This window comes from Neophocaena asiaeorientalis, unplaced genomic scaffold (assembly GCF_003031525.2).
Source record: "Neophocaena asiaeorientalis asiaeorientalis breed wild unplaced genomic scaffold, Neophocaena_asiaeorientalis_V1.1 scaffold264, whole genome shotgun sequence".
NCBI classification, from domain to species: Eukaryota; Metazoa; Chordata; class Mammalia; order Artiodactyla; family Phocoenidae; genus Neophocaena; species Neophocaena asiaeorientalis.
Genome location: NW_020185332.1, coordinates 296,045 through 367,807, shown reverse-complemented (window position 1 = coordinate 367,807; position 71,763 = coordinate 296,045). Strand labels below are relative to the sequence as shown.

The following is a 71,763-nucleotide window of genomic DNA, read 5'->3' as shown; positions in this document are numbered from 1 at the left end:
CAGGGGACACGGGTTTGTGCCCGGGTCCGGGAGGATCCCACATGCCGCGGAGCGGCTGGGCCCGTGAGCCATGGCCGCTGAGCCTGCGCATCCGGAGCCTGTGCTCCGCAACGGGAGAGGCCACAGCAGTGAGAGGCCCGAGTACCACACACACACAAAAAAAAGGCAGGATTAGAAAGAATTTGGAGTCAGAAATCTCTGGATTCCAGACCAGGCTCCATGACTTAGTAATTGTGTGAGCTTGGTGAGTGATTTAAACTCTCTGACCCTTGGCCTCTATGTCTGTGAAATGGGGCTGAACATACCTACTGCCTAAACAGCTATGAAAGCTAAGCGTCCACCCAGCCCTGACCCTGTGGGTGTGCTCCTAGGTACTTAACCGAGGGAGGCGAATGTGCATGTCCAAAAGGCATGGGCAGGGTGATCCTGGGGGTTGGTCACAATAGCCCCGAAATGGAATCAACTCTGGCGTCCATCCGCAGAAGAATGGCTGAATGAGGTGTGGTATCGCCCTGCAACGGAATAATACACAACAACATAAAGAAACTGCGGAGAGACGGATGCAGCAACATGAATGAATCTGACATGCTGTTGAGTGAAAGAAGCCAGGCGCAAAGAATAGGTACGTGTTATTCCATTAATAAGAAGTTCAAGGACAGGTAAAGCTAATCTGTGGTGAGAGACGGTGAGATAGTGGTTGTCCTTAGGGGTTGCGGACTGCAAGGGGGCTTGAGAGAATCTTCTGGCATGTTGGAACTGTGTTTTGTCTTGATCTGGTTGTCACACAGGTTGATACGCGTGTCAAAGTCCATTGAGCTTGAGCTCCACGAACAATTTGAGAGTCATGTGCATCGTGCTATGTATATTTCAAGTAAAAGGTCAAAAGAAAAAAGTGCACTACCTGGAAAACTGGTGAAGAGTAAATGAGATGGAGAACGTAGTTGTGCGTGTCTCAGAATCGGCACCTGTGGACATTCCCTGCGTCCCAGTGCCACCCTGAGGGGCAAGGACTGCCTTCCAGCACCCGTGTCCAAGCATTAGCTAGGCTCAAATGACGCCGTGCTGTTAGAATTGAGGGATGGAAGGGGACTGGGTCTTTTTTTTTCTGTGGCTTTGCTTTGCGATGAGAAGATTATAGTCTTTATCATTAAATGTGGTAACTCGCTGGTGCTCAGGTCCCCAGGGCTGCTGTGCGGTGGAGACGCTGAAGTGGGAAGCGCTTGGCTTTCCTGGCCGGGGGCCGATGAGATGGCATTGAGAACATCCCCTCTACTTGCAGATGGGCAGGATTCCCCAGAGAGAGCCTTGAGGACCCCAGGTTCACCCAGCGATGGAGTGGCAGAGCCCCACCCTCACCTTTCATTGGCCCACGTCCAAAATGCCCTCAGGATCAACTGGCTGGGGACAACTGTACCACTTCCATCCTTCCACCCTGTCCCGAGGTCACTGTCCCAAGCCCAGGGAGGGGAGTGACATCCCCAAGGCCACACAGCAAGTCTGCAGCAGAGCCAGGCAAGGCCATGGGCAGAGGGGAGAGTGAGAGGCTGAAGGCTTGGACCGCCAACCAAGCTCTTCCCTTATGTCCGTGGGGACATGGCCCCTCCTGAGCAGAGGCTGGGGGTGTGTTCCTTCTGCTCTGAAGAGGGAGTGCATCTATAGTATTAATGCGGGGAGTACTTGGCATGAGGGGGGCTTCTCTGCCGGGTACTGTGGAGGGTGAACCCCAGCCCCTCAGCCCTTCCTATCTTGGGGTCGCGATCCAGGATCCACCTCCCCTTGGTGCCACTCCTTTGCCTGCTTCCAGCAGAAATGTCACAGACTGGCCCTGTTTTCAACCTGCATGAACTTGGCCTGACACAGGCACCCCGGTAGGTGTGAGGCGGGGGCAGCTGGAGGGAGATTCCAGAGATGAGTGACCCAGCCCAGGACCAGCCCAGGACTCATCTCTCACTTCTCACCTGCCTCCAAGTGTCAGTTTCAGTGTCACCTCCTCAGCAGGGCCTTCCCTCCCTGACCGTATGTTCCGCTTCCCGCCCTCTCTCACAGCCCATTCTGCTTCTTCACCACCCTTGTCGCTCACCTGTAGTTCTCTCTTCAGAGGTCTGTCACGCCCCACAGGACTGTAAGCTCGTCCAGGGCAGGAGCTGGGTCTGTCTCGTTCACCATTTGGCCCTTGTGCCTGGCATATACGTGTAGCAGTAGATGTTTGAGGGGAGAATAAATGAATGCACGAGGAAGAGCCGCCATGGCAGGGATGTAGACACCAGGGGAGGGAGTGCCAGGGAAGGAAAGGTTTGTTCTGGGGTGTGTGTGTGTGTGTGTGTGTGTGTGTGTGTGTGTGTGTGTTGTGAGATAGTGGTTGTCCTTAGGGGTTGCGGACTGCAAGGGGGCTTGAGAGAATCTTCTGGCATGTTGGAACTGTGTTTTGTCTTGATCTGGTTGTCACACAGGTTGATACGCGTGTCAAAGTCCATTGAGCTTGAGCTCCACGAACAATTTGAGAGTCATGTGCATCGTGCTATGTATATTTCAAGTAAAAGGTCAAAAGAAAAAAGTGCACTACCTGGAAAACTGGTGAAGAGTAAATGAGATGGAGAACGTAGTTGTGCGTGTCTCAGAATCGGCACCTGTGGACATTCCCTGCGTCCCAGTGCCACCCTGAGGGGCAAGGACTGCCTTCCAGCACCCGTGTCCAAGCATTAGCTAGGCTCAAATGACGCCGTGCTGTTAGAATTGAGGGATGGAAGGGGACTGGGTCTTTTTTTTTCTGTGGCTTTGCTTTGCGATGAGAAGATTATAGTCTTTATCATTAAATGTGGTAACTCGCTGGTGCTCAGGTCCCCAGGGCTGCTGTGCGGTGGAGACGCTGAAGTGGGAAGCGCTTGGCTTTCCTGGCCGGGGGCCGATGAGATGGCATTGAGAACATCCCCTCTACTTGCAGATGGGCAGGATTCCCCAGAGAGAGCCTTGAGGACCCCAGGTTCACCCAGCGATGGAGTGGCAGAGCCCCACCCTCACCTTTCATTGGCCCACGTCCAAAATGCCCTCAGGATCAACTGGCTGGGGACAACTGTACCACTTCCATCCTTCCACCCTGTCCCGAGGTCACTGTCCCAAGCCCAGGGAGGGGAGTGACATCCCCAAGGCCACACAGCAAGTCTGCAGCAGAGCCAGGCAAGGCCATGGGCAGAGGGGAGAGTGAGAGGCTGAAGGCTTGGACCGCCAACCAAGCTCTTCCCTTATGTCCGTGGGGACATGGCCCCTCCTGAGCAGAGGCTGGGGGTGTGTTCCTTCTGCTCTGAAGAGGGAGTGCATCTATAGTATTAATGCGGGGAGTACTTGGCATGAGGGGGGCTTCTCTGCCGGGTACTGTGGAGGGTGAACCCCAGCCCCTCAGCCCTTCCTATCTTGGGGTCGCGATCCAGGATCCACCTCCCCTTGGTGCCACTCCTTTGCCTGCTTCCAGCAGAAATGTCACAGACTGGCCCTGTTTTCAACCTGCATGAACTTGGCCTGACACAGGCACCCCGGTAGGTGTGAGGCGGGGGCAGCTGGAGGGAGATTCCAGAGATGAGTGACCCAGCCCAGGACCAGCCCAGGACTCATCTCTCACTTCTCACCTGCCTCCAAGTGTCAGTTTCAGTGTCACCTCCTCAGCAGGGCCTTCCCTCCCTGACCGTATGTTCCGCTTCCCGCCCTCTCTCACAGCCCATTCTGCTTCTTCACCACCCTTGTCGCTCACCTGTAGTTCTCTCTTCAGAGGTCTGTCACGCCCCACAGGACTGTAAGCTCGTCCAGGGCAGGAGCTGGGTCTGTCTCGTTCACCATTTGGCCCTTGTGCCTGGCATATACGTGTAGCAGTAGATGTTTGAGGGGAGAATAAATGAATGCACGAGGAAGAGCCGCCATGGCAGGGATGTAGACACCAGGGGAGGGAGTGCCAGGGAAGGAAAGGTTTGTTCTGGGGTGTGTGTGTGTGTGTGTGTGTGTGTGTGTGTGTGTGTGTGTGTCTGTGTGTCTGTGTGTTTGTGTGTGGTGGGGAGGGCCACTTGGGCTGAGCCTGTGTGACTGCAGGGGTTTCAGAGGGAGCTGCCGTAGGTGGGGGAGGGCAGGAGGCCTCTCTCGCAACCTCTGGAACTCAGGTCCTTCCTTTATGAGCCAGAGACCCCCTGCGAAGCTATGTGGAGTCCCTGCATCCGGGAGAGGCAGCGCCTGGGTCCACAGATGCAGGAAACCTGGGTCCCCTCCCTCCACAGCACTCCAAACTAGCGGAGCTGGAGAGACATTCCTCCTCCTGGGGGAGGGGAGGCAGCCCAGGCCTTCTCCCGCTGGACACACAGGCCCTTGGACAGGGACTCTCCCTTGGGGCTTCTCTCCCTGGGAGGCCTTAGAGGGCCCCTAGCCCAATCCTCAGAGAGGGCCAGAGGCCTGCCCTGGGTCACACGGGAGGAGAAGCCGAGCTGAGACTCACTTCCGGCCTGGGGTCTCCAGCTCCCACCGTCTATGTTGTGTAAGGGTCTCATTCAGCTTGGTCAGCACAGAGCAGGCAGCTCTCTGCAGTCAGACTGGGAGCCCAGTGTCCCCACGCAGTCTCGGGGAGCAGGGCCGCTGCCGTCAGGGGGCATCTTCTCTGGCAGCGCCCCCAGCCCATACCTGCTCACCTATACCATGCTCAGGCTGCAGTGAGGGCTGACTTCAGAAATGCCTGTGCTCTGGGCCTTGTCTTCTGACCCCCAGGGCGGGACCTGTGCCTCCTCCACCAGATCCAAGACTCAAGGTCCCAATTCTCTGGCCCTTTGGCAGTGAGTCTCACCCAAGGCTGGCTAGGACCCCCTCATATACCTCCTACTCCAGGCCAGACCCTCTATAGGCTGGGGGTGCAGGCCTGGGTCAGGTCAGGGTGGGGTAGGTCTTCCAGCGCCCTCTTCCTGGAAGCTCCTGTACTCGTGGACCATGCCTTATTTGTTCCTGTGCCCCCCGCACCCATCCTAGAGCCTGGCATAGAGTGGGCTCATGTGACATGAAAGAGGTGACTCGGGATGTCATTTGAGGGGCTCTAGGAAGAGATTCCAGGCCCCCCCAATCCCTCTCCCCCAACTCCCCAGGAGCCACAGTCTGGAATTCCACTGAGAGAGGCGCATGGCTTGACATTCTCTTCATGGGAATAAATGAGAAGATTAGCTTATTCTGCTCCTGGGCCCAAAGGCCTCGGGAACTTCTGAGAGCCAGACTGAAGATACGGGTGGGGAGGGGTCTGCCAGCCTGGAAGAGAAGGGCTGAGACCCCAGGGAGGGGCGGACCTGTGGAGACAGGCCTGGGCGGCAGGGGCCCTTGGGGCTGGCGGGAACAGCAGGGCCCGTCTGGGAGGGAGCCTCTGACAGACGCTTTATCAGGCCCTGTCGCCAGCGTTATCTGTGGCTTCTCAGCAAAGAAGGAGTCACAGTCCTCAGCCACCCTCAGACCACTCCAGGCCTGGAACAAAGCAGCCGAGTCAGCTGGCAGCCCCATGGCTCCACTGTTAGACCGTGGGTTCTGCAGCCCTGGGGCCCACGTGGGGTGTTCAGGCAGGCGGCTGACCCGGCCTGGCGACGGCCCGTCTACTGGGACTCCCCCGCCAAGTACCGGCTGCTACAGGGACCCCCTCCCTGGAGCCTGTCTGCAGAATGGGGATGGGGCACCGGGTCACCCCAGCCCCTGCAGGGCTCAGCTGAAATGTCAGCCACAAAGGACGGGACACAGAAGGGCCTGTCCAGGAACAAGGGCCAAGTGTTGGCATGGGATGATGGCCGGGGCTGAGCTGGTCAAATGTTTACTTGGAACGGTTCAAGTGGACACCCTCCGGCCACGGGGGCAGCTGGCGTCTGGCACGGGGCCCTTCTACCCACCACCGCAGGGCACTGCAAGGGTTCAGACCCATCCCAGATGGGCTTGACTCCCAAAGCACCCAGAGGGGGCTGCCAGTGTAGGCCTTGGCATTGTCACTCCCCCCCCCACCCCATCCCTACCCACTGTGGGGGAGAGAAAGAGCTGGGAGGGCAGGTTCAACCTCCCTCACTCTGCAATCACCCGCTTCTCTGGCCTCCTGCAGGGCTGCTGTGAATGGTTGGGCAGGTTGTGCTCTGCAACAGGACACCTTTGCCACCGAAGCAAGTGGACCTGAAATCCTTGCAACTGGGAGAGGAGCTGCATCAGCCCTTAGGGTGCTTTTTTGCAACTGTCTGCTAGGAGGGGGCACCTTTGTGTGCCGAGCATTGTGGACTTCAAGATGACAACATGGTTCTTTTGGTAGGACTAGCTCATAGTCTGTTACAGATAGAGTCGCCTGATATAATACAGGATGCCCAGTTGCAACTGAATTTCAGGTAAACAGCAAATACTTTTTTAAAGGTATAATTGTGTCCCATGCCATATTGAATGTAATGGGTGAGTAAAGTCTGGTCAAATCAGACTTCCCCCCAAATCCCCCTCAGCACATAGGGTTCTAGGGGTCATGAAGGAGACTGCAGGAGGCTGAAGAGAGGCCAGTGTGGCTGGAGAGGAGCCTGAGAGGTAGCAGGGGCGAGGTGGCGTGGACTTGGAGGCTGGGGTTCTCTGAGACGAGGACACAGGAGGGTTGGAGCAGGGGACTCACGTTGTAACAGGCTCCCTCTGGTGGTGTTGTTGAGAATCGTCTGGAGGGGCCCGGCCGATGCAGGCTGACCTGTGAGGTGATTGCAGCCATCCAGGCCAGATGACCAGGGCAGTGATCGTGAAGCTGGACAGAAATGGCTGATTCTGGAAACAGGAACTTTTTGTTACGGAAAACAGCAAACATGTACAGAAGGAGTGAGAATAGTACAAGGAATAATACAAGGATGTCCCCATCACCCACTTTAACCATTATCAGCTCACAGCCAATTTTGTTTCATGCAAACCTTTCACCCCTCTTGACAACTGGATTATTCTGAAACAAACCCCAGATATCATATTATTTCATCCATAAATATGTCAGTGTATATCACTGAAAGATAAGGCCTGGATATATTTTGAGGCAGGAGCCACCAGGAATTTGCCCCAAGACCTCAAGCAGCTATTAAGAGAGAGGAGGCCCCTGACCTCATGAAACCCATTGCTGTGCAGTTAGTGCCCTGGTCTTAAGACCACCTCTCCTAAAGCTTTCTCATGTTTTCCTCCTCAGGCACCCTGTCTCCCATCCTCCTGTCTGCGTGATGCCCCTTAGGCTGGGGTCTTGGGACGCTGGCATGGACCCCCTGTTGAAAACTCCTGCCTTTTCCCCAGACCTCACAGCAGCCCGAAGCCTCTCCTCTTTCTGGTCTCTTGATAACAGGACTGTGCAGTGTCTGGAACTGAGGCTCCCTACGAGCTCAGGAAACGCAGGCACTCCGGGCGAATGCGAGGGAATCACGGGAAAGTCACAGAGTGAGGGACAAGGACAGAGATTCAGACATCAAGTAAGTTCAGGGAGGCTCTTTGCTTTCAGAAGGCCAGCCCCCAGGAAGCACCCTGGCTTTACCTGTAATTTACTTGGAGATTTTGCGTGGGTTCCTTCCCCTCTCTGGGCCTGTTCATGCAGGGCTTCTTTTTTTTTTAAATTATTATCATTTTTATTTTATTTTATTTACTTTTGGCTGCGTTGGGTCTTTGTTGCTGCATGCGGGCTTTCTCTAGTTGTAGTGAGCGGGGGCTACTCTTCATTGCGGTGCGGAGGCTTCCCATGGCGGTGGCTTCTCTTGTTGTGGAGCACAGGCCCTAGGCACGTGGGCTTCAGTAGTTGTGGCATGCAGGCTCAGTAGTTGTGGCTCGCAGGCTTTAGAGAGCAGGCTCAGTAGTTGTGGCGCACGGGCTTAGTTGCTCCGCAGCATGTGGGATCTTGCCAGACAAGGACTCGAACACATGTTCCCTGCCTTGGCAGGCGGATTCCTAACCACTGCACCACCAGGGAAGCCCCCATGCAGGGCTTCTACCTTCTCCCCTCCTCTCAGATTCTGTTCCCCAAAGACCCTGGAATGGGAGGAGTTGAGGGGCAAAGGTGGACTTGAGGAGAGCATGCTGGGAACATGCTAACTTTGGACCCAGCCACACACGCGTTGAACCCTGTGATGCAGGCATAGTAGCCCCACTTTACAGAAGAGGAAAGTGAGGTGCAGAGAAGGAAAGACACTTGACTAGGATCCCCTAGTTTGTAGGCAGCACGACCCTTGGACTTGGGTCCAAGGCCAAATGCTCAGTGTTGGTGCCCAGGTGCCCCCATGTTTTTTGAGGCCCCACCCCAGGGCAGGGCCCTCCTCAGTAGGCCTAGTTCCTCTAGTGCAATCCAGATTCTGGCCATCCTGCCACCTCTGAGCCTCCTGAAGCCTGATGCTCCTCCCAGCCTCCTCATGGTGACACTGGGAGGCTGACCCACCTTCCTACTCCGATCATTTTCGCTCACTGAGCCCTGCCGAGGGCTGGACTCCATGGACACAAGATACACCAACACGTTTCTCTCATTTCATCCTCACAGCAACTGAGTGGGGTGTTATGCCCATTTTACAGATGTGGAAACTGATGCCCAGAGAGGAGCAGAGGCCTGCCCAAAGCCACACAGCCCCACTGTGGTGGAGCCAGGATTGAGACCAGAGTTCTCTGACTCCACGTGCTCCATCCACTGCATTGCAAGGAACTGGCTCAGAACAGTAACCCAGTGCCATTTTGTTGTCCTGGGTTCCGGCAGCCTTTTCTTTTCTTCCCCAGATAACTCCCCTGTCTTAGTTTCCCGTACGTAATCACACTCGATCTCTCTAATAATTGTGGGAGGCGGGTATGATGACTGGGTTTTATAGGTGAAGTGCCACACGTGTCTCCAGGGAGACTGTGTTCTGAAACTTCCTGAAATTTCCCCAAGGCTTGAGTTGCTCCCTTGAGCTGCCCACGGACGCTTATGTTCTTCTAGCGCCCCCTGCAGTCTTTCAACGACATTGACTCACCCTGCTGGGTCATTTAGAAAGCTTTTCCTGCAAAGTTATCTTTCCCCTTTTAAGTCAATACCTCCCACGGTTGCCACATCTGGTCCTTCCCCTCACAAGTTTGGACCCACCTTGTCCCTCCTTTGTCCCCATATTCAGCAACACTTAAAACACATGTGCCTTCTGTAACTCCGTCTTCAGGAAACTAGGATATTAACAAAGGCTTAACAAACTACGGAGGTTGTCAAGCTTGAGAATCACAAAAGTGAATCTGCGTTTCCACCTACCTGGGAGCTCTTTGGGGTGAGATCTGTGTCCTCCCATCAGATTAGACTAATTGTCTTCTAGGGAAGGGACGGTGTCTCCCGCAGGGTCCCCATGCCCTGGGTCGAGGCCCTGCAGAGCAATGACTCTGGCTGTGGGTGGAGAGAGGTGTCTCTAGGCTCTGCCCACCATCAAGCACGTGGGTGGCACTCCATGCCCAAAGGATGAGAGCCCTGTGTTTCCTGAGGCTCAGGCAGGACATAGGAAGGGCAGGAAAGACCTGGTGGGGAGCCACTTTTGGCCCCTCTCTGAGCACCCGCCTGTCTCAGAACTTAGAGGAACTTGAACTTGGGCAGCAGTGGGACTGAATCCTTCCACGAGTGAGCAGGTTTAGATTGAAGCTATTGTTCCTTTAGGTGGCAGCCAGGGACTGGGCATTCACTGTGGGGAAAGGGCAGGGTCAGGAGAGGGGAGGAGGAAAAATGTCAGCTGATGTCAAAGGCCCGTGGTCTCGGGGACCCCACCCTGCATGTCCTGCTGCCCTTGGTCACCCCCACTCCGGGCTCCCATAGGTCCCCCAACCTCCACCTCAAACAGGCCCATTCCTACTCTCACCTACTGCTCTTTCTGGGTTCTCTTTGTTCACTCATTTATCCGGTATTCAATCAGCATTTAATCCATCATCTACCAAGTGCCCGGTTTTTGTCTGTTTGGGGGAGAGTTTATTGAGGTATAATCCACATATTGTATATTCACCCCTTTTTAGCGTATGAGGTTTGGCAAATGTTTCACAGTAGTGTAAACACCACCATAGTTAAGCTGTTGGATATATCCACCAATATTTCCTTCCTGCTCCTTTGTTATCAACACCTGCTCCCACCCCTGGTCCCTGACAGCCTCTGATCTATTTTCTGTCCCTATAGTTTTGCCTTTTCCAGAATGCCACGTAAATGGAATCACACAGCAGGTAACCTTTTGCATCTAGCTTCTTGTACTCAGCATAAATGCTTTTGAGAGTCATTTGTGTTGGTCTGTGTGTTCGTAGTTGGTTCCTCTTTTATTGCCCAGTGAGTTGTATTTCCATCGTATAGATGTCCTCAGTGTATTTATCTGTTCACCCGCTGATGAACGTTTGGACTGTTTCCAGCGTTTGGCAATTATGAATAATGCCACTGTAAACACTCCACGTGTAGGTTTTTGTGCAGACGTGAATTTTCATTTTGCGGGGGAAGCTACCTAGAAGTGGGATTGCTGAGTCATATGTAAGTGTATGTTTTAACTTTAGAGGGATCTGCCCAACTGTTACCTGGAATGGCTGTACTATTTTCAAAGTAATAATAAACTTTTAAAGTCTAAACTCTAACTTGAGTTGTCAAGACTGACAAACGCCAGGAGGAATTCCATTCCTAACTGGAAGCATCCCTTCTGGGGCAAATGTCAGCTTTCATTTCTCCGGGTAAACATCCAAGAGTGGGGTTGCTGGATCGTAGGTGAAGTGTATCACAAGACACGGCCAGACAGCTTTCCAAGATGCCTGCACCATTCTGCGTTACCACCAGTAATGTATGAGTTTCAATTTTTCCACTTCCTTACCAAGTGCCAGGTTTGGTTTTGTTTTTTTTTTTTAACATTTTATCATGAAAATTTCTAACATCTAAGAAAGTACAATGAATAGTACTTTAATGACCCTCCACTTACTCACCAGCAGCCTTCAGCTACCTCCTCACCAGCCTTAGATCTTGTTTCCTCACCCCTCCCCAACAATGACCAAATTATTTTTTTTTTAAGCAAATCCCAGATGTCATTTCATTTTATTCATAAATACTCAATAGTATCTTTCCTGGAGAAAAGGGAACCCTCTCGCACTGTTAGTGGGAATGTAAATTGGTACAGCCACTATGGAGAACGGTACGGAGGTTCCTTATAAAACTACAAATAGAATTACCATATGATCCAGCAATCCCACTACTGGGCATATACCCTGAGAAAACCATAATTCAAAAAGAGTCATGTACCACAGTGTTCATTGCAGCTCTATATACAATAGCCAGGAGAGGGAAGCAACCTAAGTGTCCATCAACAGATGGATGGATAAAGAAGATGTGGCACATATGTACAATGGAACATTACTCAGCCATAAAAAGAAACGAAATTGAGTTATTTGTAGTGAGGTGGATGGACCTAGAGTCTGTCATACAGAGTGAAGTAAGTCAGAAAGAGAAAAACAAATACCGTATGATAACACATACATATGGAATCTAAAAAAAAAAAAAAGGTTCTGAAGAACCTAAGGGCAGGACAGGAATAAAGACTCAGACGTAGAGAATGGACTTGAGGACACGGGGAGGGGGAAGGGTAAGCTGGGACGAAGTGAGAGAGTGGCACGGACATATATACACTACCAAACGTAAAATAGATAGCTAGTGGGAAGCAGCCGCATAGCACAGGGAGATCAGCTCGGTGCTTTGTGACCACCTAGAGGGGTGGGATAGGGAGGGTGGGAGGGAGGGAGATGCAAGAGGGAGGAGATATGGGGATATATGTATATGTATAGCTGATTTACTTTGTTATACCGCAGAAAGTAACACACCGTTGTAAAGCAATTATACTCCATAAAGATGTTAAAAAAAACACATTAACGATGTCCCACCTAGCCAATCATTTTTTAAAAAAATAAATGTATTCATTTATTTAAAAAAAAATGATCTTTCCATGGTACCGTTATCACACCTAAAATGTGTGCCATTATCCCAGTTCATATCATCACATGTCTAGTCAGGTCTCCCGTTTTCCTGAATGTCATCATTTTTCCTTTTTTTTATAACTTGGGTGTTTGAATCAGGATACAAATAAGGATCAGACGTTGTGATTGGTTCATGTGTCCTTAAGTTACTTTGCTTGGAAGTCATTTGGAATCGTTCTTCTCTTTGTGGTTATATCACTAACTTAATGTATAGACTTGGTTGCTTCATTTTACTTGCAGTTTTTATGAATTTATTTAAAACTTAAAAATTTTATTTATGGTTCCAAAGTCTATCATACAGAATATATTTACAAAGGTCTAACTTTTATTTGTGCCCATCTCCTTCAATCCCCCCTTCCTAGAACTATTAATTTTAAAAACTTATGCTTTATCCTTACATTGATTTTCATATATACACACACATATATGTGTGTTCCTTACATTGATTTATATATATACACACACACGTGTGTGTGTATGTACGTATAACATACACAGATGTCTACACGTATATTTGTATCCCTCCCTCCTTTTCTTACCATACAGGCACACTTTCCTCCACCTTGTTTGATTCATTGTACATCTCGCCCTGCGATCTCACCCACAGTGGTCTGTTGAGGTCTCCCCTGGTCTTTGCCGCCAGAATCTTCCTTTGTGCTGAAAACCACAGTCTCCTGCTGGTGGACATTTTCCTTCTTTCCAGTCCTTTGCTGTTACAAATAGAGTTGCAGTAAAAAACCTCACGCTTCCGTCTTTCGGCGTACTGGTTGGAGTCGATTCCCAGCAGTGGGATACCCGAGTCCCAGCTTGAACACACATAGTGATTTTGCTAGCTTTTGCCCAATTCCTCTGCAAAGGGATCACACCGTTTTACATTCCCGCTAGCTGCACAGGGCTTGTTTCCCCATGGCCTCCCCAACAGAATGTGTTGCCAAACTTTTGGCTTTTTGCCCATCTGATAAGTGGGAAACGGTATCTCAGCGTAGTTTCAATTTGCATTTCTTTTATTTGATTGAGGTTGATCATCTTTTCATATGGCTAAGGGCCATTTGCATTTCTTTTTCTGTGAACTGTCTGGTAATATTTTTAGCCCATTTTTTCTAGAAGGTTGTTGGTTTATTCCTTCTCTACTTTTATTTATTTGTTTATATATTTTTTATATCTTCTAATTCCTGTACCTTTTTTAAAATATAAATTTATTTATTTTATTTTTGGCTGCGTTGGGTCTTCGTTGGTGCACACGGGCTTCCTCTAGTTGCGGCGAGTGGGGGCTGCTCTTCGTTGCGGTGCGCGGGCTTCTCATTGCAGTGGCTTCTCTTGTTGCGGAGCACGGGCTCTAGGCGTGCGGGCTTCTGTAGTTGTGGCTCGCGGGCTCTAGAGTGCAGGCTCAGTAGTTTTGGCACACGGGCTTAGTTGCTCCGCGGCATGTGGGATCTTCCCGGACCAGGGATCGAGCCCATGTCCCCTGAATTGGCAGGCAGGTTCTTAACCACTGCGCCATCAGGAAAGCCCTCCTTCTCTACTTTTAGAAGCTGTTTATAAGTTAGAGACATTAATCTCTTGTCTATGGTAAAGGTTCAGGTATTTTCCCCACTTCATCATTGGTCTTATTTTGTTCATTCATTCATTCATTCATTCACCAATCTCAAGCCACCTGATGCTGGGGATGCAACAGCTGTGAACAGGGTGGTCCTGAGGGACTCCACTGCCATGTGATGCTCAAGCCAGACCCTTGGACTGATCCTGGACAGTCCCTGCCCCTGCCCCTCCCCGTGCTGTCCTTTCTGCCCCCTGACCCCTCTCCTGCAGCCCAGTGACCGCCCTTCCTGAGTCCTGCCCTGATCAGGCCCTCAGCACCTCGTAGTCTGTGCTCAGTGGGGGCCAGAAAGGGAACTATCTCTCTATCTCCCCCAACATGCCTGGCACCTGATGAGTGAGGGAGTGAAGAAAGAGCAAGTCAGTGAATGAATGACTCTTAGGAGGATGAAACAGCCTCTCAGCCCAGGAAGCCAAGTCAGAGGGGAGTTTGGAAAAGCAGCTTTAGGGTCAAGGTTTCTTAACCCCTCACATTCTCTTCAGACCTAATTCAGGTCAGAATTGCTACTCTCAATTTGCTCTCAGCCAATATATAATACTGCTGCATTTCATGATTTAAAAACATGTCTGCTTTTTGTAGAAAATGTGGAAAATACAGAGAGGTACAACAAAGAAAATAGAGATCACCCATTACCCAGAGTAAACCACTGTGGACATTTCGTTCAACTTTCTTTTGTTTCATATTTTATTTTTACATATCTATATTTACATGTTTTACATATTATGTTTTTTTAATTTTTTTTTTTTTTTTTGCGGTACGCGGGCCTCTCACTGCTGTGGCCTCTGCCGTTGCGGAGCACAGGCTCCGGACGCGCAGGCTCAGCAGCCATGGCTCACAGGCCCAGCCACTCCGCGGCATGTGGGATCTTCCCGGACCGGGGCACGAACCCGTGTCCCCTGCATCGGCAGACGGACTCTCAACCACTGCGCCACCAGGGAAGCCCTGTTTTTCACATATTTGATATTTATATGTACATGCACAGACACACAATACCCCTTAACAGTATAACGTACATATTTCCTCATGGCATTAACCTTCAGCACATCATCATGATTTTAAGTGATCGTATAATATGCCGTGAAATGAATGTATCATATCCCATCACCATCACTTAACCTCTCTGTGTCTCAGTTTCCTCATCTATAAAATGGAGATAATAGTTGCTTCCTCGTAAGTTCCTTGTGAGGGTTAATTGTGATTCTATTCATGGTAAGCACTCAGGAGGTGTTAGACAATGCCATTCTTATTATTACTATTATTTCCTAATTGTGGACATTTAAATTCTAATTTATTCTGTTGCAAGTAGCACCGTAATGAACATCTCTGCTCATGGGGGCATGTGAGGGGGTGCTCCACTCCCACCTCCAGACTAAGCACCCCGGTGACAGAGTGTGAGCAAGGCTTGCTGGGGAGACCCCCTTGGCTGAAAGTTAGGACAGCAGGCATTTGCCACTGGGAGCCTGGGGACAGGGCAGTCCAAGCAAGGGAACAGCATTGGTAAAGGCTCAGAAGCTTGAAAGAGCGTGGGAGCTCTGACGCGCTTGGTTTGGCCACGGTTCTTGTCCCCATTTTACTCCTTTCTGGAGTAGCGGTGGTGTGAATGCTGTGTGTGCTGGCCCAGGGGGTGCCTCTTTCTCAGGCTTAACCCTGTTGATTTTCAAATTGAAGTTTATGAGCCGTCTGCTCACATCCAGCTGTTGAGGTGGCCACTTCCTCCTCCTTCCCCTTGACCACATCACTCTGCTCTCTGAGCCTGGGTTTCCTCATAAGTACAACAAGGCAGGTGGACTCGGTGGTTTCTACCCTCCCTTCTGCCTGGGGTGGGTGCTTAAGCCCACTCTGGGCTCTCTCTTTGCTGGGATGCTGGAGGCGCCCTCTGGTGGCCAATATTGGCCATGCAACCCAGAAATGGGCTTGACAACCTGCCTGGCCCTCTGAGTGGGTTTAAGTGTGCATGTACGTGTGTGTGCCTGTGTATTGGAATGGTACACAGGGGACACGTGACAGCCTCATGACACATAAAATTCAGAGCTTTTCTAACTCTCTGATGGCAAAAGATAGCGAAAATTTTCTGGGGCCTGCCAGGGACACCCAGGGTTGCAAAATTCCCTGGGGCACCCATCTCACTAGTACACATGGAGAACATTACTCCTCTGCTCAAAATCTCATCCTTAAAAAAAACAAAACAGACAAAAAAACCCTCATCCTTGTCCCTCTGATGAGCAGGGTAAATATCAAACTCCTGGCCAGGACATTTAGGGTCCTTCAGAAGCTGACCCCTGCTTGTTACCAATGGCCCCTGTGGCCCCATTTTTCACTTTTGTCTTTCTTTCCTGTCCCACTCCAGGCAAGCTACCTGACCCATTCCCATCTCCTAGTCTCTGCTCATGCTGGTTCTTTTTCCCAGAGTGTCCTACCCTCTCCTTTAGTCCCCATAGCATCTTTCAAGACTTGGCTAAATGCAACCTCCTCTAGGAAGACCTCTTGGATTTTTCCACTTGGGTCTGAGCTCGCCTTCCTCTGAACCTCCCAGTAAATACATCTGTCTCCTGGTATACAGAGAACTAGGGCTTACCCAGGTAACTTGGGTCGAAGATATCCAGTTCAATAGACCCTCAGATATGGCGCAGACTCCATGTCTGCTCCATGTCTGAGTCCTTCCAAACATTGGTATCCAGGCTGCCTTCTGCAGAGCCCTGACTCCCATCCTCTCCTCCACCTCCTCTGAGCCCTTGGCTTTAGCCAGGAGGGGCAGCTTTCATGGAAGGAGGTCTGGTGGTAGAGGAGAAAGTCATGAACCTTGGGCCAGACTCCCATTGGACACTGCCATTCAGAAGGCAAATGGCTGCCCAGCACACAGCCTCCAGCTGCTGAGCTGTGTGTGGGAGGCTGGTCTCTGGGTGAACGAAGGGTCAGATCCAGTCACTGCCCAGTTCTTTCCTTCAAGGACAGAAGTCATAACTGCAGCCCTAGCAATAATACTCTTGGTTATTTGTAGAAGTCTCCTATTGTCAGTTTGTTGTGCTCTCTAACATGAAATTCTCATACAACCCATTTGTAGATGAGGAAACAGGGGATCAGAGAGGCTAAGTAACTTGCTCAAGGTCACACAGCTCTGAGTGTGAATGCTCAAACTCAGTCTCTGCTTTCCAAGCATCTCGAAATCCTGTGCAGTTCCTGGAATACTCTGCTGTCACTGTGTCTTGCACAGAGTAGGTGATTAATGAATTCCTGGATAACGAAACACGGACATAATGAACATATAGCTATCCCTTTCTGCTTCCAGGCTGCCTCAGGTCCACATGTTCACCTTTGTGTGTGGGAAGAGTCCCAGAACTGGGATTGTCCAAGAGGGGAATGGCTCCAGGGGGCTGAAGGGGTGGTGGTACCTGGATCCCAGGAGGGGTGAATTCCCTGCGTCTGGGTTTTAGGGGAAGTAGGTCTTGGGCATGGCGAGGACTGGCACCTGCTGGCCCACTGGCCCAGCTGGTGTATGGCCCATGGATGTTGCATAACTTCAGAAGCCACAGAACGGTGCTGTGGCCAGGACTGGCCTACAGGGTAAGGACCCGGAATTAATCCAGATTCCCTGAGGAGGGAGATACCAAGACAGACGAGATGTGCAAGAGATTTATTAGGGGACATATCTGTAAGGGGAAATGGGGAGGGAGCCAGGGGAGCCTGGGAAAGCATCCGACCTTGATGTGGATCTGACCCCGATGTGAAGGAGGAAGGGAAGGGAAGAAGGCTGAAAGGAAGCATTTTTGACTCTAAAGGATTCTAAGAAAGTTCTTAAGGCCAACGGGAGTCTTCTAGCCAAGATGCCTGTCGGAGGGGTCCCACCTCTCCTCAAAATGGGTCTCCTTTGTATTCCTGCCACGCGCAGTCACTGGTGTGTGGGAAGCACAGCCTCCGCAGGCACGACTCATGCCTAGTGGTGGAAAGGCAGACATCATAAGTGATGGTGAGAAAACCCTTTCTGGAGTGGTGCTGGTGTGAGTGCTGTGTGTACTGGCCTGGGGGTTCCTCTCTCTCACCCTTAATACTACTGACTTTCAAACTGAAGTTTAAGAGCAATTTGTTCATGTCCAACTGTTGAGGTGGCCCTCCCTTCCCCTGACCACGTCATCCTCTTCTATGAGTCTCGGCTTCCCACATGTAAAATGGTCATTAAGGCCTAGCGCGCAGCTGCTGAAGCCATTGGTCAGTTATGTTCCCCAGGTAGAGATCTGAGAGGGGCTTTCTCACGGCCGCCGCACTGGCCTCCCGGGTCCCCCTGTCACCAGCCTGGCCTGGAGAACAGCCACAGGTGACCACAGCTGGAGGGAAGGGGAATTGGGGCCCCTGGAGAAACCCAGGAGAGAAGCTGATTGGCCCAGCCTGGGTCAGGGGTCTGGCTCTGGTCCAATCAGCTATGGCCAGTGGGTGGAGCCACTTGCCAGGCTGCCCATTCTGTAGGGTCTCGGGAGCCTGCTCTGTGAAGTGCAGGTGTCATTCATGGGGCAAGGGCACTGGCAGGGCAGGTGAGGCAGTGCAAGGTGTTGGTGGCATTCTCTTGCTGAATGTGTCAGTGTGACACACCTGGTGGCTCCATGAGGCCAGGAGCTGGGCTTTTTTTTTTTTTTTTTTAATTTATTTAATTTATTTTAGGTTATGTTGGGTTCCACATTACTGCACGCGGGCTCTCCCTAGTTGCTGTGAGCGGGGTCCACTCTTTGTTGCGGTGTGCGGGCTTCTTACTGCAGTGGCTTCTCTTGTTGTGGAGCACGGGCTCCAAGCGCGCGGGCTTCAGTAGTTGTGGCATGCGGGCTCAGTAGTTGTAGCTCGCGGGCTCTAGAGCACAGGCTCAGTAGTTGTGGCACACAGGCCTAGTTGCTCCACGGCACGTGGGATCCTCCCAGACCAGGGCTTGAACCCGTGTCCCCTGCATTGGCAGGCGGATGCTTAACCACTGTGCCACCAGGGAAGCCCCAGGAGCTGGACTTTTGTTTGTCGTGGTGCTGGGGCCTGTGCTCTGCCTTCCCCCAGGAGGGTGTGGGCTGGCCTGACCCGCTATTGCCCACCCTGAATGGCTGACCTCTGCTGGACGGGACAGGCGCTATGCCTACCTGATGGCCGCCACCCCAGGGAAGGAACTTCAGGATCTGTCTTCCCATTAGCCTGGAAGCCCTGGGTAGGCAGGGAGCACTGAGATTAAACAGCCCAGGCTGTAGTCTTGGGTTTGGGTCTGGCTCTTCTACTAACTTGAGCAAGTTCCCTCTCTCCTCTGGCCTCAGTTCCCTCATCTGCGAAGTGGGTGTCATCACACTGAGCTTGTGGAGAAGAGGCTGTGTGGTGTGGAGGTTTGGGGCTCAATGTTCAAGCCAATTTGAATTCAGCTTATCCAGTTACTTGCTTTGTGACCTTGGGCAAATTAATCACTCTCTAGAAGCCTTACTTTTCCCGTTTATAAAATGGGAATGAAGAATCTCTCTTTCGTTCTTCAAAAGGTAATGTGCTCTGCACCAGCTGGGGGTACACTCACTCATTTCTTATCCTCTCCTCTTCCAGGACCCCAGCCCTCACAGCTCCCTGGCTAATGAGTCAAGCCGTGATCGGTGTCAGGCCCACAGTAGGGACTCAACCATGCAGGAAGAGTGGGACTGTACCGCAGAGCTCCTGCCCGGGTGGCCGCCACATCCTCCATTCAGAGTTTATGGAGTACTTCCTGCCTGGCAGGTAGGTCCTGGCCCTGAGGGGTTCCCGGGCACTTCTGCACAGGGCAGGCTGTGTCCTTCCGTGTGAACACTCACTGCAGGCTTGAGAGGAGCCTGTCTTGCATGTCTGGACATCTGGATATCAATCCAGTCTTTGCTACTCAATCCCTGTGTGGCCCCCCAAGCTAAACAAAGATTACATGAGTTGGGGAGGGAGGAGACTCATGGGAAGTGAGAGGAGAGGATGGATCTCCCCGTTGGGTCTGGGGATCCAAGCATGGAGAGGCCTTGGGCCTCTGGGGCAGCCGAGGAGGTGGGAGGAGCCTGGACCTCCTTGTGCCATGACAGGTACTAGAGTAGAAGCGGAAGTCATCTGGTGGGCACGCCTAGGCAGATGGGCCTGATGTAGCCTCACACAGCTCCCAGGAGCAGCAGAAGGGCTCCTGTGTGCCCAAGAGGGTTTCCCACAGCCTGGAGAGGTCTGGATTCAGCAGCGTGTGTCTGATATGCCCAAGAGTGGCACAGACAAGGCACAGAGGGTGGGAGGATCCGGAGAGGCTGAGGTGGAGCCCAGAGGGAGGCCGTTTGTGCTCAGTGGGCACCGATGTCTGATGTCCAGACATCTTGTGGGAGGACAGCAAGGCAGATGCCCAAGAACTGCATCTTCCCCGTGTTCCCCCTCCCCTGCCTCAGCACCACATAATCGCCACCCCAACCCAAGAACTGAGATGTAGTCTTGACTAAGATGAAGAATGCTCCATCCAAGTGAAATGAGGGCTCAAAATAGAAATACAATCAGCTAGATAAGAAAGTTCTACTTCTCATGTACCTTGGTTTGTAGTCTGAGATTTGTACCCGCCACCCAGGGATAAAGAGGACGTGACACAGGTTCATACAGGTGAGAAGAGGTGGCTTTCAAAGATAATCAGACTAACATTAGTCTCTACATCTGTAATGCTGGACAACAAAACTTCCACAGATTATTAGGGAAAAGATTTGTGATCCAAGTCTTTGTCCCAGTCAAGATACCATTAATTCTGTCAGGGCATTTTGGGGGCTCGTGAAGACTGAACAAAATACTCAAACCAAATGAAACTGGGTTACAAGAGAGATTTCAAGATATGGGATGAAAAAGCATATAAGAAATAATAGGAAGAAATGGCTACATATAGTTAAATCTAAATGAATGATGGTGTGATTAATAATTTGTGATTTTTTGGGCTTCCCTGGTGGCGCAGTGGTTGAGAGTCCGCCTGCCGACGCAGGGGACACGGGTTCGTGCCCCGGTCCGGGAAGATCCCACGCGCCGCGGAGCGGCTGGGCCTGTGAGCCATGGCTGCTGAGCCTGCGCGTCCGGAGCCTGTGCTCCGCAACGGGAGAGGCCGCAGCGGTGAGAGGCCCGCTTACCGCAAAAAAAAAAAAAAAAAAATAATAATAATAATAATTTGTGAATTTTTAAAGTATAGATTCTTGAAACAAAGCCATTCTGTAAGGGAAAACTTATTAACAGTCAGAAATGAAATAATCGAAGTCCGCAGTATCCAGTGGGGCAGCCACTAGTCACAGGTGGCTCTTTACGTTTAAATTAATTAAAATTAAATACAATCCAATATTCAGTTCTTCAGATGCACTAGCCACTTTTCACGTGTTTAATGGCCACACATGGGTAGTGGTTACTGTATTGGCCATTGGACATAGAACATTTCTATTATTGCAGAAAATTCATTTGGACATCGCTGGTCTAAATTATCCAAATAATACAACAAATCCATGGAGGGGAAAGGATGTTTTGGAGAGTAGAGAATAAAAATATTCTAAAGATCTTTTAAAAGGATAGGAGAGAAGTAAACAGGCAAAACCAGCAGCAAAACTGGAAAGCAGAGTCAAAGTTCTAAATAAGCAAGTGGTGATGGTGGTGGTGATGGGATTTGACATAAGGAAGAAAGAGAAACTTGACCAAGCCAGAAAAGGCAAAGGAGAAAGAGGGAGAAAAATATAATCAGTGGTAAATATGAAATTAGGTGGGAGAAATAAATCATTAGCTATCACAATAACTGTGATCTGGATGAATTCCTCTATCGGAAGTCAAAGATGTCATTTCCAATAGATATATAGAGAAAATTCCGCTGGGAGAGAACATCTAAAATGCTAGATAATTTATGTCATAGCTTAGATGACAGAACATAAGGGAAGTGTCAAGGTTCGGAAACATCAGGAAATATTGAGTCCACAGAGGTAAACATGTTTTGGAGCCAGTATTTGCCCAGAGGGTATCTGCCTATCTCTGGTGACTCAAAGTCTGGCTTTAACAGGCTACACAGCTCATGGAACAGAAGATAATTCCTGGGGCCCAATCAACGTGAGAAATAGGGCTCCTGCATAAAGCTAGGATCACAAAGGGCTAGTAAACTAGGAAAACAAAGTGTCTACAGAGATTTGTCTGTCTCTATCTTCACTGGGGTTGGAGCACAGGAAAGAAGGGTCTTCCCTGAGAATCTCGGGACAAGCCCAATTTCAGGTGGGTATGCTGCCGGAATCACACTGCCTATATTTCTCCCCGTGCTCCCCTCCTCCAAAACAATTAACTAAAAATGCAATCTAAAGTGTTCCCCAGATGCCTGATGAAGCAATTGCAAATGCTCCCTGGAGAAACACACTTTAAATCTAGGCTTCAAAGAATTCTCACAGATAAACTTCCAAGGAGCAGGAAGTCAGAGTGAAAAAAAAAATCATTAAACAGAAACTACATGAAATGAGTGTCAGCAGAAACAAACTGCTGAATCAGACCAACAACGATTGAAGATATTGGAATTATCTATTATAAAATATGAAATAATTATGTGTGGTTTGCTTAAAGAAATTAAAGAGGTGATAGGATCTATGACAAAAGAATGACAGTATCAAAACTGATCAGTTGAATTTGAAAAAGAACCAAATAGAACTTCTAGAAATGACAAATATAATTGAAATTAAAACCCAATGGTTGGGGCTTCCCTGGTGGCGCAGTGGTTGAGAATCCGTTTGCCAATGCAGAGGACAAGGGTTCAAGCCCTGGTCCGGGAGGATCCCACATGCAGCGGAGCAACTAAGCCCGTGAGCCACAACTACTGAGCCCGTGTGCTACAACTACTGAAGCTCGTGTGCCTAGAGCACACGCTTTGCAACAAGAGAAGCCACTGCGATAGGAAGACCGTGCACCGCAACGAAGAGTAGCCCCCACACGCCGCAACTAAAGAAAGACCACGCAGCTACGAAGACCCAGCACAGCCAAAAATAAATAAATTAAATAAATAAATTTATTAAAAAGAAGAAGCCACCGAAGCAAGAAGCATGCACAGTGCAACAAAGAGTAGCCCCTGCTTCCTGCAACTAGAGAAAGCCCACACGCGGCAACAAACAGCCAAAGCAGCCAAAAATAAATAACATAAATAAATTAATAATAAAAAAAATTAACCTGAAGAAAGAAGGAAAGGGGAGATAGAGGAACAAAAAGACAGAGCAAACAGAAAATAAATAATGAAATGACAGAACTAGGTCTAAACATATCAATAATTACATTAAATCTAAACAGACTAAACACACCAACTAAAAGACAGAAATGATCAAAATGGATTTTTAAAAAAAGATATAACCATAAGCTGCATATAATTATATTGATATAATTATAATGATATAGATAGGTTAAAAGACTAACATACATGTACTAAAAATAATTGAACACTACTCTTTAAATTGGTGAATTTATGATATGTGAATTGTAGCTCAATAAAACTGTTAAAAGAAAGATTAAGATACACCATGGCAACACTAATCAAAAGAAAGCTGGACTGGCTATATTAATATCAAAGTAGACTTCAGAGCAAAGAAAATTACTAGGGATAAAGAGACACATTACATAACAATAGAAGGGCCAGTTCACCAGGAAGACATAACAATCCTAAGTGTGTATGCATATAATAACAGGACTTCAAAATGCATGAAGCAAAAATTAATCAAACTGAAAGGAAGCCCGCAGTGTGCGGGCTTCTCATTGCACTGGCTTCTCTTGTTGTGGAGCATGGGCTTTAGGCGCGTGGGCTTCAGTAGTTGTGGCATGAGGGCTCAGTAGTTGTGGCTCGCAGGCTCTAGAGCGCAGGCTCAGTAGTTGTGGCGCACGGGCTTAGTTGCTCCACAGCATGTGGGATCTTCCCGGACCAGGGATCGAACCCATATCCCCTGAATTGGCAGGAGGTTCCTTAACTACTGCACCACCAGGGAAGTCCCTGGGTTAAACAATTTTTAGTATTCCATTTTGGCTTATCTGTTGGTTTTTTTGGGGGTTGTTTTTTTTGCGGTATGCGGGCCTCTCACTGTTGTGGCCTCTCCTGTTGCGGAGCACAGGCTCTGGACGTGCAGGCTCAGCGGCCATGGCTCACGGGCCTAGCCGCTCTGCGGCATGTGGGATCTTCCTGGACCGGGGCACGAACCCATGTCCCCTGCATCAGCAGGTGGACTCTCAACCACTGCGCCACCAGGGAAGCCCTATCTGTTGTATTTTTTACTGTATTCTTAATTTTTTTGTGATTGCAATATACATACTTAACTTTTCACTGTTTACTTAGGAGAAATACTTTACCACCTTAACTGGAATGTAGAAATCTCACCACTATGTAAGAAAGTCCATTTACACTCCTTCCTTTATAGCTGTCATATATTAGATCTACATTGAAAACTTCATCTACCAATGCCATAATTTTTGCTTTCAACTGTCAATCATATTTCATATGACTCAAGAGAAGGCGAACAGTCTGTTTACCCAGCTATTTACCATTTCTGTAATTTATTAAAAAAATTATCTAGCCATTCAGATTGCCTGGTTCAGGAACTTGACCTGACTGTACGGAAAGAACTTGCAGGTGGGAGCAGAACAAAAGGATGTAGACACTGGAGCAACGTTCTGCCACTGGGAGCCTGGTCTTGTCCTGGATTCCTCGCGGCCTCTCAGCAGCCTGGCCCATGGCGCTCCAGCTCAGATCTCCATGAGCTTCCCTCCCAGCTCCCAGTGCAGTCATCCCCACCACCAACTCTCTCCACCTGAGCTAGAGGGTCTCTGCTGCTTGCAACAAAACATAGCAGCCCTCAGCAGTTTTAAATCAAGGTCATCAAGTGCTTCCTATAGAAATTCAGGAGATTTGAATAATGGAATCAAAGTCAAGCTTTTGGGAGTTCTTCCTGGGGAGGGTGAAACATCTGACATTGTTATAAATATTCTTGCAAATTCATTTAAAAAGTTCAGCATCGAAGATAGAATTCTTTGTGCTTGCAAGTATAAATATAAATTTTAGTAGAACACAGCAGCATGGTAAAAACAATATTCATATCCAATTAGGAAATTCATGGAGCAGAAATGAACTTGGAATCGGTGTGGTGCAAATATAATTGAAAATTGGGATAAAACAAGCTGTGATGCTACATCAATTGAAACGGAAACTGTAGTTATCTGTATGTACACACACACACACACATAGTGATTACACTACAATATTTTCGTGGCAAAGGTGTTTAATATAAGACATATTTCATTATGGCCACAGGGCCAGGACTAGGGAGAGGCGAACAAGGCACCTGCCTCAGGGGCAAAGTTTAAGGGGCAGCAAAAAACTCAATAATCAAGACAAATAGTATTTTAATGCTATATGTATTTTAAAAATCAGAAATAAATGCAAAAACCATGATGAACAAAATATCCAAATTTTAAATAAAGAGAGGATCAGTATTATCAATTTTCTTTCTGCCTCAGACTCCAGCATGACCTGGCAGAGCCCTGCACAACAGTATGTTTTCTCTCTTTGCTGTCTGTCATCAGTCACAATTTTTAAGTGTTTGATCCTTGGAAGAACTTTGTAAATCATTTTAAGTGTTTACAATGGAATTGGACATTTTGTAAATGAATCCTCAAAATTTTGTTCAAAAGCAATAGAAAACCTTTAATCACAGTGTTCAACAAGGGTGTCAAAATAAACTTTAACTTTTATCAACTTAAGGTACTGTAAACAAAGCTTTCACCAAATTTCAGTTATTTCACACGAGGACACGTTTTCATATATCCCTCAAAAGCAAGGGAGTTGCTGAACAAAGTAATGAGAACGCAAACGGTGGCCAAGATTTAATTTAGAGATTCTCGAATTTTTCTTTGGAATGCCTGGATTTTGGGAAGAATATTTTGATGGAGTTCATATCTTAAATTGGGAAAATTTATATTTTGTACTTGGATTGAAGGGAAGACAGGCTTATGGTTTTGCTGCATTTACAACTGGCAAAATATTAAAAAGAACTGTAAAGTCAACTTATATGAGAATTTTATCTTCTCATAATATTTGTTAAAGAAAGGTATTCTAAATGTAAATACACTGCATGTGAAAATATTGGGGCTGAAATAGTTACCCATTCCTACCTAAAGAAATTAGAATTGAGAATGTCCTCCATTTAGCAGAATCTGCTCTGAGCTTATCAGGTACCTCTGCGGAAAAACTATATTCTTATTAAGAATATTGTAATCTATAGAGAAGAGTCCATGAAGGGTGTCAACAATTTCCATTTTATTAATCATAGTAACTTTGAAGATAATTGCATGCAATCGTTGAGGGGGAAAAAAGAGACCATATTTCTTTCTCTTTTTTTGCTTATTTTATTTTTTTAACGTCTTTATTGGAGTATAATTGCTTTACAATGTTGTGTTAGTTTAGACCATATTTATTAAAAACACATATTCTTTAGAAAAATACCAGTGACAGAATATTAGAAACAGATATGGCTAAGAAATTGATTAAAGTACATGAATGTATAACCAAATTTCTTCTTTTTATGTTACTTTTAATGCTCAGATAATAAACACAAAAGTTAAAAATAAATTAATGCACATATTAAGTAACAATTCAATACATGATTTTAAAAATAAACCTTAAATTTTAGTATAGCTTTATAATTACAGAAAAAAATTACAAAAATGGTACAGAGAGATTCTGTAAGTTCCACACCCAGCTTCTCCTGTTATTAACATCTTACATTAATATGCTATACTTGTTATAATTAATCAACCAATATTGATACATTCTTATGAACTAAAGTCCATACTTTATTCAGATTTCCTCAGTTTTTACCTACCGTCTTTTTTTCTGTTCCAGGATTAAAGGTACATCCTATCAACATAATTTATCATGGTTGATGTTGGCCTTGATCACCTGGCTCACATAGTGTCTGTCAGGTGACTCCCCTGTAAAGTTACTCTTTTCCCCATCCCATCCTGCACTCTTTGGAAGGAAGTGACTATGCACAGCCCACACTTAAAGGTTGGGGGCTTATGTTCTCCTTCCTCGAGGGGGGAGTATTTACCTAAATTATTTGGAAATATTTTTCCGCCAGAGATTTGTCTTGTCTTCCTTGTTTATTTATTTAGTCAATCATTCATTTATAGCACTATGGACTCATGGATATATGTTTTATACTTTGGGTTATAATGCAGTACTTCTTTATTTGGTTGGTTGCTTACCTTGTTCCAGCTCTGGCCATTCTTTTTTTTTTTTTTCGTGGTACGCAGGCCTCTCACTTGTTGTGGCCTCACCTGTTGCGGAACACAAGCTCCGGACGCACAGGCTCAGCGGCCATGGTTCACGGGCCCAGCCACTTAGTGGCATGTGGGATCTTCCCGGACCGGGGCACAAACCCGTGTCCCCTGTATCGGCAGGCGGACTCTCAACCACTGCGCCACCAGGGAAGCCCTGGCCATTCTTTTGGTTGGCTCGTGTGTCTTTCTGATATAGTCCTTGTGCGGTTTTCGTGGGAGCATCTGGATTGTAGCATTGTAGACAACTTGGCAATTATATCTTATATACTGATTGATTTTTAAGGAAGGAAAATTAAGTGTAATCCAGTCTAAGATTTTATCCTTATCCTTGAAAGTGGCTGGAGACCAATCCCACCGGGTAGTGCCCTCTCCAAAGTCTGGGGCCCATGGCCTGAGGAGGATGTTACATGGGTGTCACCGAGGTTCTGGGACTACCCCAAGGGTTCAGCAAGCCCCCAGCAGCCCTCTGGCTGGCCACAGTCCCTGTGGGAGCCCTGCAGGGCCAGCCCTGGAAAGCCCTGGGAGGTGTTGAGTCCAGCTCCCCAGATCTAGAGATGAGGGGCTGAGGTCCAGAAGGAGCAAGCTGCTTCCTCAGGGTCACAGGGTCCAGGCCAGGCCTTCCCCAAGCCACGCAACACACCGTGAAACTCACACTGAAACTGACAGAGGCATGGCTCCAAACCTGGGCCTCTTTTCCTCCCCTCCCCAGGGCAAGGGGCAGTTTAGAGGAGAAATCCCAGGAGAGCCAGGCCTAGGTTTGCTTGGAGTGGATCTCCAGTCACAGCCTCACCCAGGAACCGGGCAGTGTGGGTTACTGTTAGGGCCTGTGCCCCAATCCTAGCTCCCCCATTCACTTACTTCAGGACCTTGGGCAAGTCACTTCACCTTTCTGAGCTTCAGACCCCTTATCTGCAAGTACAGGTAGTATTAATACCTCCCTCGTGGGGTAGGCAAGAGGGTTAAAGGCTCTAACGTGTGTAAAGTGTTTAGGATCCTGACGTGGAAGTTAAGTGGCACATAAACAATAGTTTGTTGTTACTGCATGTTTTATTATTACTAATAAATGCATTCCAAGGGGCATCTCAGTTTTGAAAGTAAATGATGTGATCATGAAGACAGATGGATTAGCAGTTTGTAAAACCCCCAAACCCAGCCAAACTACGATGGAGGAGGCTGGTGGTGCCCAGAATTGTGACCAAATGGTTCTCTGTGACTTCAGATGATGAACCTGCTGCAGGTTTGCTGGGGGAGCTCGTAAAGAGCATTTGAACGGAGTGACTGCTGAGGGTGGGCTGGGGCCGCCTTCTCACCCAGGCCATCCACTGCTGGCACTGCCCGGCCTCCCAGCACGGGGCTCCCCAGCCCTCCCCTCCACCCTGATCCCAGCTGGGAGGGAAAGGTGACCTCACTGGCTGCAGCTAGGCTGCAAAGGGAGGCTTTGAGGGGACAGCGGCAGATGGCAGCTGCACGCTTGACTGTGCTGGAATGCTGTGTGCATGGAGACGCCTTAGTTACCAAGCGCCCAGTTCTGCAGGCTCTGCACACACCCACACATGCACTTCCACGTGTGGTGGGAAGAATTATGGCCCCCAAAGAATTATGGTGCAAAGATGTCTACATCCCAATTGCAGAACCTGTGAGTATGTTACCTTACTTGGCAAAAAGGGACTTTGCAGATGTGATTAGGGAACTTGAGAAGGGGAGATGATCCTGGATTATCCAGGTGGACCTAATGTAACCACAGGGTTCTTTACAAAGGAAAGAAGGAGGCAGGAGAGAGAGAGATTTTCTGTGGGCTTTGGAGATGGAGGAAGAGGCCACAAGCTAAGGAGTGCAAGCAGCCTCTGGAAACTGGAAAAGACAAGGAACAGGTTCTCCTCTAGTCTCCAGAAGGACACAGCCCTACCAACCCATTTTGGACTTTTGACCTCTAGAACTGTAGAATAATTAATTTGTTGTTGGTTTAAGCCACTATGATTTAAACCACTAAATGTTTTAGTACACCTTTTATATTCAGCATTCAGATTGAGAAACAGAATGTTGCCAGCACCCCCAAAACATCAGCCATTCACAGATCACCTTCCTGATTTTTGCCTCGTCCAGGTACCACCACTACATGCCACCTTTGGCATTTTTCTTACAATTATTTACTTAACATTTTTCTTTAAATATTTACACCTCTACTTAACCCGATCTATTTGAAAAGAAACTTTCTATCACTTTGTTGAAAGTTAAAAACCATTACAATGACCCATTATTTATGGCAAGTATTCTATTTGAAGGCAAGTATAAAAATAATTGTTATAAATTCCAGCTAGACCCTCCTACCTGCCGGAGGCTCTGGACCTGCGGGCTGCTCTTTCTTTATTAAAAAGGGCAGTTAGGGACTTCCCTGGTGGTCCAGTGGTTAAGAATACGTCTTGCAATGCAGGGGACACAGGATCCATCCCTGGTTGGGGAACTAAGATCCCACATGCCATGGGGCAGCTAGAGAGCCCACGTGCCGCAACGAAAGATCCTGAGTGCTGCAAGTAAGACCCAACACAGCCAAAACTAACTAAATAAATAAATTTTAAAGAAGAATTCTTAAAAAAAAAAAAAGGGCAATTAGCAGAAGGATTTGAGAGGTGTTAAGGACTGACTTGCACCACGCCCAGGCTTTCACTTGTATCTGATCATAAGGATCAAAAGTTAAATGAAAAAGAACTTTAGATAATGCCATTTAATGCCAAGTCTGCGTCTGCCCCTCTCACTTATGTCCCAGGCCACCAGCATTTACCCCCAACTTATGAAAAAGCAGAGGGCTTGTTTCTGACTCCTCTCAGAATGACCTGCAACTCACTAGCTGTGCAAGCCCAGATGGGTGACTTAGCCTCTCTGAGCCATAGTTTCTTCACCAGCAAAGAATGAAAACAGCTGATTCTCATTATTCGTGGTAGTCATGGTCTGTGAAGTAGTTGGGAACACTGAATACTGAGCCATTATTCCTAGGGAAAATACACGATTAGGTTTCTTTGAGCCTGTGGTCACATTTTTTCAATTGATCAATACCTAACCTTGTTTTATGTGTATTTCTGTTCAGATACCTTATTTAATACATATTGTTGAAAATGAACATAACTGTTTTCTCTGTAAGGCACATCACAGCCTTCATTCAGTTAGGAATACTAGAAAGCACTCAGCACTACGCTTGGGGCCATTTAAAATAGCGGATTGGGACTTCTCTGGCGGTCTAGTGGTTAAGACACGCTTCCACTTCAGGGGGCATGGGTTGGATCCCTGGAGGGAGAAAGAAGATCCCTCATGCCACACCATGAGGCCAAAAAAAAAAAAAGAGCGAAATCTCCAACAAAAAGCACAAAATTGTGAAGAGCTCAGCACTAAACGGACCACGGAAAGGACACGTTTAACAGTGTGAGCTGAAACGGGAAGGCGGAGCATCGGTCGGCTTGCTGGACTTCAGCTGGGAACGCGCACGGGGGGCCACTCTGCGCATGTCCGCCAGCGGCCCTGAAGGCACAGTGAGTATTGATTGGGGGTTAAAATACATTTCATTGAGCAGGCGCATTGGCAATTCCGGAATCCGTGAGCAATGAAGATGGCGGGCAGCACCAACTTCCCTGGGTCATCTCGAGCGTTAACAAGGTAATAGAGGCCTTCAGCAGCTTCCCCGTGGTGGGTCTTCAACCCAGGGGGTCTTATAGCGCGCGTTGTTTGCTGCTAGCTGGTTCTGTGCCTTTAGTGCGTCAGACTCAGGGCGGGGAGGTACCTGCTTTCAAAACGGGGGTGCTCTGAGGCCAAGTGACAGGATGTCCGGGGAAGCCCAGCACCGAGCTGGCGGCACTCGGAGGCTTTGTTGGACCAGACTTGAATTTTCTGCAGCACCTTTAGTTCAGCCTGAGCAGCCCATGGGTATGCCTGCTCCTGGGCCAGGGATGGTGGAGGATACCCAGTGTAAGTGCTGTGGGCTGGACCCTGAGAGCAAGGGCGTCCTTAAATTTTGCACTCTGGACATCTCTCCCTTCAAACTGGTGCTGGCCCTGGCAGCTACCTGGACAGGTTTTCTAGAAAGGCTGGTTGAGGCCAGGTGGTGGAGGGAAGCAGGGTACAGGTGCATTTTATGTTTAGGGTAGTAGGGAGCCATGGAGGTTTGTGGAGCAGGCCTGTGATGGGGATGAAGCCGGTATTCTGAAGGCAGCTTTGAGGAGGGGGGCTGCAAACAAGGCTGGGGGAAGCCTGCCTGGTGGGTGGGAATGACTGAGAGAAGGCAGCTGCTGAGGTCTCCTGGGTCTTCCGAAGCCTCATATCTCTCCCTGTGTGTGGCTCCCGGGAGCCCGTGATGAGGAGAGGAACAGTGAGCACTGTGGGCTCCTCTCCCTGGGGCTTCATCTGCCAAAGCCACCGAGCGTGCAGGCCTCCCCAGATCTTGACAACCAGTCCTGTTCGCTGAATTTTTCATTAAGAAAACTGGTCACCAAAGAGCAGCGGCTAGGGAAGGTTTCAGCAGCACTGCTTGGGGTGTGAACCAGGCAGACCCAGAAGCGTGGGGGTAACTCCCTCCAAAGTCTCCCACTGCAGGCGTACACTGGCCCACACACATGCATGTGTGCATAGCACCCCCGAGGGCCCATATGTAAGTGCACACTGTCACATTTCGTAGTGTGTAACACAAGAACGCCGTGTGCCACACCGACAGGCTGACAGGACACAGCATAACTCAGGGCTTTGAAGTCAGATCTGCAATTTACTAGGGAGTTATTAATCTTCTCAAGCCTCAGTTTTCTCATCTGGAAAACGGGGATAATAATAGAACCTCCCTCATATGTCTGTTGCAAGGGTCGAATGAGATCGTCCATGTACAGTGCTAAGCACGCCATCAGTAGTAGCTGTTAGCATTTCTGTTATGATGGTGAGGACGTACACCACACAGACCAGCACCACAGACATCCTCCTTCTCAAACTCCTTAATCTCTGACTCCTGCCCTTTTATAACCTCTGCGTGGGGAAGGGCTTAACGGGAGGGCCTATGGTTCTCTAAGCAGCTTTTGACCACTTACTTTTAAACTGAGCTCAGTGGACTGTTCGTTTCTCACTTTGGAAATGGTAGATCTATCGTGTTAAGGGGGTGAGCATAAACTTCGTTATAAAATCCTGCAGAGAGAGGGGAAAGAAGCAGGGCTGAGAGATGAAGGGGAAGACGAGAGGGAGAGCCGTTTCTGGTTTCAACCTCCCTGAGGCCAGCTGCCGCTCCTTGGGCCCCTCCTAAACTACATTCATGGCCTTCCAGCAAATTCCCCTTTCTCATTAAGTAGCTTCAGTTGGATTCTGTTATGTGCAGCCAAAACCAGGGCAAGGCCTGGTGAATGAGATGTGGCTCCTCCCTTCCCAGAGCTCAGCCCAGTGCAGGGATAGGAGGCGAACAGGAAGCGACCACCTTTGGGAAGTGCTGGGACGGGGGAGGGACTCGGGAGCCACGCTTGCCGGCGGGGAGAAGGGGTTTTTCTGTGCAAATGTCCTCTGAGGTGAGGAAGGGAGGAGAGGGCAGCCTCAGCAGGGGGCACAGCTCATCAGACACCCAGAGGGGAGCCTGGCACGGTTTATACAGAACATCCGTATCTATGTCTTTAACTGGATCACAAACATTAACAATCCCTGAGGTTTCACCGCCCCCAGTACCTCTCCCCTCCTGTGGTCGTGGTGGAAACAGTGTTATTCTCCCGTTTCTAGGGGCAGAGCTCAAGGTTCAGACAGCCCTACCTTTTCTTCCAGTAGATTCCTGGAGATACTCAGAACTTAGAACCCCAGGCTGAGGTGGCGCTGAAGCAGCTGTCTGAGGCTGTGGAGAGAAGGGGAGGAGGTGCCTGTGTCCTCGTCAGGGGCAATGGGGACAAGGGGACCCGGTTCCGGAGGCAACAGAAGGCTTCCTGAGCGGGGGTGGGGGTGGGGGGGGTGCGTGGCAGGGCTGAGGGGAGGGTTGGAGGCCGGCAGAAGGAGCTGGGACTGCAGGGCACGTTAGAGAGGCTCTGGGGGAACCTGTCTGGGCACTGAGGGCCTCTGGTCAGAGGCATCGCAATGAAGGGCCTGGGGGAGATTTGATGGCCTACTGCACGTCCCCAGTGACACACCCCAAGTTGGCGCGCCTGAACGTAATTGAAAAATATTTATATCTACGTCTTGGAGACAGAAGGAGGGAGAAGCTGATTACTTCATGCCCCAGGTGCCTAGCACATCTCATTTCATTGTTTCAGCCGTCCTGTGAGGCAAGTATTCTTATTCTCATTTTTCAGATGAAGGAACCAAGACTCAGAGAGGTAATGCTACATGCCAAGGTCACACAAGTGGCCACAGCACTGCCACGTTGTTGCCGAGCAAGGGCTCGTGTGCCTGAGGTGCAGAAAGCCAAACCCTGACAGCGGGGTTTGCAGCAAAGTGAGGGTTTATTTGCAGGGAGCCAAGCCAGGAGAACAGGCAGCTCATGCCCCAACGACCTGATCTCCCCCATGGCTTTCAGGCAAGGGTTTTTAAAGACAGTGTGAGGGGAGAGGGTCGTAGGAAGCTGATCAGCCCGTGGACCTTCTTCTGATTTGTTGGTGGTGAAGTAATAGGGTGATGTTTAAGGAATCACAACCTTCTGGTTCCAACCAGTCTGGGGTCTAGAGCTTGTGGTCAGCATGTAGTCACCGTCCTCCCTCCACCCGGGTGGGAGTCTTAGTTTCTATAGAACAACTCAAAGATATGCATCAGATTGTTATCTGTATCCCCTGAGGAGGCACTAGGAGGCCTGTGACTCTGTAGTCCTAATAGTTAACTGCTTGAGTCTGCTCTTTGGAACTCAGGGAAGCCGAGGAGACTAAAGCCTTTTTCTACAAACAAGAAACGGGGGATGTGGAGGGGTTTTTGTACCCAGAAGGCCCCAAAGGGTCCTGCTTCATTTCAGTCCCCGCTTTTCTTTGATACTCTTCAATCCTGAGGGGAATGGGGGCGGGACAAGAAAGGGAATAAAGTTTGGGATGGAGACGTTAATCATAAACTCAGTAAGGGAACTGGGTTTCAAAGTTATGGTAAAACCACTGCAGTCCTGCCCTCATCTTGTCAGCAGACCGCTGAAACACAGCCTGTGCTGCAGAGAGGAGTGTGTGCCCTGAGCAGCCAGGAGGAGCCTGTTAAATACTCACACGCCTTCCTCACAAGCTCATCATCCAGGCAACAGCCCCATGGTATTATTTATTATTATTAATTTTAATTTGGCCACCTTGGGTCTTTGTTGGTGCGCACAGGCTTTCTCTAGTTGCGACGAGCGGGGGCTACTCTTCGTTGCGGTGCGTGGCTTCTCATTGCGGTGGCTTCTCTTGTTGCGGAGCACGGGCTCTAGACACGCGGGCTTCAGTAGTTGTGTCTCGTGGACTCAATAGTTGTGGCTCGCAGTCTCTAGAGTGCAGGCTCAGTAGTTGTGGTGCACAGGCTCGGTTGCTCCATGGCATGTGGGATCTTCCCGCACCAGGGCTGGAACCTGTGTCCCCTGCATTGGCAGGTAGATTCTTAAGCACGATGCCACCAGGGAAGCTCCCCCCCCCCCAATAGTATTACTATCCTCATGCTTCCCCACCTCCTTTCCCAGAACCTGTTTACTCTTTGTTTATACATACTTCTAATAAGCTGTGTGGTGGAAAGAGCACAGGTCAGAAGTCCTGAGGCAAGTCTGTTAGCATCTCTCTGTGTCTCCTCCCCCATCTGGAAAATTGAGATAAAAATAAGTGCCTCGGGACTGAGGTTTTCCTTCAGGTCAGAGGACCGTAAGGTCATGGTGTTCCTCATAGACCACTGTGACATTCAAACATACATAATTCCATAATACAAAAGCACATTTATGGAAGAAAATACAACTATGTATCATGTCTCTAGGATAGTGTATCTTTTTTTTTTTAAGTATACATTGAACCTAAAATCAAGAAAACACCTCTCTTGAAATTAATTATTTTTCCTCTGTACACTGGGAAAGTCTCACTATATGATGTTTTAGGCAGGACACCCGGGTCCAGCTCATCCCACAAGTGCCAGTTTGAGAACCCCTGGGCTGGAGGTGGGAGACTAGTCCCTGCCTGACCAATCACCTTGCTGTGTGACTTTGGACACGTCACTCACCTGTTCTGGGCTTTTGTTTCTCCTGGATGCAGCAAGGGGGTGAGGGTGGCCTAGAGATCATCCTAGGTCCTTTTCAGTTCCAGCCTTCAAGGGTGGAGTCTGTTCCTGCATCTCAGTGTCACATTCAAGATCCCATGGACCAGGGGCAGCTGTGAATCCATCTTTTCCTCTAGTTCCCCATCTGTGCATCTATTCCTGCCCTGTGGGAAACCATACATGGGAGTCTTGGGCCAAGGAAAGGCTGCTCCTTCCCCTCCAGGAGACCCCTAAACAATGTCTGAGGGGGATCCAGGCTATTAAAGTAATTTACATAGTAATTAACAAGGTTCCATTAGTGGATTCCTGGAGCCAGAGCGCTCTGCTTCCATTTCCCTTTAGGGGTACACAGTCCTGGGCTGGGACTGAGGTTTGCTGGGGTTTGGCTGGTGGAGCAGTGAGGGGAAGAATTTTCCATGCTCACGTGTCCCAGCCCCACACCCAGGGAAGAGAAGCAGTGACTGTGCGAGGGCCCCAGCTGGCTGGGTAATGAGGTCTGGGGCGAAGGGGTACCTCGTGAACACTTCGGGCCTGAAATCCCAGGAAGAAAGGCAACCGTGAGTCTCACAGCCATGTGTCTGTTCTGCAGCCCAGGGCCTAGCGCCTCCAAGAGCTCCTCTTTCAAGATGACACAGAATTTCTCATGTCCTTCTGGGCCTCCGACAAATTATATGTGTGACCACAGTAGGGTGCCAAGCTTCCCTGGTTATCACCCCTTTGAGCCTCTCAGCAACCCTGTGAGGCAAATGTTAACTTTTCCATTGTGGGGTTGAAGAAACCTATGCCCAGAGAGGTGAGGTAACTTGTCCAGAGTCACACAGCCTGAAATAGAAGAGTGGAACTAGAACCTGGGTCCTCTGACACAATCCAGCTCTTGCCACTTGGCTAGTGGTTTCTAAACAGCTCTGTGGAGCCCTAGGGGACTCCCAGAGTGGTTTGCCTCAGGATAAGGGATCGTCGAGAGGACTGGCAACTCTACCCCATGTGTCCCCCGCTTCAACCAGGGCAATTATTTACATGTTGGACGTCTAGGTGGGATTTTGTTTGCATTCCAGTTAGAAAAGCTTTTAAAATCACTGCACTTTTAGAAAATTGTCCCAGGAAGGGACCTGTCACAGGGCCGCTTCCTTGCTCATCTCTGACAGTGAATGGAGCTGTGTAATGTGGCAGAATTGGCCTTCTGAGGCTCTGGTCTGGGGTCCCAGATCCCTGGCCTTGGTCTCCCCATCAGGCTTCCTGCAGGTGAAGCCCAGTACCCGCTGCCTGCCCAGCCCCTCCGGCTCCCTTCTCCCACCGAGCCCGGCTGGCCTGCTGCTTCCCTGCCCCACCAGCAGCCTTCTCACTGCTCTGTAACAGCTTCTCCTTGGCTCCGTTGTTTCCATGACCAACCAAGGAAAAAGACAACAAAGATGGGGAAAGGACAACGATTCTGGGGTCTCCACAAGTTTTGAATGATTTTCCTACACTTCTTCACTCAGCAAACTTTTCTAGAGCTGTAAGAGCCAGCATCTGAGGATAAAAATGTCCCTGAAGGCGGTGCGACAGCCGCTGGAGGGCAGCGGGGGCGCGGCCCGTCCTGTCCTCGCCATGAGGCCGCAGCAGACGCCAGTGTCCGGGAAGGTTTTTATTCAGCGAGACGACAGCAGTGGCACCCGCTGCCAGTTCCAGACCAAGTTCCCCGCGGAGCTGGAGAACCGGATTGACAGGCAACAATTTGAAGAAACATTTGGAACTCTAAATAACCTTTATGCTGAAGCAGAGAAGCTCGGGGGCCAGTCCTATCTTGAAGGCTGCCTGGCTCGTCTAACAGCGTACACCAACTTCCTGTGCATGGAAACTCACTACGAGAAGGTTCTGAAGAAAGTCTCCAAATACATTCAAGGGCAGAACGAGAAGATCTATGCTCCCCAAGGCCTCCTCCTGACAGATCCCATCGAGAGAGGACTTCGAGTTATTGAAATCACTATTTATGAAGACAGAGGCATGAGCAGTGGGAGATAAACCATAGAATTAAAGGCCCACCTCCAGCTGGGACCCTCATCTGTGCACCGGCCGACCAACAGTGCCCCCCACCTCCTCTCCAGAGCATCATTCCTTCGTATCTGCTGCCAGAGCCACGGTGCCATTCGCTCCAAGGACTGACTTTCTAGAATTCCACTGCTAGTCGCTCAGCATCCACTTTGTGTCTCCAAATGGTGGAGGACTCTGTAATCTTCTGATTAGTTTTTGACAAGACGCAGTGAAGCATTTCACTTTTTTAATTCAAAGCCATTAATAAAATATGCAGTTGGTCAGCCCAACACAGTTTATTTCTTACCTGCCAGCAGTGCCAGTGGCTCTCGTCATTCCCTGGGCTTCAGCAAGTCGTAAACTAGCCAGTGCTCGGGTCTTACTCCCCCAGATCCATAAAACGCTTTTCTCCAGGATTTTGGTGAGGGGTGGGCTGTGTCTGGTTTTGCTAATGCATCTCCCAGATTTCAGAGAATTACCAGTTTTGCCATGACTCAAAGCTTAAAGATCAAGTTCTGCTATTCAGATTCTCAAACTGAAGCTCATTGGAAAAATAATGTATAATGTTACTTGTTTTATTATAGCAATTCCTGATTAAAGCAGTATTTAATGCAATTTCCAGGTTTTTGTTTTTTGGGGTTTTTTTTTTTTTTGAGAATTCTGTTATTAACTGCATTACCTTGAACATTGGGAAGATGTGGTATGTGTTGCTTGTTCCTTATAAAAATAAGTAAGCACCATAAAGTGGATGCTAAACCATCAAACACAAATGTCCCTGAATGAGCAAGTGTTAATAAATATTTTAATTATCGTTTTGTTATAAATATAACTTAAGAGAAAAAAATTTGATAGGAATAATACTATATATTGCTAATTTTTAACTATCCCTACTGGCAAACCGTATGACTCCTAGACTTTCCTCATATACGGTATTCAGTGCGCAGAAATACTATGATTGGTTCAAGTTCAGTAAGTTAAGTGGTTTCCAACTAAAGCTCTCAAGCCTGGGTCACTGTTTCTAGTTCTTCTTTTTGTCTGTGTGTTCTTAGTATTGGGACTTCCTGTGCCCTTCATCTTTAGGGTTTCAGAGCCCTGTATTTGGGAGAAAGTTAGGACATGTACTAGGAGAGAATGAAACGGTTAAAAGTTTTACTGTCCGAGATATTGTAGGTGCTAATGCTGGATTTAACCTTTCAGATTTAATTTCTTTTATGGGTCTGTTAGTTATTCAGTAAATCCCATAGCTCTATGTAATATTTCAATTGTATGAAACTTGTTACTTTATAGCCTATAATAGGGTGTCTGTCTGCCTTTTAAACCCGTTGCAATAACTTTGCTGAAATATTAACACATTAGTAAAACTTTTTTTAAACAAACAAAGAGAAATGTCCCTGAGCCCGAGTCTGGCCCTTGGAGAGCTAATGGGAAGACATAGTACAGACTCATCACAGTGGTTCCCCAGGGACGACTCGCTGGGTGCAGTGCTGGAGGGTCTTCCAGACCCCATGGAGGGGCAGGGGGAGTGGGTGACTGCTGATGGTGAGAGCGTGGCAGATGTCAGGGAAGGCTACGCGGAGCTGGAGAAGCCTGAGCCCCTTGGAAGGCAGAGGAGGAGTTGGCCTGGGATGGGGGGCCCCGAGGCACTGTCTAGCTAGAGGGAGCAGCACGTTTGGGGGCTCGAGGCCGGAGAGCAGAGGGCGTTTCGTGTGGTTTCACCTACGTGTATGAGGCAGAGTGGAGGAGTGGGGCCTGGGGAGATGGGCGGCTGCCAGGTGAAGGTGCCGAGGAAGGGGGCCGAGGCCCCCAGGCCTTCTGCTGCCCACTCCCCTCTGCAGTTCCCTCCACAGGGCCCCTGCCCTCAGGGCATCCCGAGGGACCACTTAGGCTGTGGGTAGGGGTCAACAGGGGATTCATAACCCAGGGGCACCCCGACATCGGTGCCCGACTGCCCCCGTACCCTGGGCCTTACCTCCTGAGACCTGGGGAAGAGACAGGGAAGGTCACAGCTAGTGAGGTGGCAGCTCCTCCTTTTCAGGCCTCAGTCACTATGTACAGCAAGGGGGTTGGCACAGATGATGGCTAAAGCCCCTTCTGGCCTGGATTCCTCCTTTACAGACAAGGAAGGTATTTCAGTTTGGCTCCTCCCAGGAAACGGAGCCCGAAACCAGATTTGAGCGCTAGTAGTTTATTTGGGAGGTGATCTCAGGAAGCGCCAGTGGGGATGTGAGAGGGGGAAGGAAAGGAGACAACACAGGGTGCCTGATGTGCAGAGGACCCTGCAGGTGACCGGGGCTCCGTGTAACGCACCCCTTCAGAGTTGTCCTGTTCGAGGGGACAGGAAGCCGGGTGTTCGCCCCCCAACTCCTGTCTGTCTTTTGTCGAGGGCTGCTCCTGGGGGCCTGAACTCGCGGCACTTCTGGCCTGCCCCACCTGTAGGCACAGCATCTGCCTGCAACCCCAGGAGGCCTACAGACAGACAGTGGCAGAGGCTGCAGTAGGAAGCCAGTGGCGTGATGACAACGGTGTGTAGCAAACAGCGCTTACAAAAGGAAGTTGTGCGCTCATGGACAGCATATTCTTCAGAAACCTAGACCCAAAGGGACTGAAGTGACTTCCCCTGGGTCACGCTGGACCGAGACTTGTCACCCAGGGCTCTTTCTGCCACCCATCCCTCCCCTCCCCCACCTCTGTTGTCAGGTCTGTCAATCATCCTTGTCCCTCCTCCTTCACACGGTTTAATAAGAAAACTTTGGTAGTAGATGCAGAGATACCTTGAAAAACATCAATTGGTTTACATCTATGAAACTTCTGAGCCCTTCTCTGAAAAAGGCCTTATCATCTCCATCTTTGCATTGCCATCTCTGCACATGGTAGCCCCTTTATACACAAAGGATGAGCGATGTTTTGGCCATTTGTGCGGTATGGGGTGATGCCTGTGTCTTTATGGCTCTCAGTTTCCTTGTTTGAAAAATAGGCATGTGATACCAGCGTGCTAACATCCTAGGCTTGTTGTATCAGATAGTCGGCATGATGCATGGCACCTAGTAGGTGCTCGACAGCAGTTTGGAATGCCGAAGGACGTTCAGGAAACCACATCGGCTGTCACGCCAGAGGGAGGGGCGGTCACGGTGGTGAGCCGGCAAGAGCCATCGTGAGTCAAAGGATCGCGTCCCTCCCCCGCCCTTCCCACCAGCCATGCCCCCCTCCACAGGTCTGAGGTCGGGTCGGGTTGCCCCCTCCCCCCTGCACTTTCCCCGCATCCCTGAAGCTCTGAGTCAGGTTTCCCACCTCCTGCGATTTCACAGCTCCCCGCCAGCCAAGCTGTTTTGCAGACCCAAGTTGGTAATGACGGATTCTTCTCTCCTGGCCCTCCACTGGCGAAACCACGGAAAGTATTTGAAACACGCAGCCTGGGAATGTGCAAGCTTCCATTCGCCGGGCTTGGCAGGGGCCAGCGATTTCTCAGCCAGCGCTTTTGACTAAGACTTGTACGGCTCAGGTTTCCCAGGAGCTCGTCAGCTCAGTTTTTCAACAGCATTTATACTTTTTTTTTTCCACCCTTCAGAACATTAACCCTAAAGTAGGTTCTGAATCATACAATCCCTGGAAACATGGCTCTCTCTCTGTTAGAGGCACAGTTTTGGATGGGCCTCAGGAGAGCTGGCCTCAGCCTGGGACGGGGATCTCCTGCCCATCAGGGCTCCTCGGGCCCAGGCGGCGTGAATCAGAGGATTCTCTGCTGAAAGGGATCCCCAGAGGACTTCCAGATCTTCCGCCTCTAGAGAGATCTGGTTAACCCATTCCAGGCCTCTGCAACTTTGATTTTAAAATGTCCTCTGACAGGGTTGAAGGAAGGGAGAGAAGATGCAAAGACCACAGACTCTGGACCTAGGTACACCTAACATGTCAATTAGGCATCTGCTCCCACTGGATTTCATCATCCGTAAAATGGCAATGATATTGTAATACCCACCTCCAGGTTATCGTGAGGTTTAAATGGCAGCACAGAAAATCACCTAGTACAATTCCTGCACACAGTAGGTGCACAGAGTAGTTTCCTCTCTCCCTTATTTCTTGGCCACGGATGCTACGGTCTCATCACAGAGTTGTTTGGTGAATGAATGAAGGTCTTGACCTAAACACCCCCTTCTTCTCCTCTCAAGGCAAAACCATGGAACAGGTATTTCCTGAGCATCAGTTCTGTGCAAAGAGCAGAACTAGGCCTTGTGGTGACACCCCTGATGCCAAAGTCCCTGTTGTAAAGGAATTTCTGGTCTCGTGAGGGAGCAGGCACCACGGGAAAACGGCAGGTGGATAAAATGTCCACAGGAGAGACAGTCACAATGATTTTGCTCACTTGCTTACATATATTCACTCATTCCTGCAACAGGCATTACTGCAGGAGGAGGGCCTGGCCACCCCTTGCCCCTGGTGGTGATTCTGGGGGCTTCTAAAGCAAGCTCTTTCCACTTTACATCCCTGGTTCTGTTTGCTGTGACGTGATACTTGGAAGTGCTTTGGAAATTCAAGGGCTTGCTGTTCCCTCTGCCTAGAACGCCCTTCCCAGCTCACTCACCCCTTCTCTGAGAAGCCCTTCCTGACTCTGAGGCACATTCGGCTGTCCTCTGTCTGAGCCCCCCAGCACTTTAGTCATAACAGGGGTACTGCCCCCTGTGCGCTGTGTTGTGATAGGCTGTTTCCAAGTCTGCCTTTGAGGAGACAGCACACAGGCACCAGGTACTGAAAGGGAAAATGGGGTGCCTAGGTTGGGCTCCCTAAGAGCAGAGCCTGAGATGGAGATTTGGACACACACGGCTTATTTTTTTTACATTCTTAAGAAAAAGCATTTATTATTTGTCATCATTCTTATTTTCATAACTAGAAAAAAAGTTGGCAAATGATTAAAGGAAGTATGTTCTGTACATCTGTGTGGTGTAGGAAAATGCATTGCCCGCAATACGCAGCTATCTTTATCTACTTAGGGCAATCGTTTCAAATCTTTCTTTTAAATTTTCATTTTATTGGAGTAGAGTTGATTTACAATGTTGTGTTAGTTTCAGGTGTACAGCAAAGTGATTTGGTTATACATATACATATGTTCATTCTTTTTTAGATTCTTTTCTCATATAGGTTATCACAGAATACTGAGTACAGCTTCCTGTGCTAGACAGTAGGTCCTTGTTGGTTATCTGTTTTATATATAGCAGTGTGTATATGTTCATCCCAAGCTCCTGATTGATCCCTCCCCACTACGTCTCCCCTTTGGTAACCATAAGTTTGTTTTCTACATCTGTGACTCTTCTTTCTGTTTTGTAAGTAGGTTCATTTGTACCATTTTTTTAGATTCCACACATAAGCGATATCATATGATATTTGTCTTTGTCTGACTTACTTCACTCAGTATGACAATCTCTAGGTCCATCCATGTTGCTGCAAATGGCATTATTGTTATTATTAATTTTTTTATGGCCAATATTCCATCGTATATGCGTACCACATCTTCTTTATCCATTCCTCTGTCGATGGACATTTAGGTTGCTTCCATGTCCTGGCTATTGTAAATAGTGCTGCAATGAACACTGGGGTACATTTATCTTTTCAAATTATGGTTTTCTCCAGATATATGCCCAGGAGTGGGATTGCTGGATCATATGGTGGCTCTGTTTTTAGTTTTTTAAGGAACCTTCCTACTGTTCTCCACAGTGGCTGTATCAATTTACATTCCCCCCAACAGTGCAGGAGGGTTCCCTTTTCTCCACACCCTCTCCAGCATTTATTGTTTGTGGACTTTTTGATGATGGCCATTCTGACCGGTGTAAGGTGGTACCTCATTGTAGCTTTGATTTGCATTTCTCTGATAATTAGTGATGTTGAGCATCTTTTCATGTGCTTTTGGGCCATCTGTATGTCTTCTTTGGAGAAACATCTGTTTAGATCTTCTGCCCATTTTACTGGTTGGGTTGTTTGGACACACACAGCTTATTAAGGGGCAAGTTCTCCAGAGAAATGAGAGAGGGAAGCAGGATGGGGCAGCAAGGATGCGGGTGCAGCTGGAGTCCAGCCGCAGCCTGGTCCACGGGGAGCTCTGGAGTGGGAACTGCCCCCCAGAGCATGACCCCCAACCCCTTCAGTCCATGGGGCCAGACTCTGTACCCCTGAGTTACTTAGTCTGACGTCAGAGGGGCAGGCGGAGGTGATCTCCCAGGTGAGGTGGCTGCTCTTCGGCCAAAGGCAATTCTCTGTGGAGGAGGGTGGCTGTCAGCTGTAGCTGCCAGCGCTCCTAGCAGGCGGGATGGGTGGGGCACCCACAGCATGGTTCTGGGAGGGGAGGATCAGGAAGGAGCATCAACATCTCCACCACATCTTTTCTACAATGGTGTACAAGTTGTGTGCATTTGTCCCCCATCCTCGTCGCTTGCTAAAAGGACTCACAGGCAAGGACGGAGGTGCACACCTACGGGTGGGGGCAGGGCCCGTGTCCCTGAGAGCTTTGAGGATGGGGAGGGCACTGAGAGGGGCAGCAAGGAGAGGGCGGGTCCCGGCTTGTCACCATTCACCTGACCGAGTGCCCCGCTGTCCTTTATGTACCAGTGGCCTTGACCTTTCCCGCCATACACAGGCCCACCATGTCTTTCCATCCTCTGAGTACCCTCCGCACTTGACCACAGACCAAGCAGGCAGTGAGCACTTGCATTGCTTCCCTAAGGCAAAGCAAATTCTTAAAAGCAAAGCCTTCATCTTATTTTGATTTTCCAAGTGCCCGTCTCAGTGCCTTGGCACTTACTAGGTGGCCAGTATGTATTATTGAGTAAATAGGCTAACAGATGCCTTAATTTTCCTATGAGGTCGTGAAAAGGGCCAAGAGCCCTTCTGATGGCAGCATTTGCCAAGGGTGCCCTAGGGCTCAGGCAGGGCCTGGGCTGTCCTTGCTTTTCCCACTCCAGCACCCACAGCCCTAGGCAGGGCTGAAGCCTCCGCATGGCCCTACCCGCATCCTGGGGGGCAGCCTTGGGCGAGGGTGGCCAGTGGGACAGGGAGCTCCCGCTGGCCTGGTGCACAGACTCCTCGGCCTTCATTTATATGAAACGTGACTCCATCACTCAAAGCCCGCTCCTGGCCTTGGTCGGTGCAGGTAATGATGATACAGGCTCATTTATGCAAGATTATCCTTTTATCACATTTCCAGACTCATTTGTGAGGCTCATGTTCCCCCCCCGAGGGCGTCATCAAGCAAGTTAAGTTGTACTATTTCCCTCCTGCAGAGAACTGGCGGGGGCCTCCCTCGTTGACGGATGAGGCCCGCTGCCTTTGCCAAATAGGGTCGGCGTGATGGATCTTTTACTTGTGAATATTATAGCTGGAAATTAGCATGTTTATTGAGGTAGAATGTGTTTGTTTACATTCCACTACCCATGGCACTACCTCTTAGGACCTGACTTATTTAGTTGAGGATAAGCGCAAATGATCTGCGTTTGGGCACCCACAAAATAATTAATGAACTTCCAGATATAGAATTCAGCCTTAAGTAAACACGCCAGCGAGGTGAGTGGGGGCAGAGGGGCTGGGAAGGGCTCTGGGGTTTTGGGTGGTGAGCAAGGTGGAGTGTCTGGTACTCGAGGGATGGAGACAGGGCGGGGATGTGGGTTCAGGCGTCCTGTGAGGGGCACAGGGCGGGTGCCCAGCCTGGCTGTCGAGTGGAGGTGACTTCTGTCAGTGGAGAAGACAGGCAGAGGACGAGGACTGTGAGTCGTTTTCCCAGGGATTCTCCTGGGCTCCCTCTTGATTGTCTCGATGCAGGAGTGAGAAGGACGGCCCAAGTGTGCAGACTAAGGGTGGGGAGGGACAATGCTTGGGCAAGGATGATGGAGACCCAGGTGAGTGACGATGGGTCCCAAGAGGCCAAGTGACCACCTGGAGTCTGCTCCCCTCCTAACACTTTCACCTGTAACAGCTTTGAAACCTAGCTTCTCTTTCCATCCCCCGGCTTGCCAGTAGGCCACACAACCTGGGATGCAAACGCTCACTAACCCAACATCCTCTTGTTTTAGAAGAAGAATCTGAGGTTCAGAGAAGTGGAAGGACTTAGCCGAGGTCTTGGAGGCAGAGGGACAACCGCCGCCGCCTCCCTGTGGCTTTAAGCCTGATGCCTGCCTTGTAAGAAGTCACAGAGAGTGTATCCTCTAGGGTGTTTCTTCAGGGACCCAGGAAGGCTTTGCCCCCTATGCCTGGCCAGCAGAGGCCTCAAATTTCACCCTTAAAACCAGTTACCTTTGTAGTTTAATCCCCTTTAAAGAGCAGATGCTCCTGGGAAGGGCCTTGTTCTTGGTGCTTGCCTCCCCAGGGTGCTGAAGTGACCTGTGAGAGACTGAGGGAAGCAGGAGAGCTCATGGTTGAGGGTCAAAGCCCCCCAGACAGCATGACCGAGAGACCCAGGAACAAACTTTTCCCCCTGCATAAATTTTTCCAAGTGAGCAAAGCCATTCTCATTGTCCCCCAGCTCCGAACCGTGAACGTAAAGATGGGAGGGGTGTCCTGTCTGGACGTCAGAAGCAGACAGACCTGGGTTGTAACTCTGGCTCTACCTCTTCCTAGTTCTGTGAGCTCTGTGACCTTGAATGAGTCATTCAAACCCTGTGGTCTCCATTTCCCCAGCTAGGAAACAGGGAGGGGAATTATAACACCCACCTGTCAGTGTCATTGTAAGATTAAAAGAAGAAAGTATCTACCATGCTTATCACATGGTAGCACTTGGTAACTGTCCTTGAATTAGTGGTCACTAGTATCATTATTTTCCTTCCCAAACAAGGTGCTGTAACCTACCCTGGCTTTCCCATAAGTGGGAATTGATGGAAGGGATTGAAAGAGACAGGGGGAGAGGGAGAACGAATCCCCCCATAATCCCCATCCCTTTCTCCCTGTTGTGTCCTGATGTGGGTGTGTGGGCCCTTCCCATGGAGCCTGCAGAGTTCCCACGAGGTGGAGTGGGACAGAGCGAGGTGCCAGACTGGAGTTTGGTCCATTTCAGCCACATATCTCTCGGGGATCAAGGGAAGCACGGTGGTTCCGGATCTCAGTCTCCTCATCTGTGAAATGGGGCCAGCCTCACTGCTAACCTGGGAAGCAGGCAGGTCCACAGCTAATTTGTCTCCGAATCACCAGCACCCAGCAGTGTCAGGCATGCAAGAGGTGTTCAGTGGTGGCGAACAGACTGGAAGCTGTAGATCAGGTTTCAGAAAACTTTTTCTGTGAAGGGCCAGGGAGTAAATATTTTAAGGTTTGCAAGCCATACAACCTCTGTTGCATCTACCCAACTCTGTCGCTGTAATGCAAAAGCAGCCATAGACAAGGTGTAAACCAATGAGTGTGTCTGTGGTCCAGTAAGACTTTATTTGTAAAATCAACTGGTGGCTGGATTTGGCCATGGCTCTTGACCTCTGTGTAGCGAGGCCATGGCAGTCTTTGGATTCAGACAGCTAGGCTCAAATCCCAGTACCTCCACTCTTTAGCTTTGTGGCCTTAGGCAAGTGCCTTACCCTCTCTGAGCCTCCATTTCCTCCTCTGTAAAATGGAGGACACTGGCTTGTGCTTTTTGGTATTCCCCTCACCATACCTACTAGGGCTGGGCTCAGAGAAGGAGCTCAGGAAAGACATACAGATTGGCTAAAAAAATGATCTCTGACAATAATGGCAACTCGACTGTACTGCACTTTCGACTTACAGTACATTTTACATCCATCTCATTTCCTCCCCCCATCCCCTACAGAATGGGTACAGTATCGTTATTACTATCATGCTCATTTTACAGATGAGAAAACCAAGGTCCAGAGAGACTTAGAGAGTCACCATCCAAAGGTCACTTTCCAGAGGTCACTGTCTTTGTCTGTTTGGGCTGCCATAACAAAATGCATAGACTGGGTGGCTTATAAACAACAGAAATTCATTTCTCACAGTTCTAGAGGCTGGGAAGTCAAGATCAAGGTGCTGGCGGATTAGGCGTTTGGTAAGAGCTCGCCTCCTCATAGATGGCTGTCTTTTCACTGTAACCTCACACGGCAGAAGAGGCTAGAGCGTTCTCTGGGGCCTCTTTCCTGAGGGCACTAATCCCATTTATGAGAGCTCTGCCCTCATGACCTAATCACCTCCTAAAAGCCCCACATCTCCTAATACCAAAACATTGGCTCTTAGGTTTCAACATGTGAATTCTGGGGGGGACACAGTCATTCAGTCTAGAGAGTCAAACAATCAGTAAGGAACAGAACAGGGATTCAAACCAGATATTTCAGCAGCAAATCCTTGAATTTTCCACTCTACCAGAGCTGTCATAAATAAACCTCCTCCCCAGTCTGTCTCCTCCTACCGTGGACAATCGACAGATGGACTCCTGTACAGACACTTGGAAAGTATGTAGACCAGGGGCCTCTCTCTCTGTGAGAAGGGGCTACTGCTTTTCTCCTCAGGTTCTGAGACTTACAGGCTAGAAATATGGGGTTCTTGGTTCTGTAGGGAAGATCCTGAGCTGAGTGGGCCGACTGGGGCTGGAGTCAGGGTGAGGGTAATGTGACACTGTCACAGTCTGAGGGGTCTCTCCTGGTGCAGAAAGGTAGTGAGCAGGCAGTTTTGACTCACTCAGAGATCCAGCTTTTACAATTCTGATAGAGAAGGGAACGCTGTATTAGTGAGGGGCAGCATTTGGCATCAAGTAACCAAGACCACCGAAAGCTAAGGCTTAACAGAAACAAAAACGAAACAAAAGATAAGGCTTATTTTTTTTCTCATGTGCTGCAAAGTCCAGGGTGGTCAGGGCTGGAGCAACAACTCCACAATGGCATCTTCTATCTTTCTGCTCGGCCAGGTGGCTCTGCAAGTGGCTTCCACCCTTAAGGTCACCTCATGGTCGCGAGATGGCTGCTGGAGCTCCAACCATCAGGGTCACATTCTAGGTGAGAAGGAGAAGGGTGGAAGGGGTGCTTGCCAGATGAGTCAACTCCCTTTTAAAGGAGACTTCCTGGGAACCCCATCCAAGAAGAGAACAACTTTGGCTTTCATCTCATTGACCAGAATTGGTCACGGGGCTAGCCCTACCTATAAGGGAAGTTGGGAAATATGGATATAGTACCTTGCTGCCCCAATCAGGACCGTGCTAGCAAAGAAGAAGGGGAGAATGGATATAGGGTGGCTAAACCTCTGTCTCTGCCTCCTTCCCCTAATTTGCCATCTGTGTAAAGACCAGGGAAGGAAGGAAGTTGCCCAAGACCACACAGAAAGCTAGGGGCATGCCTGAGACCAGACCCCAAAGTTTCTGACTCCGGGTCAGATGCTTCTTCCACTGTCTCCATTGCTTCACTCTGTGGCCACACCTGTTCACAAATAATGTTATTATTTATCAAGCATTAACTATGTGCCAGGTACTATGCTAAAGGCTTTCCAGAGCCAATCATCTGAGGTGGGCATTACTATTATTCCCATTTTACAGAGGAAGAAGCTGAGGCTCAGGCAAGTGAGGTGACTGCTGCAGGTCCCAGAGCTCTTAAGGGTCGGCGTGGGCTTGAAACCCAGGTTCCCAGCGCTGGCTGTGAGGAATACAGTGCATGTGATTGAAATGAACCAGGGACATCCCCAGTAGGCTGTTGCGTCAAGGTGGTTCTCTCAGTGACCCTGTACCATCAGGAACACCCACAGACGGCCCCAACAGTCAGGCAGCAAGACACGCACCAACCGAGGGGGCTCCCGACTCCCCATCCACCTGGCCAGCCTCTGTCTCTGCAGCTCCTCATTCCAGCCAATTACCCCTAATGGAGTGATATGAAATGTAACTAACTTGGGGAAATATCTGTATACTTTAATTAAATCAGTTCACAATTAGCCATCTGAGTAATGAGGCTAAGGTGTTTTATCTCCCTGTGAGCCAGCGGGCCGGGGGAGCCAAAGGCAGGGGGATTTTGTGCCAATAGCGTAGTCCTAGTGACAAACTCCTTTGGGGTATGGAGGCAGGTGCTGGAAGCCCCAGGAGAGGATTTGGCCCAAATCCACTATGATTAAATAAATATAGCACCTCAGAGAGGAGCTACTAATTTGTGGAACTAAATTTTTAATGGCTACAGCCGGTTTTTCACACTAAAGAAATACCAGGGCCTTTGATCCAAACACCTCATAGCAAAAGGCTAAAAATTACACATGTGCGCTGTGTGGCCCCGAAGTCCCCAGATGTGGTAAATGCTTGGCTGAGCAGGTTGGCCTGTCCAGCAAGGGCTCCCTAAAGGCCTCCAGAGGCAGGGTCGGGACCAGGGTAGGGCGGGTGAGGCCTTTGCATTGGGTACAAAATTTAAATGGGTGCCAAAGTACTCAGCCATGAAATAATATTTTAATGCAACATATTTTATTTTATTTATTTTATTTTTTATTATTTTTTTGTTTTGGGGTTTTTTATTGTTATGTATAACAATATAAAATAATGCTTGTCACTGTCAAAGAGTAAGGAACAAGGTAAAATCATCTGTAATTACACCACACAGATAACCACTGTTTACATTTTCCTTATTAAATACATTTTTAATACAGTATTTCAGTTTCATTTTATTATTTTTAAATATTTATTTATTTATTTATTTTTGGCTGTGTTGGGTCTTTGTTGCTGTGTGTGGGCTTTCTCTAGTTGCAGTGAGCAGGGACTACTCTTCGTTGTGCGGGCTTCTCATTGTGGTGGCTTCTCTTGTTGCAGAGCATGGGCTCTAGACTTGCGAGCTTTAGTAGTTGTGGCTTTAGTAGATATGGCACGTGGGCTGTGGAGTGCAGGCTCAGGAGTGCAGGCTCAGTAGTTGTGGCTCACGGGCGTAGTTGCTCCACGGCGTGTGGGATCTTCCCAGACCAAGGCTCGAACCTGTGTCCGCTGCATTGGCAGGCGGGGTCTTAACCACTGGGCCATCAGGGAAGCCCTAAGTACATTTAAATAAAACAAAAATAAGATCAAGTTAATTACTGTTGAAAATCTACTTTTCATTTAGCTATAAATCTTTAAAAAATCTTTCAAGGAATTATGTATTCTCTCATTTCATTTTTAAAAGATACACAATATCACATTGTATTGATTTCTCTTTTTTTAAAAATAAATTTATTTTATTTATTTTTGGCTGCGTTGGGTCTTTGTTGCGGCACACAGGCTTTTCATTGCGGTGGCTTCTCTTGTTGCGGAGCACAGGCTCTAGGCACACGGGCTTCAGTAGTTGTGGCACATGGGCTCAGTAGTTGTGGCTCACGGGCTCTAGAGCGCAGGCTCAGTAGTTGTGGCGCACAGGCTTAGTTGCTCTGCGGCATGTGGGATCTTCCCGGACCAGGGCTTGAACCTGTGTCCCCTGCATTGGCAGGTGGATTCTTAGCCAATGTACCACCAGGCAAGTCCCTGTATTGATTTCTTTATCCAATCCTCTGTGTATAATGCAACATATTTTTAAAAAATAAAAATTAATGTAAAAAAAAGATGATAAAATTACAAAATTTAAATAAAGATGGGGTTAGTATCAATGCCATGCCATGCTGAGCCATATCAGAGTCTGGAGCCAAGGGGACAGTCAGTAATACTGATACTGTCTTTATTTAAAAGTTTGAGATTTTGTTCATTATGGACTTTTTTGCATTGATTTTGATTTTTTAAAATATTACATTAAAATATCATGTATCTTGATTATTGTGGTTTTCGAGGCCTCCTTAAATTGTGTTCCCGGAGGTGAGGGCCTCAGTCTCCGAACCCTAGTCCCAGTCCTGCCAGCTGGGTTGTCCCTCAGAGTTTGTGTCTTATCTGGTAAAATGGCCATTCTGCGTGCCACTCCAGGACCCAGCTGGGTTCTTAGGGCCTCTAAGTTGCAGACTTTATGGGTGGCTGAGAACAGGTGTGACACTTGGAATCCTAGACCATTAAAGCAAAGTGCAGCCTCCAGCAAGACCCGGAGACCGGAAGCAACTGGCCTGAGGCTACCCAGCAGCTTTGTGGTAGAGATGGAAATCAGTTTCCTGGTTCCCTACAGGGCTTTTCTACTTGTCAGAGGAGAGAAGAGCCTTTAAGATGACCCAGGGTGAAAGGCATTGCAAGCCACCCTTCACATTGGGAGGTCCTAATAACATGACCCAGGGTGGATGGTGCTGACTGGCTAACCCAGTCCCCACACACAACCCCTTCTCTCTCCCAGTGACTGGTGCAGAGATGACCATGTGACCCAGTTCTGGCCATTAAGACACAGAAGTCATTGGGTGGGGCTAATGGGGACAGACCCAACCGATGTCCCTTTGGCCTTTTTTGCCTGTTCCTCGTCCCCCTTCATGTCTTGAGCTGGCCCTCTGTGTCTGGAGGTGAGCAGCTGCCCCGTGACCTTGAGGACAATAGCCAGACGCTAAGGATGGCAGGACAGAAAGAGAAGAGGAGCCTGGGTCCCGAGGCCCCTTTAACCCTCTGTTCCAGCCCTGGGCTGCCTACTGCATCCCTTTTACAGGGAGTTGAAATTAATGCTCTCTGCTCAAGCCACAATCAGCTGGATTTTCCTTTGCTCACAGCTTGAATGCAATCCTAGCAGCTCTATCACCCATGGTGACAAGAGCAGCTTTGGGTGAAATTCATTTGATATTCACATGGCTCACTCCCTGCTAGTTGAGGTCCTTGCTCCCTGTCCCCTCCTCAGAGAAACCTTCCCTGACCACCCTGTCTAACACAGCAGCTCCCATCACTCTCTGTTCTTTTGCCCTGTTATTTTTTATGAGCCTTATCAGTCATTACCTGACATTACATTATGTAATTTTTTGTTTTTTGCCTCCTCCAACTGGAATTAGTTCTGTGCAGGCCAGGCTCTTCTGCCTTGTGTCATGGCTGTATCCCCAGTGCCTAGAACAGTGGTTGGCATGTAGTAGGTCCTCAGTCAATATTGTTGAATGAATGGACATACTCTGAGCCAGTCGGGCCCTGAGCCTTTGCCTCTGACATCTGCCGGCTCTCGGTGGTGGCAAGTCAGCTTGGTCTCTGGAATTAGGATTTCCGCTTCCTCTCTGGCTCAGCCTCTCAGAACCAATGTGAATTCCCTCTGCTCCCCTGCCATGACACCCCTGGACACCCCAGATCCCAACCATCTTGACCCTGGGCTCTGCCACTGCCAGCCGTGTCTTACGGGACACCCACGCCGCCCATATCCAGTGGTGGCTGGGCACTCTCTTCCCCATCTTTCTTCATCCTCATTCTCAATGTCATTGTCCTTGTGGGATCCCAGGCAGTGACGACATTGCGTGAGAATTTCTGGATCTCCCGTTGACAGTACATCAAAAACCATTACCTCCTGGGGCTTCCCTGGTGGCACAGTGGTAGAGAATCTGCCTGCTAATGCAGGGGACACGGGTTCGAGCCCTGGTCTGGGAGGATCCCACATGCCGCGGAGCAACTAGTCCCGTGAGCCACAACTACTGAGCCTGTGCGTCTGGAGCCTGTGCTCTGCAACAAGAGAGGCCGCGATAGTGAGAGGCCTACGCACCGCGATGAAAAGTGGCCCCCGCTTGCCACAACTAGAGAAAGCCCTCGCACAGAAATGAAGACCCAACACAGCCATAAATAAATCAATTAATTAATTTAAAAAAAAAAAGCCATTACCTCCTGGTTCGGATTTCCAAGATGGAGCCTGCCTTGAAGAAAACAAAATGAATGGGTTTGGTGTGCCAGACCCCATTAACGGGCTACCCAGATTAATCAGCGGCAGAAATTCAAGGAAATTGCTAGAGCAAATTTAGATGTCAGATTATTTGGGTCTCTTGATTGAGATTGGAAGAATAATTGAGGGTTCCATTTAATAAGCTTTGTTTACTAACCCCAGATCCTGTTTTGATATCTCTGCCTCAGTTACTTGGGCTAGGGCCACACTGAAAGAATAACTTTGACATTGTTGCTGATAGGAACCTCAGAGCACCTCCACCGGAATCCTTTCATTTTATAGGTGGAGAAAATGAGGCCTGGAGAGGGAAAGGAGCCTCCCAAGGTCCCCAGAAATTAGAGACTCAAAGCCAGGGCGCTTCTACTTCTGAGAAAGCCAGCAGGAGATTCAAGGAGCCTCAGAGGACGTCCTTCTGACGTGGGACATCAGTGCATGCTGAAGGGGTTTAAAGAACTGAATCTCCTCATTTGTTAAGAAAATATGTGGACAAATATGATGCGTGGCCGGGGGGGGCAGCGTGTCACTGACTCCAAGTACCTGAGTCTTCTTTGGAAGGTAAAAATGGCGCCCACATAGGTACCCACTTCTGCCAAGGACCCGTCTTTACCTGTAGTTACAGAGAACACCATGGAGCCAGAATATTCCAGGGAATCACCACGTGTGAGGGGCAGTCTGGAGAACCTTTCATGAGACCTGGAGTGGAGACTGGAATTGCCCAATTCTCTAGCAGCCAGGGCTAGAGTCCCGGTCTCCTGAGTCCCCAGTCAGGATCCTGTTCCCGACCCCACTCTGCCCAGACTCAGACGGTCGTCCTTGCAGTTGCCCCCCAGTTCCCAGCGGAGTCAGGGAACAGGGTGTGGAACAGGCAGTGAGTTGGGGAACCGGAAGAGGCAAGGAGAATCATGGCTGCGTGTGGTCAGGGAGATTTCCTCATGGATAAGGCGAGGCTCTGCCTGTGAAGAAAGAGCAGAGTTTATGGGCAGAGGGGTCTTTGTTATTCATGGGAACCAGTGGGTGCATGAGAGGTGTTCAGAGGAAATTCATTCATTCTGCACAGTTTTGGGGGAGCCTCTATTATGTGCCAAGTTCTTCACATAATCCATTCTAATCCTCACAACAACCCTATGAAAGAGGCAGTAGTTTTACTTCCATTTGGGAGTTATGGAAAGGGGTACAGAGAAGTTAATTTGCCCAGGCTTACATAGGAAGTGATAGAGTTTAAACCCAGGAGTGGATGTCTCCTTCTACTATAGGATATGCAAATTACTCATCATTGGATTTCTAGGAATGGACTGTCACAGATGGGTGTGTGGGTGGGCTTAACAGAAAGGGGGCCCTGGTATCCCTGGGCCCCCATTATAGTTGGGCCCTGACTTCCTTTTTCCTGTGCAAGTCCTTCCAGTATTCAAAGAAAGCCTTCTGACTCCTCCAATCATTCATGCATTCATTCTTTCGACAAATATAACCACACCTTCTCGTCTCTCAGGTACTTTAGTGGATATTGGGGATGAAAAAGTGAAAAGGATGTGGTCCTTTCCCTCACAGTTGTCCACCAGGGACTATATCTGTCCCAGTTTCCTTCTGTAGCTCAAGCTAGAAGGTTACTCATAGCAAATGACTGCAGCATCCTGACCATCTTGGTCACTCATCCCAGAGTACTTAGTGGGTCCAGCACCACCACCATCTTTACCACACTTGCACTAATACCACCTAAGCTGGCACTAGTTCCTTTAGCAGCTATATACCATCTTTAATAAGGAATCAGCTTATGTATTATTAAAACCACAGAGAGGGACTTCCCTGGTAGCACAGTGGTTAAGAATCTGCCTGCCAATGCAGGGGACACGGGTTTGAGCCCTGGTCCGGGAAGATCCCACATGCTGCGGAGCAACTAAGCCTGTGCACCACAACTATGGAGCCTGCGCTCTAGATCTGGCGAGCCACAACTACTGAGCCCACGCGCCACAACTACTGAAGCCTGCATGCCTAGAGCCCATGCTCTGCAACAAGAGAAGCCACCGCAGCGAGAAGCCTGCGCATCACAACAAAGAAGCCCCCACTCGCCACAACTAGAGAAAAGCCCGTGTGCAGCAATGAGGACACAACACAGCCAAAAATAAAGTAATTTTAAAAGAAAAATAAATAAAAATAAAACCACGGAGAATTTCAACAAGAACCTGCTGTCAAACCAAGTATTTCCCATCCTATGCTTAGCCAATTGACTGAACTTAAATGGAAAACTTTACATTTTTGTCTGTTAAATGTCAACATAATGCGTTCAGCCTATTTTTCATAGGCTGTTAAATATTTTTCCAACCTATATATATATATATATTTTTTTTTTTTGCGGTACGCGGGCCTCTCACTGTTGTGGCCTCTCCCGTTGTGGAGCACAGCCTCCGGACGCGCAGGCTCGGCAGCCACGGCTCACGGGCCCAGCCGCTCCGCGGCATGTGGGATCTTCCCTGGCCGGGGCACGAAGCCGTGTCCCCTGCATCGGCAGGCGGACTCTCAACCACTGTGCCACCAGGGAAGCCCTCCAACCTATATTTTGTCACTCAAGTGTTTCTGCCGTGCCTGGAAATGTGGAAAGTATGCTTTTAAGAGTCTTCATTCAAGGCAGTAAAATGTAGAGTAGAACAGAGTTAAGGATGGCCGCTACAACATTTCACCAGAGGACTCTTCCCAATCAATTGCGCCATGTTCTTTGTGTGGGGTTTATTAACCAGCTGTGAATCTGTATATCTAAACTCTCATCTTGCCCCATCTCTCCATTTTGTTCAAAGGCTAACAAGAAAGACAAAATGCAGGAATCAAAATGCATTCTGTGTAAAGCATCCCATCAGAAGGGAAATCAGGTGCACTTGGCATGGCTTTGCCTAGTGAATTCACTGCTCATTCCTAGTGGTCTCCAGTTCTGTTTTTCTAACTGCCTGTAAACTAGAGGAATATCATCAGTTGCAAAAGGAAGTTCTATAAAGGGAAGCAGCAACTTTACAGACCAAGGATGACATGATTCCACTGCAGCAGGAGACCCAGCTTCCCCCACGAGCAGCAGGAGGAAGTACAGACATGGTAGATACTGGCAAAGGAAGCGACATCAGGGACAGTGTGCCAAGAACAAAACCACAGGAGGTTTTCCACGAGGGCACAATTTAAAAACCGAAGCTGCAAAAGATAGTAGAAACAGAATGAGCTGGAACATTTGCTCTCATCTCGGGATCCAGCCCATGCAAGGCTGCTAGGACTGAAGTGTGCAGCCCTGCACCAAAGGCAGGTTATATACAAGAAGACATCATGCAGCACTGGTTCTTCTGGGAGCTCAGGGTACCAGAGGGAGCATGACAGCAGCCAGAGCTGTGGGGTGTCTTCAGGAGCAGCTCCCCTTGCCGTCACTGAAAGGAGCTGGCTTTTGAATACAGCTGTGTCCCCTCAAGTCCTGGTTAATTGCCACCTAGGCATCCTACCTGCAAATCTCACTACAACTGCCAGAGGCGGTACTTGCCATAATTGATAAAGGTTGGGTTTTTCCAAAACACACCACCTGGTGGCTGCTGTTGGAATCACAGGACCAGTGTTAACAGATAAGCATTGGTAAGGATAGCAATGCAAAGGATGAAACATTCCAATTACAAGCGAGCATGCCAACTTGCTTTAGTGTTTGTAGAGTCACAGTAGCCATAAACAATTCCAGGTGGTGAGAAAAACCACTTGTGGAGGGGAAACAAAAAAAGACCCATGGAAAGACATGTTAATAGGAGTGTTTGTGTGTGTTGGGGATGGGTGGAGGGGTTGTCCAGACAAGACAGAAGCCAAGAGGGAGAAATTTAGAAGGAAAGGAAAATGGGCCAACTTAAGGAGACTGGAGGAGTTCCCGATCTGTGTTAGACCTCAGTGAATTCTGTTACTCTTAAGGGTCTCCCTCACTTTACCACTTAATTTAATTCAACAAGCCTGTATTGAACACAGAAGTGCTTCACAAGAGGTGGGCGGCCCTGAGCCATCAGGAAGACGTAGGTGTCCTCACCTCTTCCTCAGGCTACTCAGAGAGTTTAGCCCCCGAATTCTGTGACATGCTTGGGGTCTTGGGGAAGATGTCTTCCTACCTCACGCATTAAAAACAAAAATTTTTTTAATTGGGTAAAATACATATAACGTAAAATTTACTACCTTAACCATTTTTAAGTGCATAGTTCAGTAATTTTAAGTACATTCACATTGTTGGGCCGCCATCACCACCATCCATCCTCAGAACTCCACTCATCTTCCCAAACTGAACCTCAGTAACTATTAAATACTAACTCCCTATTCCCCCCTCCTCCCTGCCCCGATGGCCACCATTCTGCTTTCTCTCTCTATGATCTTGACTATTCTAGGTACGTCATATAAGTGGAATCATACAATGTTTTTTTTTGTGTGTGTGTGACTGACTTACAGTCACAGTGTCTCCAAGGTTCATTTATGTTATAATTTGTGTCAGAATTTCCTCCCTTTTTAAGGCTGAATAATATTCCATTGTATGGATATATCACATTTTATTTATCTGTTCATCCCTCGATGGACACTTGGGTTGTTTCCGCCATTTGGCTATTGTAAGCAATGCTGCTATGAACATGGGTGTGCAGATATCTGTTTGAGGCCCTGCTTTCAGTTCTTTTAGGTATATACCCAGAAATGAAATCACTGGATCATGTGGTAATTCTATTTTTAACTTTTTGAGAAACCACCATTACTGTTTCCACCACAACCTCATGCATTTTTGTGAGGAAATGCCAACCCTACTCAAGCCAAGCACAAAGTCCCCCAAGGAATGAGAGTTGGAGAATTCCTGAGGTGGAACTCCATCTCCAGGTGGGAAGGAAGGGCTTGTGTTTTTCCAAATTCACCTCTTGCTTCTCTCCCTCGTAACGCCCACCTTGGACATGACTAGCACCCATATATTTAAGCCAAACTTCAAATCCACCAAGGCTGGCTTGGAGAAGAACCTTGACTTTCTTGGTGGATTGGAAGGGTTAGGTGATGCACTCTGTCCACATGAAGCCTAATCCTCTTGACCCTGGGGAATTTGGGGTCCATACTGAGGACTCAGCAGAAGCAGAAGGAAAATCAAGCCTTAGTGTTGAAGGAAAGACCCACAAAATTATTATCTCCTACCCTCACAGCACCTGCCTTGCTGGTAAGGAGGACAGCTCCTCTTGGAACAACAAAAAAAAAAAAACCAAAGAGCTCATTCCTGCCATTGCTCAATGTCCCCTGCAGAGGGCAGCCTGGCACAAAGGAAAGTCCAGATTTGGAATCAGAGAGACCTGAGTTTGAATCCTTCCTCTGGTGCTTACTGGTCATATTACCTTAGACGTGTTTCTCAATTTCACCAAGACTCATTTCAGAGCGCACAAGACCAGCGATGATCATGTCGACTTTTTCACCGTTGTTGTAAAGATGACATGACACGGCAGGTGTCGAGTGCCAAGTGCAGCCCCCAGAACATAGGGGTTCCACGGATGTTACTTTTCTTTCTTCTTTCCTCACCAGTCTTTTCTCAATTATTGACTTTGTTCAAGTTCCTCCAGAGTTTTCACCTCTCCAGGCTACCAGGGCCAGTCTCTGGGGGCTGTTCTCACCACCAGTGGCTCCCCCTTCGATTATTTCCAGTTGAATTCTTGGTCCAGCTGGTCTTCTCCAGATTAGCTCAGACACATCCCTCTCAGGCCTCCCAATTCAGTGACTGACTGGGGCATGGAGAGGGGCACCACCCCCTGTTGGGCCTAATTCCAAGATAAGGCAAGTGTTCTTTGCTCCACCATCTCCTCTGACTACCGGCTCTGTGCGAGGGGAGGTTGCCCAACCCAGGCGAGCACAACTAGCCCAGCCCCGACCTTGTCTGGCTTTTGTTAGATTGTGTTACAATCTTAACGTTACTTAACCGTAGAGGACTTTGGGGTGTGTGTGAGTCTGTGTGTTAATAGCAATTTGTGATAGATGCCATTGGCTCCCGCACATTCAATAACGCCCACACTCACAAAAAAATGAAGGGGGGAGGGGAGTCATTTTTATGGGTGATAACATAACTGCTTGCAATTTGGCTATTCATTGTATCTTTGGCATTTTATGTACTGCATTAGCAGAGGCAATTTCATGCATATGGATATAATGCATTAAGTGGAGGCATTTAAATATAGTGAAACTAATTTTATGATGATTAGTTGAAGGAAAACATTGCATTCGTATCATCTATATAGAAGCCAATTTGCATGAAAATGCCCAAAGTTGCTATGCCAACATTTTCTGTGCTGCTGGTCGGGGTCGTCTCCGAGTCAAGACTTTGTATTAAAAATCGGTCTCCAGTGCCCATGTCTTTTAATTCATTGCAAGCTGTAGGCCATTTGCTCACAAAGCGCTCGCAGTAAAACAAATGAATAGCTAAAATACTCATTTGCATGACTCCCGTTTGAAAACGATTCCCCTGAAATTAAAAAAGCGTGTTACTCAGTTGTGAAGATGGATGGGCCAGTGAGGCAGGCAATTAATATTTTCGGCGTTCTGTTTAAAGCCCTCCCAAGACTGAGAACAGCACATGCTAGACAAATTGGGCCCCAGAACAGTTTTAGGGCCTCAGCAGCGGCAGCTTGCTTCCACTGTCTCCCCTTTATTGTCTCACTTACATTATGCAGTAATTAAAACTATTTACCATTCCTACTTATCCGCCATCTGCTACCTCGGGAGGTTCCTCTTCTTTAGAAAGCTTCTTAAAAGCAGCAAGAAGAAGGGGAAGGCTTGGCCCTGACTCCGAAAGGGGCTTCGGGGGTCTTTCCTCTCCTCCCAGCCGTGTCCACCTGTCCCTCCGTGAGAGGAATGAAGGAAAGATGGAAGAGGTCGTGTAGTGATGCTGAGTTTCTGAGTGAGTTGGTCTTCGGTGGTGGAAGGGCTAGAGCACAGCTTTCTTCTTCTTCTGGGGGGAGTCCTGGCTTAGATCTGGGGTGATCTAGGGGGAGCAGAGGCCTGGATCTTCTCACCAATGACTGCAAAGGTCTGGGGGTTTTGGCCATGTGGTTGGGGTCTGGGGCAAAGTCACCCACTACAGTTGTTCAAGTTGTTCACTGCACAAATGTGCCCAGCCCAGGGGGCTATAAAGGCTGCAGTCTCTCCTGTGACCCATGCACCAGTCTGAGGTCCTGCGGGGCCGTGTCTGCCCCAAGGGGGTGTCTTCTCTGGATTCACACAAAGGTACTCTATAACCTCACTGTGGCCTCGTCTGAGAGAAACCATTTTGAAAGCAACCAAGTTGCTGCCTCTGTTCTGTGGTGACTGATGCCTCCCAGACTGGTTCAAGCCTGGGACCCGGCCCTGCACAGGCTTAACGTTTGTTTGCCAAGGCTGAGCTAGGATTGTCCAAAGAGCAGCGTCCTCTGCGAACATTTCCATTTCCTCCTGGGCCCAGCCCCCAGAGCCAGCACAGACAGAGGAACCAAACTCGGCAGGAAATGGGGACTGACCCTCTCAGCAGGACAAAGGGTGGACCCGGAGCTCGCAGACTTGTGGCCAGTGGCTGCCCCGGGAGGACCGCGTCTGCATGGAGAACGCCTGCTGCTTCCTCTTCTCTCCAGAGCCTGCCTGGTGCTGGGCACATAGCAGGTTTTCCAAAGTACTTGTTGAGTTAAGCCAGCAGTGAAGCTTTCAGTCTTGACGTCGCTGCCCAGTCACGAAGCCTCCTCTGCAGCTTCATCCCGGCTCACATCTTGCCTGCTTGATGGTGTTTTTCTGGAACTTAACCAGAGGGTTTGGATTTGCCTAGAACTCGGCCCCTTGGCTGTGACTTTTCTGAATCCACTCCTCACGGGAGGCCTCGGGGCCACGCACGCGGCACACGCGTCTGCCCTAGGCCTGGAACCCCCTCCCATGTCTCCTCTCCTGTAACTTCACCTCTGCTTTTCCCCGTTCCTAGGACATGGGACCTTACTTGCCTAGGTCCATAGAGGCCTCAGCTAACTTTTGTGGGTTGGCGCTTGGCCTGGTTGTCACAGTCTCCCTCTCCAGGTGACTCTGGAAGCTCTGGGCAGATCAAGAGCACATGCCTGGCCATTCATAAGGAAGTGATAACGCTTTACAGACAGTGTCGGTTTGGGCTCCACCAGGAAAGGTCAATTTCAGACCAGAGCTTTGTCGAGCCATGGTGTGGACTGTCTCTGAAGTTAATGAGTTCCGTGTCCTCGTCACTAAAGATACGATGGCATCTGGGAGTCACACATTGGAGTCTCCACCCCCAACACAAAGACCCCTTCCAGGCACAGGGAGCTCTCCCGCTGTCTAGACTAACCAGAAACTCATGCTCACTAATGGGACAGAAAAGGACCGGTGGTGAATGGTGTGGGTTGTATAATTAAAATAAATAAACACATATGTGGGGAAAAGGACAGACTTAACCTAGAGGACACTTCTCTTTAAGGCTTGGCCACAGTCAGGAAGGGAACCAGGGGTGCTTTCTGGGGCCTCTTAAATGCTGTCACATCAGCAGCCGTTTATACCACCAACAGGAAACCTGCTTCCTGCCCAAGCCTCAGCCACGATCTCCCTGGGCTCCTATAGACCAGCCAGGAAGCCCGAGGCGGCCAGTGTGCTAGAAAGGGCACTGACCTTGGAGTCCATAGTCCTGGGTTGGAATCTCTCCTCGGCCATCAGCTGTCTGACCTGAGAGCAGTCATCCAAACTCACTACCAGTCTCCGTTTTCTCTATTAAATGGGGTTTCACGCCTGTCTTTTGACAGGTTGTCTTTTTTTTTTATAATCTTTAAAAAAAATTAATTAACTTTTGGCTGCATTGGGTCTTCATTGCTGCGCGCGGGCTTTCTCTAGTTGCGGCGAGCGGGGGCTACTGTTCGTTGTGATGCGCGGGCTTCTCGTTGCAGTGGCTCCTCTTGTTGCGGAGCACGGGCTCTAGGCACTCGGGGTTCAGTAGTTGTGGCGTGTGGGCTCAGTAGTTGTGGCTCGCAGGCTCCAGAGTGCAGGCTCAGTAGCTGTAGCTCATGGGCTTAGTGGCTCCGCCGCATGTGGGATATTCCTGGACCAGGGCTCGAACCCATGTCCCCTGCATTGGCAGATAGATTCATTAACCACTGTGCCACCAGGGAAGCCCTGACAGGTTGTCTTGAGTCCATCAGTTAACACTGTATTTCAGTGCCTAGTCTGTATCCTCAGAGCAGGTGTGTGCCTTCTTGGAGCGGGTGGACTCATCTTTGTACACTGGAGAAACTCTGCAGGCGTAGGCATGTGAGATGTCAGCTGCCCTTAGCTTATGCCTGAGCATCATCGAGCTCTGCAATTCAGAGCCAGGCACTTGAAAGACAGAACCTGGGGTGGAGGAAGGGCAGTACAGTTATACCCGTATCTAACATTGCTGAGGACCCCCTGTGTGCCAGGCCCTGTGCTAGGCCCTTCATGTGAGTGACCGTCTTGAATTCTTAGGGTCTTTATTCTATTAATGGAAAAATTGGGGCTCAGAGGATCCAGGTTGAGTCCCAGAGTCCAGTGCTCTTCTTAACTTGCTGTGTGACTTTGCTCATGTTACTTGCCCTCTCTGAGCCTCCATCTCCCCATTTCTACCCCACAAGTGCTGCAGTTCTCCATCCCACACTGCCTTTCAAATCCTCCACTGGCTGCTATGCTGTATCTCCTGGCAAATCATTATAATTATTACTGTGAAGCTTTGTTATTTTTTATTTTAATTAATTAATTAGTTTATTTATTTATTTATTTATGGCTGCTTTGGGTCTTTGTTGCTGCACACAGGCTTTCTCTAGTTGTGGCGAGTGGGGACTTCTCTTCGTTGCCGTGCACGGGCTTCTCATTGCGGTGGCTTCTCTTGTGGAGCAAGGGCTCTAGGCACGCGGGCTTCAGTACTTGTGGCACGTGGGCTCAGTAGTTGTGGCTCACAGGCTCTAGAGTGTAGGCTCAGTAGTTGTGGCGCACAGGTTTAGTTGCTCCGCGGCATGTGGGATCTTACTGGACCAGGGCTCGAACCTGTGTCCCCTGCATTGGCCAGGTGGATTCTTAACCACTGCACCACCAGGGAAGCCCCCTGTGAAGCTTTGTTATTAAGATGTGATCAAGAGAGAAGCATTCCTAGTCGCTGAAGTAGACATCAGTGAGAGTAAACTGGGAAGCAGGAATCAGGAAACAAGATGGGGGAAGGGCAGAAAATGCAAAATCAAACCCAGGGAAACCTTCACCTGCTTCAAATTTGGAGGGATTGGCCAGAGGCAAAGGAGGAAAAGCCAGCCCCACTTAGTAACCACCACTAAAGATCAATACTGGACCAAAATAGAATCCCACGTAGGAAACGATCTTGCTTCACAGCCCCAGGAAAAAAAAAATTTAACATAGAGAAGCCATTTAAAGCAGAAAAAATATTTGTATGTAAAAGGAAATATTTTAGGTAGGAGTTGAATACCAAATGATTTTGGGTCTCTGTGGGGAGTAATGAGGCATAGCAAACACACAATTCTATATGCATGTAATATTATCATCTGACCAGCCAGGAAGCCCGAGGCGGCCAGTGTGCTAGAAAGGGCACTGACCTTGGAGTCCATAGTCCTGGGTTGGAATCTCTCCTCGGCCATCAGCTGTCTGACCTGAGAGCAGTCATCCAAACTCACTACCAGTCTCCGTTTTCTCTATTAAATGGGGTTTCACGCCTGTCTTTTGACAGGTTGTCTTTTTTTTTTATAATCTTTAAAAAAAATTAATTAACTTTTGGCTGCATTGGGTCTTCATTGCTGCGCGCGGGCTTTCTCTAGTTGCGGCGAGCGGGGGCTACTGTTCGTTGTGATGCGCGGGCTTCTCGTTGCAGTGGCTCCTCTTGTTGCGGAGCACGGGCTCTAGGCACTCGGGGTTCAGTAGTTGTGGCGTGTGGGCTCAGTAGTTGTGGCTCGCAGGCTCCAGAGTGCAGGCTCAGTAGCTGTAGCTCATGGGCTTAGTGGCTCCGCCGCATGTGGGATATTCCTGGACCAGGGCTCGAACCCATGTCCCCTGCATTGGCAGATAGATTCATTAACCACTGTGCCACCAGGGAAGCCCTGACAGGTTGTCTTGAGTCCATCAGTTAACACTGTATTTCAGTGCCTAGTCTGTATCCTCAGAGCAGGTGTGTGCCTTCTTGGAGCGGGTGGACTCATCTTTGTACACTGGAGAAACTCTGCAGGCGTAGGCATGTGAGATGTCAGCTGCCCTTAGCTTATGCCTGAGCATCATCGAGCTCTGCAATTCAGAGCCAGGCACTTGAAAGACAGAACCTGGGGTGGAGGAAGGGCAGTACAGTTATACCCGTATCTAACATTGCTGAGGACCCCCTGTGTGCCAGGCCCTGTGCTAGGCCCTTCATGTGAGTGACCGTCTTGAATTCTTAGGGTCTTTATTCTATTAATGGAAAAATTGGGGCTCAGAGGATCCAGGTTGAGTCCCAGAGTCCAGTGCTCTTCTTAACTTGCTGTGTGACTTTGCTCATGTTACTTGCCCTCTCTGAGCCTCCATCTCCCCATTTCTACCCCACAAGTGCTGCAGTTCTCCATCCCACACTGCCTTTCAAATCCTCCACTGGCTGCTATGCTGTATCTCCTGGCAAATCATTATAATTATTACTGTGAAGCTTTGTTATTTTTTATTTTAATTAATTAATTAGTTTATTTATTTATTTATTTATGGCTGCTTTGGGTCTTTGTTGCTGCACACAGGCTTTCTCTAGTTGTGGCGAGTGGGGACTTCTCTTCGTTGCCGTGCACGGGCTTCTCATTGCGGTGGCTTCTCTTGTGGAGCAAGGGCTCTAGGCACGCGGGCTTCAGTACTTGTGGCACGTGGGCTCAGTAGTTGTGGCTCACAGGCTCTAGAGTGTAGGCTCAGTAGTTGTGGCGCACAGGTTTAGTTGCTCCGCGGCATGTGGGATCTTACTGGACCAGGGCTCGAACCTGTGTCCCCTGCATTGGCCAGGTGGATTCTTAACCACTGCACCACCAGGGAAGCCCCCTGTGAAGCTTTGTTATTAAGATGTGATCAAGAGAGAAGCATTCCTAGTCGCTGAAGTAGACATCAGTGAGAGTAAACTGGGAAGCAGGAATCAGGAAACAAGATGGGGGAAGGGCAGAAAATGCAAAATCAAACCCAGGGAAACCTTCACCTGCTTCAAATTTGGAGGGATTGGCCAGAGGCAAAGGAGGAAAAGCCAGCCCCACTTAGTAACCACCACTAAAGATCAATACTGGACCAAAATAGAATCCCACGTAGGAAACGATCTTGCTTCACAGCCCCAGGAAAAAAAAAATTTAACATAGAGAAGCCATTTAAAGCAGAAAAAATATTTGTATGTAAAAGGAAATATTTTAGGTAGGAGTTGAATACCAAATGATTTTGGGTCTCTGTGGGGAGTAATGAGGCATAGCAAACACACAATTCTATATGCATGTAATATTATCATCGCACGCCTTGGAAAGCTTTTAAATCACAGAAATGCAGTTAGGGACCATTGTACAAAATAAACATCCCACTTGGTGTGTTGCCTGCCCGAAGTTCCTTGATCTAGAGCGGGACTGCCAGATTTTTACAGCCCCATAAATTAACGTGGTGCTGATTTGATTGAGCTAAATTAATAAGACTTGTGCTTTGTTGCGAAATAACCATTACAGTATGTTGTGGGGAAGCACTGCCGATAAGGAAATTACCGCCTTTAACAATCCCACTGAAGTTTCATGGAGGATTTCAAAACTGATTTTAATTAAAACAAAAGCCGATGTGTGGCAATAACGTGGGCATTAAGGAGAGAAAATGCAAAATGTCTTTCTAAATCCATTTTAATATGTCTTAAGGACTGGATGATCGATGTGGCGAGAGCCGGAGCTGACACCGCGCTGGTACCCGGCCTGCGCTGCCTACTTCAGCGACGGTGGCACCTCGGGCCCAGCCTCGGGCCTCTGTGCTGGCTCTCCACTTCTGGCTGAGGGCTCATCTCCTGAGTTGGGGATCCAGGAAGTGGAGTCCTTTTGCAGGTGCTTTCTCAGACCTTGGCAGAGTCCTGTTCTCCTGACCACTCCAAGCTGGAGTCAAGGCTGGCAGGGCCGTAGCCCCCAGGCCTGGCTCTGGCCTTGAAGACCAGGCTCCCTCCTGTTCCTTGCTCGCCTGTGACCGGCTGTCAGGGCGCTGCCGGTGCTGAAGGTAGCCTCTGGAAACCCTGAGGAGCAAGGGTTTTAAATAAGAAAGAGCTGGAGTATGGCAGCAAGAGGTAGGGCAAGTGCTTGAGGAAACCGGGGCAGAGCAGTCAGGCCAGGCACCTGCAGACAGGGCAGCTAGGGCCAGCCCAGGAGGACTTTTTGACAAACAGCCACCACCCTACCACCCAACCACCCAGTCACCCCACCACCCACTGGACTGGACCATCCCATTTCTTGTTTTGGTTTCTTCGATCGAGAAAACACCTGCTAATGGCAGGTTGGGTTATTTAGATCAACCCTCATGGTAGAAACAACTAGAAATGCTGAATAAAATGAAAAATATTTTCTTAAAAGCATTAAAGAGCTGACAAGATGATAAGAAGCTACAAGGCCAACAGCTAAGTGAGAGTGGAAACTCCGAAAGCACTGAACCTATAATACTTATACCCTGTGGGCATTTGCCCAACCAACAAACTTTAGTTTCGGTCTTGACGTGGCTGAGGGTATCTGGGGAGAGAAGATAAAACTCAGGGCTCACCAGAGATGCAGACTCTAATATTGACAGGTTGTCCTCCTTCATAAACGTGGGACTCCAAAGGGAAACCCTCAGGGTTAAGTGAATATCAGAAGAAAGACTGCCTTACGCCTTGCACAACCAGGGACTGTAAGAAGGGTTGCCTTAATTCTGAGCAGGGCAGGCGGGAAAAGAGCCATTCCTGAAAAGTGGATTTGCAGCCTGAGTCTATATCACCTGAATGGTCAGAATAACTATAGCCATGAACTTAATTCAAAGTGGGCTTCCCTGGTGGCGCAGTGGTTATGAATCTGCCTGCCAATGCAGGGCACACGGGTTTGAGCCCTGGTCTGGGAAGATCCCACATGCCGCGGAGCAACTAAGCCCGCGTGCCACAACTACTGAGCCCACGCTCTAGAGCCCATGTGCCACAACTACTGAGCCCGTGTGCTACAACTACTGAAGCCTGCATGCCACAACTACTGAAGCCCGCACGCCTAGAGCCCGTGTTCTGCAACAAGAGAAGCCACTGCAATGAGAAGCCGGCACACCGCAATGAAGAGTAGTCCCTGCTCACCACAACTAGAGAAAGCCCACGTGCAGCAACGAAGACCCAATGCAGCCATAAATAAATAAATAAACAAATCTATCTGTCTATTAAAAAACAAACAAAACAAAGTGTCTTGGATTGGTAATGTCTTTATGGTACCTGGCAGAAGTAAATACAGATCTTCTCATCCCAGACCTCCAAAAATTACCAAAAATAATTTTCCAAGGAAAATGAACAAAAAAATAACCGAGTACACAAGGAAGCAAGGCTCCAGAAATGAGAACCTGAGGAAACAGCAGAAACAGATCTACATGATTTCAGATATTGGAATAATCAGATACAAACTATAAAACAATGGTGCTTACTATTTGAAAGGAGTAAAAAGATAATATCTTCAGGGAACAGAAAAATGTTAAAAAAGAGAAAGAGAGAGAAACTTAGATTCTAAAAAGAAGGAAATATTATATTTAGAAATAAAATCATAATAATTGAAGTAAACACTCAGTGGATGTGTATAATAGCAGATTAGACATAGCAGAAGAGAGAATCAGTGAACTAGATGAATGCAACAGAGAGAAAAGGAGATGGGGAATAGGAAAGAGGAATTAAGAGATATGGGAGATAAAGTGGAAAGATCTAATATACATGAAATCAGAGTTCCAAATGGAAAATAGTAAGAGAATGGGGAAGAGGCAATTATTCAGGAAATAATGGCTAAGAATTTCCAGACCTGAAGAAAGATATTGATTGATAGCTTTAGAAGCTGAATGAATCCCGTGAAGGTCAAATAAATGAAATTCATGTGTAGATTAATCATAGTGAAACTGGAAAACACCAAGGACAAAGAAAAGCTTTCTAAAGCTGCCAGAGAAGGGAAAAAACAGGTTACGATCTATTCAAAAGAAATATCTAGATTAGCAGCTGACTTTCAGCAGCAACTGTGGGAGCCAGAATAATAGAATAGCTTAGCATACGTTGATTTGAAACAACCACTGACATAGAATTGTGTAGTCAGTGAAAATTTCTTTCGAGGATAAAGTAACATTAGGGCTTTTCAGATTAAAAAAGAAGAAAAAAACTTGCCATTAGAAGTGCTACCTCTAAAAGCAAAGCCAAAGGTTGTACTGAGGGGAGAAAGAAAGTGATCCCAGCAGGAGGAACTAAAGTATATAAAGAAATGAAGAGCACAGAAACTGGTAACTGTGTAGATAAGACTCAATGAACATCAGCTGCTTTAAGCTATAATAATAGTGTTGTGTGAGATTTTAAAATATAGACTTTAAAATATAAAAACACATAAATCAGAGGTAAAATGGATTTAAAGTGTTTTAAGATGCTTGTAGAGTCTAGGAGGAGGGTAAAGGTATTGATTAATAGTAGCTATTGATAAATTTTGAACACATGTTCTTGTAATTTCTAGGTTAACTATTGAAAGAATAGAAACAGAATATACCTTTTGAACTAATTAAAAGAGCAATTCTGAATGGTCAGAAATATTCCATTAATCCAAAAAACATAAGAAAGGAAAGTAAAAGAACTATAGAAAAAGTGGAGTAAATAGAAAGCACAAAATAATGTAGTAGAAATAAATCCACATATATCAGGAATTACATTAAATGTAGGTGGAGTAAATGTTCCAGTTTAAAAACTGAAGATTATCAGGCTACTTAAAGAATACTAGAAAAACATATAAAGTGCAAGAATACATCCAAATGGATGAAAAAAATCATATCATGCAAATGCTTACTGAAAGAAAGCTGGTACAGCTATATTAATATCAAACAGCATAGTCTTTAAGGCAAGAAGTATTATTAAAGATAAAGAGGGCCTTTGAACAACCAAAAAAAATGAACAAAATACAGCTACATGCCAAAGCATGTATGAAACTCACACATGTAATGAGTGAAAGAAGCAAGACACCAAAGAATCATTACAGTACAATTCCATTTACATGAAGCTCAAAAAACAGAAAACATTAAACTGCATTGTTTAGTGGCTCACAATTGGTAAAATGATAAAGAAAGGCAAGAAAATAAAAAGCATAGAAGTCAGCCTAGTGGTTGTATCTTGGGGGAAAAGCAGTTGTAATCACAAAGGAGCACACAGGAGTTCAGGGGTGCTGACGAAGTTCTAGGTCTAGTAATCTGGATGATGATTGCTCAGGTATTCATTTTATAATTACACTGCTTTACACTGTATATATGTATTTAATGTATGTTTGCATGATTTATTTCCCAATTGAAAAAAATTGGGCAATCTGAGTTCTAGACCCTGTTCCATCGTGTGATGTCCGTGGATTCTTTGGTATTCCTCCCGTCAAGAGACGGAACCAAATTCTCCTCTCCTTGAATGTGAACTGGACTTAGTGACTTGTTTCTTACAAATCAAACAAAATGGATGTGATGATACGTGACTTCAGTGATCAGGCCATAAAACAATTCCTCATTGTTTGTTTTCTCTTGGATCTCTTCTTCTGGGGGAAGCCATGTCATGAGGAGACTCAATCAGCCTATGGAAATGTTCATGTGATGAGGAACTTGGGCCGTCAGCCAACAGCTAAGTGAGTGAGCTTCCTTGGAAGCAGATCTTCCAGCCCCAGTCAAGACTTAGATGACTCCATCCCCTGCCAACATCCTGATTGCAATTACATGGGAGACCCTGAGTCAGACCAACCAGCTGAGCTGTTCCCAAATTCATGTCATACAGCAACTATGAGTCAATAAATATCTGCTATTTCAAGCTGTTGAGTTTGGGGATAATTTGTTACGCAGCAAGAGATAACTAATACACATCACTAATTTGCAGTGTAGCCAAGTTGCATTTCCTTTCTGGGTCTCAGTTTTCTCACCAGCGTGGTGGAGAAATTGGACTAGATTATGAATGGCAAATATATTTCATCCTGCCACAGAAATGCCAATCAGTTGGTGCAGTGTGAAGGATTCTGAGACTTGCCCTACATCAGGGTGTCCAAGGGCAGTAGTTGACTGGAGGAGAGCAGGAGAGTAGCAGCTAGTTTACCGTGTGTATTCTGCACTAGACTAAAGGAGCACTAAGTCCACAGAAGGGAAATCATCTCAATTTTTCCCCCTTACTAGATACAACTCTGTTGGAAGTCCGAAATCCTTAGCATAGCAGTGATAAAGGAAGTCCGTTTCCTTCTAACACAGGTGCTTTGTCCTCCCAAGTCCTCATGTCTGAAATCACTCAACTAAGAAACATTGGCCAGGGCTCTGGAAATGAACCTGGGATCAAATCTTCTCTGTCACTTAATAGCTATGTGACCTTCGGTGACTTACTTCATCTCTCTTAAGCCTCAACTTCCTCACCTATAAAATGGAGATTTCATCAAGGATTGAATGAAACTCATGGTAACTAGCCCATCTGTTCATCAGAAGTCATTGGCTCAAACACCATGAGCCCATCCTTGAGCTAGGGATGTCTCGAGGGATATAAAGAAGTAGCCCAGGGCTTCCCTGGTGGCGCAGTGGTTGAGAGTCCACCTGCCGATGCAGGGGACACGGGTTCGTGCCCCGGTCCGGGAAGATCCCGCATGCCGCGGAGCGGCTGGGCCCATGAGCCATGGCCACTGAGCCTGTGCATCTGGAGCCTGTGCTCCGCAACGGGAGAGGCCCCAACAGTGAGAGGCCCATGTACCGCAAAAAAAAAAGAAGTAGCCCAGAGTCCCTGCCTTCAAAGAACCTGCTGTTTATTTGAGGAGACAAATCCTGGCTACATGCTACTATCAGAGAACCTTTCAAGCCAGTACAAGCACAGTGCCTAATTGGCTGTATGTGCTCTAGTAGTTCTCAAAGTGTGGTCCCCAGATCACCAGCATCAGCATCACCTGGGGACTTATTAGAAATGCAGATTCTCAGACCCCACCCAGACCTATGGAATCAAAAACTCTAGGGGTGGGGGCCAGCAATCTGTGTTGTAACAAGCCCCCTCGGTTATTCTGATGCATGTTCAAGTTTGAGAACCCCTGTACTGGGAGTTCAGGAGACAGAGGGACCAGGAGAGGACTAATGGAGGAACTGGAATTTGAATGCATAGGAATGATTAGAATTTGGATAGACGGAAGAAAGGATGAACCTGGTTTCAGGTAAGGGCAACAGCTGAGCAAAAGCAAGGAGATGGGACAACTTGGCATGTTCTGGACCCAGTGGGGAAAGCAGCTGGATGGTACAGAGTACAGATGTTGGAAAGAGCAAGAGCTAGGTTCGGGTAAGGGGGGCCTAAAGTGCCAAGCAAGGAGCTTGGCCTGGACTGAGCAGGCCACAGGGAGTCCTTGCAGGTTTTTGAGCCGGAGAATGACCGCAGTTTGGCACCCCATTTAGACCCACCAGCCAGAGCCCTTCCCTAAGTCTCACTGGGCTCCTGATGCAGAGCAATGCCTCCGTCTATCAGCATCCTCTAAAGCCGAGGAAACCCTGCTGCCAGGAAGCAGTGAGGAGGCTGTAAGGGAGGAGGTGGCCCAACAGCAGCTACATGGCTCCCACCTGCAGAGGACCTCCCAAGCCCCAGCCTAACATGGGCCTTTGCAGGTATTGAATTATGGATGCAAATTGCCCAGAAATAATTGCAAACATTATCGCCTCCCACACGTGTGTCCTCTGCGAGGCTGCAGCAATAGATGTTGTTGCTTCAACTCTCCAGGGTCGATATAAATTAGAGCTCTCACATTAACAGTGGGGCACGGAACCTGCGGAGAGGGAGAATCCCATCTGCAAGGCCTAAAAGTGACAGACCCCTCAACCGTGTGCATCGGTTACCCTCAACTTTTCCTTTTGCTTGAT

General features: G+C 48.4%; 1 pseudogene; it reads left to right on the top strand.

Annotated features, from left to right (window-relative positions):
• The first annotated feature begins 19,169 nt into the window (after positions 1–19,169).
• LOC112393156 (golgin subfamily A member 7 pseudogene) lies at positions 19,170–37,808 on the top strand (annotated as a pseudogene).
• Positions 37,809–71,763: the final 33,955 nt, after the last annotated feature.